A 72,089-nucleotide genomic window follows, 5' to 3' on the forward strand; every position below is an offset into this window, starting at 1 on the left:
ATGTTAAAGTTTTAATCTCAAGTCACCAAAAACTGACCTTCTTTTTAGAAGTAACATTGTTGTATATATTTGTTTTAGAGTTTCTATTGCTGTGAAGAGACACCATGACCATGACAATTCTTATAAAGGAAAATATTTAATTGGGAGTGGTTTACAATTTCAGGTTTAGTCCAATTATCATCAGGGCAGGACATGGCAGCATACAGGCAGACATGGTAATGGAGAAGGAGCTGAGGTTTCTATATCTTGATCCACAGGCAGCAAGAAGTAAACTGTGTTCTACACTGGGCATAACCTTATCATAGCAGACCACAATGCCCATACCTGCAATGACATACTTCCTCCAACAAGGTCACACCTACTCAACAAGGCCGCACCTTCTATCTTTGGGGGATATTTTCTTTCAAACCACCACAATATTGTTACTTAAGAAGTGGTTATGTTGAGGCAAGTTGGGCGCTTAATACAATGGGGTTTGTATTTTATATAAAGGAAACATTTGGACATAGACACATATGAACAGTGACAATGATGTTTGGAAAAGAAGACATAGATGGGACTGATACCTCTGTAAGGCAAAGGATATTAACTATTGTGAACAAACCAGCAGAGGCTAGTATAGAGCTATAAATTTTGTTCTCTCTTACAACCCTCAGAAATTACCAAAACTGTTTTACATCTGGGGTTTGTAACATCAAGTACTATGAGACAATAAATTTCTGTTGTGTACTTCACTCATAATAGTGGTATTTTAGTATGGCAGTGTTATTTCTAGCAAATGAATACATGATGTCTCAATAATATTTATCTACTATGTACCAACTTCATGTAGCAATTTGTGGAACTCACTACTATTAGCTAATAAATTATTAAGAGAAATACATAGAATACAAAAGCGAAAATGCAATGTAGGCAAAAGTCAAGGGGACTCTCTAGGTGTATTAGCCAATTTTCCATTACTGTTGTAACTATCTGAAATAAATCAACTTACTAAGGAAAGGTTTATTTGAGCTTTCAACTTGGGATGTTTCAGAGCATGAGTGGTGGGCCCTGCTACTTTTGAGCATGGAGAGAAGGAGTATAGAAAGCAGAAGTGTATGGCAAAAGAAACAGCTTACTTCGTGGCAGCTGAAAAGCAGAAGAGGAACTAGGTTCCCACAGTTCCGTTTAAAGGTATCCACAAATAACCTCTGGTCTCCTATAAGACCACATATCTTAAAAGTTTCCACTTCCTGTTAATAGTACCAAACTGAGAACTAAGTTTTAAAGCATGGGCTTTTAAGGGAAATACCATACACAGGCTGTATACAGGATAATAGCAAAAGGAGATTTCATAAGTTTAGCAAGCATTGCAGCCAAGTAATCTAGACTAATACTGTGTCATTCCTGAGAAACATAAAAAAGTTATTGTTGTTATCATGTCTTCTAGGCATTCAGAAAAGTCACTCCAGAATTTTTGTAATTTTGTAAGAATGTCAATTTTTTGTCACTGCCTCTATTTGCCATTTTTCTTTCTTTCATTCATTTCCCAAATAGTCAATAGACTTAAAACAAACAATCAGTGAGCTTATTTGCAGAACAGTAAGTAAGACAAGAGATGGGCAATGATGCCTTAATTTTTAGTTAGGTATGGTATGAAGAAGACTTTTTTTCTAAATTCACTTAGTAATCATATCTATGGATATATATGTAGGCAACAACCAATGAGTAGCACAGTCCTCATTCCATAAAAATGCCAGAAGGTAAGCCGAGCAGTGGTGGTGCACACCTTTAATCCCAGCACTCGGGAGGCAGAGGCAGGCGGATCTCTGTAAATTCGAGGCCAGCCTGGTCTACAAGAGCTAGCTCCAGGACAGGCTCCAAAGCTACAGAGAAACCCTGTCTTGAAGGACAAGAAAAATGCCAGAAGGTTTAGTTAGAGATAGCTGGACTGAGAAATAAGCTAAGGATTGAAGCGATGTGGCCCTTATTTGTATGTTGGAGTGCTCTGATGCATTTTGGTTCACTAGTTATCATTGAAGGTCATCTGGGTGACACTCTTCCCATTGTACCATACTATCCCAGACAGAGAAGGAACAAGCACAGATAATAGAAGTTCAAGTTTTCAGTAGTTCAAACCAACTACTGTTCATGTTACAATTGCCTTTATTTTCAGAAATGTATTTTGCACATTCAGTGAAGAGATCGCCTAGTGTACTTAGTTGATTGATAGAAGCATTAGTTAAAATAGTATATATAAGCATAAGTAAGTTTTTCATTTCAAAGGAGATCATAATTAGGATAGGCTACATATACATAGATTATTCTATAAGTATTAAAAAGGATATGTTAAACCATTTAAATTTTAATGTAGTTTTTACAGTTAAAAACATAAGCATACTTATGAGATATAAGTGATGCAAATAATAATACGAAGTGCTACATGTAGCAGATTATTGCAGTTATATCAAAATGTGGACAAAGAAACCACTAAGGCGAGAACTCCTCTGACGCTTGTGGATTAAACACAAGGTTCATCTTCTTTTTCAGTCTTCTCTGCATGCTTGCAGATTTTCTATAATGAGCAGGTGTATATTTTATAGCCAAGAAAAAGTTATTGAAAAAATATATGAAAAAAGAGAAGAAACAGAAGATCATGGGAGCTGCCTGACCTTCCTTTCCTATATAATCAAGAAAGCCTGAAGAGAGAATTATTACCAGTAGGTTCCAGGAAATCTCTCTTAGATGCAAATCCCAGACCCAGATGCAAGGTGGGTTTTTTTTTTCCAAGAGAAAATACACTTGTTCAAAGAGAAGGTGTTTTTCAAAAGCCAAGGGTGGGAGGAAAGAACTGTTTTCCTTTAGTGGGGCAATACTGCCACCAAAAGAAAAGTTACTGAAGAAACACCCATTGACCATAGAAGTAAAACAAAGGAAGTTAGACAAAAAGGGAGAAGAGTAGAAAGGAGAGCAAGATGGAGGAAAATAGAAACAAGGAAGAATAGGGGTTGTAAAGGAATCATCATTATTCACCATGGTAGTCACTTAAAAGAATGACAACTGATGGCCTGGGATTGAGCTCTTTGGGAACCTGAAGTGAGTAGAGTTCCCAGGGTCTGAAAGTTGTGTGAGTGTGTGTGTGTGTGTGTGTGTGTGTGTGTGTGTGTGTGTGTACATGTATGGTGTTTGATGTATGGTATTAATTTTGTTTGATTTTTAAAGCAAAGTTTAGAGTCTTTAGCTTAGTAGGAGAAGTCAATAGCATTGACAGTCAAAATTTCATTTTATTTTTGTTGTTGTTTTTGTTTGTTTTGTTTTTTGAAACAGGATTTCTCTGTGTAGCCCTAGCTATCCTGGAACTCACTCTGTAGACCAGGCTGGCCTCAAGCAGAGAGCTGCTTACTTCTGCCTCCTGCATGCTGGGATTAAAGGTGTGTGCCACCACCACCTGTTATAAATTTCAAATCTCTTATAAGTTTATGCAGTAGTGACACTTATTACAAACAAATTATATGGGTCAACCACAAGCCACCCAGCTCTATGAGGGCCCAGGCACCAGGACAGTTACATCTCTGCTCCAGGACACTTGCCCTGAGCAGGCAGAGATGAGCCTTCTGGCGCCAGGAGGACAAGCTACAACTCTGCCTGAGGACACTTGCCCTGTATGGGCAAAGATCATTGTGATGAGCAAGTATGTGGTGGAGGAATGGGAGGGAGAGAGGCAGGAAGGCTCGTGTGTTGGGGAGAGAGGCAGATCTGAAGAGTTGAGGGCAGTGAGGATCCGGCTGACATGAGTGGCCTGCCTACCACCTAGGGCTATGATGATGTCCAGGCCTAGGCTGCTGCCAAGGGCCATATCTGGGTCCATGGCCCTGACACAGCTGTGATGATCTGCATTGATGCCCATGGCTCCTGTTAACCAAGTGGCCTTATGGATGCCCAGAGATGAGGCCACCACATCTGACCATGTTTTTGTCTGAGGGATGTGCCCCCACAGGAGCCATGCTGATCTAAGAGGCCTGTTCTGCCACCCAAGTCTATGGGGGCATCTGGGCCAGAACTGCTGCAGACAGCCATGTCTATGTCCACGGCACTGCTGGAGCCTGGCTTTGATGTGGGATGTCCTTCTGTATATATGTTGCTTTTATTGGTTAATGAATAAAGCTATTTCGGCCAATGGCTTAACAGAGTAATGCCAAGCAGGAAATCCCAACAAAGACACATAGAGAGTAGGCATCAAAGAGACACCATGTAGCTGCCAAAGGAGAAAGGTGCAGGAACCTTACAGGTAGGCCACAGCCTCGGTATCTTAAAGGCTATTGGCTGAAGGAGTTCTCACAACAGGGCACTGAGTTGGCTAGTGGTTCCTTTTGCCCGAGAGCCCTGCAGAGGCCCAGAGTTTTGGCTGGTACCTGAAGAAACAATTCTTTGCTCCCACCCTTGGCTTTTGAAAAACACTTTCTCTTTTAACAAGTATTTTTCTCTTGGGGAAAAAAAAACCACCTTGCATCTGGGTCTGGGATTTGCATCTAAGGGAGTTGGTGTCTGAGGATCATGCTGCCACCAGGGCCATATAGATCTGAGTGGCCTGTGCTGCCACCTGGAACCATGGTGACATCTGGACCTGAACTGTGGCCAAGGACCATGTCTGGGTTCATGGTGCTACTACAGGCAGGGTCTGTGTTGATGTCCATGGCTCCTATTACCATTGAAGGCTAGCAGATGTCAGGTGTCTGGGCTGCCACCTGGAGACATGTTGGCACTTGAGTGTCATGCCACCAGTGGGGCCATGACCATCTAGGTGACTCATGCTAGCTAGAGCCATGATGGCATCCAAGCCCAGGCTGCTGCCAGGTACCATGTCTGGTTCCTACTGCAACCTGGTTCTGTGTTGACCTCTATGGCCCATGTTGTCACTAAGGGCCATGCAGATGTCCAGGGTGTGGGCCACCACCTAGGGCCAAGTTACGGTCCAAGGGCTGTGCTGCTGCTGGAGCCATACAGACCTGAGCCACCTTGTGCTACCACCTAGGGCCATGGTGTCATCTGGGCCTGGGCTGCTGCCAAAGGCCCTGTCTGGTTCTGTGGCCCTGCCACAGATGTCTGTGATCCCTGTTACCACCAAAGACAGTGATGGTAGGGCTGCAGAGTTAATCCCACCCCTCACTAGCTGCAGCACTAGGGAGAAATGCCTCTGCCCCTTACCAACCACAGCACTCAGGAGGGTGGGCCCTGCACCTCAGCTGGGCAGCATAACAGAGCTGACCCCATTGGTGGAGGTACATGTGAGAAGGTGTGACAATGGGAGAACAAGCCCTGCACTGTCTGTCTGTCATGCAGGGGTGTAGATGAGGGAGAGATGCCCCCTTGTCCCTCACAGGTGAAAAAGCTGCTTCCCGGGTCACGAGAGTGGGAGAGCTGACTCTGCCCCTTACCGGCTGCAGCATTAGGGAGAGTGGACCTTGTGCCTTGTCTGGGCAGCACAATAGAGTTGAACCTGTTGACCAGGGCGTGGGTGATTGCGGGAGAGTTGGCTCAACTACTCATCTGCCATATGATAGAGTGGGGGAGGGAGAAATGTCCTCCCCCATCTCCCACCCCTCACTGCCTGTGGCAGGTGGGAGGCAGAGCTGGCCCTGTCCCTCACTGGCTGCAGCACACAGGAGAGTAGACCCTGCACCTCATGGGAGCAGCACACTAGAGCTGACCCTGTTGGCAGGGGTGCAGGTGAGCCAACCCTGGGGGCATGAAAGCATGAAAGTTGACCCCATTCACCCTTGTCCACATGTGGCAGAATGGATGAGGGAAAGTTGCCCTCCTCCCTCCCCCTCCCCTTGACAAACCTGTGGCAGATGGGAGAGCCGGCTCTGCCTCTCACCAACCGCAGCACTTGGGAGAGTGAGCACTGCACCTCACCTGGGCCAAACAGTAGACCTGGCCCTGGTGGGGTGGATGCAGCTGAGCCATCCCCGAGGACATGAGAGCAGGAGAACTGGCCCTGCTCTTTGCTGCTTGATGCAGTGGATGAGCTAGCCAGGGCAGGGCTGGAGAGCTTGCCCGGGCGGTGATGATGAGGGAAAGCTGGCAGGCTGACCAAGCCAGCTACCACCCAGGCCCAGAACCAGGATTATAAGTTCGCCCACTCCAACATCCACTCCATCTATGACCTTCTGGAGGCTGGACCTGCAGATCCAAAGCTACAGGATCTCCACAACACAGGGCAACAACAGGATGTCTAAGAGGAGTTCCAGTGAGTGCCCAGTATTGAGGGTGTAGCAGAAGCCAGAGGCCTTGAACGAGACCAATGACTCATTGTAATAAACACAAGTAAGGATGTATGGAAAAAAGGGTTTATTAGTGGGGGCTAGAGAGATGGCTCAGAGGTTAAGAGCATTGCCTGCTCTTCCAAAGGTCCTGAGTTCAATTCCCAGCAACCACATGGTGGCTCACAACCATCTGTAATGGGGTCTGGTGCCCTCTTCTGACCTTTGGGCATACACACAGACAGAATATTGTATACATAATAAATAAATAAATATTTTTTTAAAAAGGGGTTTATTAGTGTAATTCACTGTGCCACAGTATAGCATGCCAAGAATTTTTGTTTGTTTGCCTCTTTCTTTTGGTTTTGCTTTTTGTTTTTGCTTTTCCTTTAAATTTTATTTTATTTGAGTGGCAGAGGTTGCAAGGGCATATATGAAAAGATGAGGAAAAGAATGGGATTGGGATGCATGATGTGAAATCCACAAATAATCAATAAAGTTTTTTGATTATATGTAAGTGTATCTCATGTGTACAATAACAATAACATGGCCAGAGTGAATAGATGGATATTCATGTTTTAAATAGAGAAAGTGTCTGAATAAAAATGTAGTGGTACATGCCTTTAATCCCAACACTTGGAAGGCAGAGACAGGGGGATCTTTGTGAGTTCAAAGCCAGTATGGTCTATAGAGTGAGTTCCAGGACAATCAGGGCTACACAGAGAAACCCTGTCTCAAAAACAACAAAAAATTAGGTGGATGTTTAAGTCTGTAAGACACAGATGCCAGTTGCTTTCAGGAATCAGCAGCTGAGTGGCCTAAGGAAAACAAGCAAGGTCCAATGCAGCAAGGAAAGATTCCATTGTTCACACCCATTGTTTTTTATTAGCAGTGATGTTAGGTGCAGCTGTGTGGACAGGAAGAATTTCCTTATTAGTGGGCATAGGAAGCATCGCTGAGAGGTACGTCTTGACTGGTTTGAGAAGCAGTATGACATGATATGAACTCTATTTTTATGCAATGATGTCTAAATTTCAACCGCAACAATAAACATTTAAAAATAATGGTTCAGTTCTAAAACGTAAACAGGAATGGTGAGTGACAAACCTGCTAAATATTAAAGTGTTTTTGTTAACAGCCCTCTCTGCTGATTCTGCTGCTGCCTTACACTTGGCCACGTTCCAGTTTTTCAGAGGGTCTACTGTTGTTTAGAGGGTCTACAGTTGTTCAGAGGGTCTACTGTTGTTCAGAGGGTCTACTGTTGTTCAGAGGGTCTACTGTTGTTCAGAGAGTCTACTGTTGTTCAGAGGGTCTACTGTTGTTCAGAGGGTCTACTGTTGTTCAGAGGGTCTACTGTTGTTCAGAGGGTCTACTGTTGTTCAGAGGGTCTACTGTTGTTCAGAGAGTCTACTGTTGTTCAGAGGGTCTACTGTTGTTCAGAGGGTGTACAGTTGTTGTTCAGAGAGTCTACTGCTGTTCTGAGGGTCTACTGTTGTTGTTCATAACTCCACAAGTGAAAAGTTTGGCATAAATACAGAGCTGGTCTGACAGAATATGGAAACAGAGATATAAAGTGCATGTATGATTATATAATTTATTTTATATAATTTAAGTAAATATTTCAAGTGATTAAGGAAAGTTTGGATGAACAGATTATTGCATTAGAGCCATGATCTGGTCATTTGAAATAAATTCATTTACCTTATTATACATAAATAAATCCACATAGTAAAATATTTAAGCAGGTGTTAAAAGTAAATAAAGGCCACAAACTGTTTTTCAGGATGGCAGATGACCCTCAGGTTTGGTCTGCCAGAGTCCTATAGCAGGAAAAGCTGGAGAACACCTACCAGAGCAACAGTAGACCTATGAACAACAGTAGACCCTCTGAACAACAACAATAGACCCTCGGAACAGCAGTAGACTCTCTGAACAACAACTGTAGACCCTCTGAACAACAGTAGACCCTCTGAACAACTGTAGACCCTCTGAACAACAGTAGACCCTCTGAAAAACTGGAACATGGCCAAGTGTAAGGCAGCAGCAGAATCAGCAGAGAGGCCTATTAACAAAAACCCTTTCCCCTTGGTACTGTGCTCAATGCTGTGCAACTAACAGCAGAAACGAGATGCCATTTCATAAAGACTTCTGTGGAGTCAGGCACTTTGCAACTCAAAACCTTCTGGGAACCAAACTCTCAGAGAAACTCAGACAAGTGTCAACAGACCATCTACTGAAACCTGGCTAGCAAAACACTGCACAAGTGTGGAAAGGACTCTTTGAGTCAAATACACACAGCATTCAGCAAACTAGAAGGCTAGTGGGAACCAAAGTCTACATTGGAATTTTCAGATTCCAATCAGCAATGTTGAAAATTGAGAAGAGCTGCCTGGGACCATGGCTAGCATTCACAGCCAGAAACCAAATGGAATTCACAGAAGTAGCAGCATCTGAGATTAGGCCTGTGAAGCAACACCCACAGCCTGGGTTGACATTGATCATTTGATCATTTGAAAGGGAAAACAGGACAGCCTATCACAGAGGAGCTCTTAAGTGGCAAAGGAAGGTTGCTAGGAGATGGGGAAGAAATGCAGAAACTTTGTACAGAATCCAGCAATCAGGTAGGTCAGTTTTCAGATCCTGTATCCCCACACAGATCTCTCTCCCCTACATCCATTCCTTCTTTATTTAACAACGAATGTCAATTGAGCTGGCCAAGGGCTAGAGAGAAAGTTCATCAATCAAGAGCACTTGCTGCACTTCCAAAGGACCAGAGTTTTGTTCCCAGAATACATTCCATGTCTCTCACAATAGCCAAAATCTTTAGTTCCAGGTTAACTGATGCCCTCTGGTCTCTGTAAAAACTGGCATGCACATGGACATTCACATAAACATATAAAATAAAAAGAATAAGTTTTAACATTTAGTAAATGTTAAATAAATAATAAATTTAAATTTTAGTAGGTCAGGTCAGTTCTGTTCTGCTCTTCCCCTTTACTGCATGTTTTTCTCTGTACTCTTTCCTTTTATGTTTTCCTCTCCCATAGAACACAGGTTTGCAAGGTCTCTGTGATTCAGCCTCCTAAGAGATGAAACTGTTCTGTGTTATGGAATATAGAGCATATCTTTATCTCTCTCCCTTTAATCTACATTAGCCCAAACACCCTAGACCCCCTTATTTTGACCCTACGTTACCCTCTTATTTCTACACTCTCCTCCTCTACCTTCTATGTATCAATCCAGTACTGGGAAATGTTTTCTCTTCCTTTTCTTTCTTTTTCTTTCCACGCATACACACAGTAACCAATATATTAATATGGAACTATCACTGTTTCTATATGCGCTAAAATGATTAGTGCTTGAGGAGTGATTATTTTGTATTTAGGCATTACCCTATTTCCAGAGTGGGACTACCCCTGCATAATGACTGCTGGTATAGGCAACATTCTACTTTTTCAGAAAATTGGGAAGGGAGCCTGCAGCTCTGAACACCAATCCCACAGAGGAAAACTGTACTTCAATCCTACTACAACTAAGGCCATCCTAAACATTGTAAACAACTCTAAAGAACAAATTTGATTTAAATAAAATGAGATTCTACACGTGCTCTAACTCCAGATGTACATGTCTCAATGAATAAAACACAAGTACAGTGAAAAAAAAAACAAGACAAAACATATCTCCTCCCAAAATGTGCCATTCCACAGTAATGGCCCAAATGGTAGCAAATTAAGTGAAATTACAAAGAATTAAAAAGAATGATAACAAATCTGCTAAAAATAAAAGAGGACATAAGTTTCTGGATGAAATTTAAAAGAACAAAAACATCTGAATGAAAAAAGATTTTAATACAACATGTGAAAATGTAATTCAATAAAGAGCTATTATTAAGAAATCCTCAGAATGGATCGTGGGGGGAGAGAATACAAGGGCTTGAAGACAAGATAAATTAATTGGAACAAAGATAGATAAGAAACACATTAATGAAACATGTAAAATCTTTGGGACACCATGAAAATACAAAAATCTATAAGTTGTACGCATAAAAGAATTCCACATTAATAGAAAATATTTTAGCCATATAGTAACAAAAATTTCAAATCTATTAAAAGAGGTGCTCATCCAAATATGAGAGGCATATAGAACACAAAAGTATGAGACAAAAAAGAGCTCCCCACATTTACTGCACTTAAAGGGCTAAATATACAAAAAAAACCAGAAAGCTGCAAGAGAGAAGCACTAAGTCACATATAAAGCCAGGCCCATCACACCAAAAGTTGATTTCTAAAAAAAACTTGAAATGCCACAGCTGCCAACCAGGCTACTATACCACAGCAAAACCCTGTCATAGTTGAAGGGAAACAAATCCATGATAAAAGTAGTCTAAAATACTTTATTACTACAAAGGAAGCTGAGTTCAGTCCCCAGAAACTGTAGTGGAAGAGGAGGATTGACTCCTCTGTGGCTATCAAAATGAAATGGCAAAACCCTGTAGTGGTTTGAATGAGAATGCCCCTCCCCAGACTCCTGTATGTGAACACTTGTTTGTCATTTGGTGGCATTGTTTAGGAGGTTTAGATGCTGCAGCCTTGCTGGTACATAAAAGTAGGTGGGCTTTGGTATGAAAAGCCTCATGTCACTTGCAGGTCACTCTTTCTACTTTGTACTTGCAATAAAAAATATGAGCTCTCAGTATCCTGTTCCTACCACCATGCCTGCCATTTGTTCTCATACTTTCTTACCATGACTGGCTCTTATCCTTCTGGAACTGTAAACGAAAATAAACTGTTCTATAAGTTGTTTGTGGTCGTGGTGCTTATCACAATGACAGAAAAGTAACTAATTCAGACCCTCTTACCTAGCTCAGAATACTAAAGGGGCTTTCTGCTTCTGGGAAGCAAACACCCAAGGGAGTATTTCTCAGAATTAACACACAGAAGTTGACACAACTGTGATCCAATGGGAAGTAGGTCCACCTTCAGGTTGCAGTAGAACTTGGCAGTGTTGACTATTGGGGTACTGGCTCTGATTGAGGGAGTTGTGATTCTTGTACCATGGTCCTAGAGAGCTACTGAGAGCCAAGCAATGTGTGTTGGGATTAGTGTACCTACCTGTAAGGCGGCCCTGATAAGCAATTGGATAAAGCGGTGAAGGTAACCCCTAAATTGCATTAGAGACCCCAGGATACTGGAGGAGCCAGAACCTTGTGAGTTCCACTGAATAAAGTTGCATACACCGTGTGGGTCTTCCCTAAAAGAGCTGCATGAGCTATAGGCAGCAGAGATGGAGAGACAGAACTACCTAAGCTCTTTGGAGCTAAGAAGATTCTACTGAGTCTCAGATGCTGGATATGGAGTTGCAGAATTTGGTGTTTTTCCTGCTATGTTTTGGTTTTGCTTTGATCAGATCTTTCTTTACTATTCAACTCCATTCCTCCCATTTTGAATAGAAATGTTTACTCTGTGTCATTGTACACTGAAAGCATGTACTTTTTTTGCACAGGGTCACAGCTAAGAGATTTCCTTGAGTCTCAGAAGAGACTTTGATCTTTGAACAGTGCTGAAACTATCAAAGACTATGGGGACTTTTGAAGTTTGGGCTGAAGGCATTTCGAATCAGCAGAAGGCCATGAGCCTGTGGAGGCAGGGACTAAATGCTGTGGTGAATGTGAAAAGTTTCTCATAGTCTCACGTTTGGATACTTTGTACCCAGATGAGAAAACTGCTTGAGAAGGTTGTAGAACCTTTAGGAGGTGGAGCCTCACTAGAGGAGGTGAGTACATGGTTTGAGACTAGTGAGCCTAGCCCCACTTCTTGTTCACTTTTTGCTTCCTGAGTGTGGCAACAATATAACCAACCACCTTCCTGCTTCTGCTACCATGTTTTTCCTGCCTGATTTCATTTCTTCACAACTAGGATGGGCTATAACCCAAGAAAGTAACTAAGATGGTAACAAACCACATTCTGAATCAATTTGAGGCCCATTCCAAAGTACGGAATACACATCTGGTATGTCAAAAGGCCAGGCTGGGGAAGTTATAGTTCCTAGTGGGATAGTAACTGCAGTTGTTCTTATTATTGAACATAATGTGACCTTTCATCTTGCTTTCTCAATGATTACATTTATGTCCACAGATTAGTGTGGCTGTCAACCTATGTTAGAGAAACTTCTTTTTGCACCTAGAACAGCAACTGCATAAACATGTAACTGGTCAAAGTTACGAGAATGAATAACTATTGAATGCCCAGCCAGAAATAGGACATCTGTGATACCCCCTCCAAGGCTCAGGGAACATCGCAGAAGGGAGGTGGGAGAAATGGAAGAGCTGGAGGAACGAGTGGAATGTTATTGAACACTGTCCTCTGGGCTTGACACAGTCATTGCATCCTTGAGTTCACAGCAGCTGTGATTAGACAGCTGGGACTTGTACCTGATTGATCTGCTCCATCAATATTCCACCAAAAATGGAGCAAATGAGGCCCCAACCCTCCCCCAAGGCAGTTAATGGTTGGTGGGAAAGGAAGAGTCATTTTCCTCAGTGTAATCACTGGTAAGTTGCCCACACTTTTGTAAAGTACTCCACACCTATGAACCTGTAAGCAAGCCTAATGAAACTAATGGGAATCATTGAAAAAGATTAATAGGGGATTAGTCGGAAAGAAGGGGATCGGTGTGAGTGAGAAGCGGACAGACAGTGTAGTTAGGGTGGCGAACATGATTAAGATACATGTATGAAAATGTCATACTGTAACCTGCTATTACACTTAATTAATATATGCTAGATAACAAAAAAAACAAATATATATATTTGTATAGCTAAGGCTTGTGGAAAGGTTTGTTCTATTAAATAATATGAAGCCACAAAATTTAATAACAATGACTGATATTTGACAACATAAAATCATAAAACAGCATAAAATATAGTAATGATAATATAAGATAGAAGAAATATGATAGATAAAATAAATATAACAAGAAAGAATAAAAAGATTGAGGTATTTATTAATTCCAGAACAACAAAGTGGATGAAAACACTTGCTAATTCATTAAAACTGGTGAAAGTAGTTGTATTAGTCAAGTTCCACTAAGCTTTACTAAATTATAAAAAATCAATAATTTATCTGTAACATTCATTTCTTGTTCAGATCACACATTCCTGTTAGATCAACTGTGGCTCTGCTATCACCCTAACTCTAAACTCTGGGCTGAGAAAGCATATGATAGCTAAGACCTTACTGATCTCATGGCAGAAGAAAGTTGAATCAGACAAACATTAAGCATTTATCCTAAGTAGGTTATGTCACAATGCTTGAGACGCTCTATGATGGTGAATGGCATATTTTGGCCTGCCTATGTAACAGGAAATTGGTTATTAGGGTGGATTATCTCTAATGTGCTCCTGGAATTCATGCTGCAAAGCCAATCAATGGCAGATTTAGGGAAAAAATCTGAGCTTGGGTTGCCCTCTAGTGCCAAAATAGTAAGAACACACCATAACAGACAGGAAACCGAACGGTAGAATCTAGTGCTAAAATGGCAGAAATATCTTAGAGAAATCAAGCAGCCTGTTAGAATTTAAGGGAAGACAGGCACATGCAAAGGCAGATGGTAAAAATATAACCCTTCAGTGTGCAGGAGACATTGAACACCAACGAGTGTCAAGGCTTTTCAGGGAGTCAGGAGGGACGGATACCTTACTCAGCCTAGATACAGGGAGAAGAGTTTGATCCTGCCTCAAGTGATATGACAGACTTTGTTGACACCCCATGTGAGGCCTCACCCTCTCTGAGGACTGGAAGGGGATGGGGTAGGGGGAGCGGGAGGAGGGGAGGGAGAGGGAACTGAGATGTGTATATAAAAGAAAAAAGTATCACTAAAATAACTCCTAATGATATTCTGCTGTACTCATAGACCAGTGCCTTATCATCAGAGAGGCTTCCTCAGGCAGCAGACGGGAACAGATGCAGAGACACACAGCCAGACACTACATGGAGGGAGAGAGTCTAAATGAGAGGTCTCCATCAAATTCCTCCCTTCAGGGAATCCTGTGGAACTTGTAAGACCTAGAGCAAATGGAAGACACCAGGAGGACAAAGCCCTCTGAATCAACCAAGCAAGGCATATACAAGCTTACAAAAACTGATGTAGTGAGCACAGGGCCTACATGGGCCTACATATACTCTGCATATATATTAAAAGTATTAGCTTAGTATTTTTACAATACTACTGATTGTGAGAACAAGGCAGTCTCTGACTCTTGTACCTGCTCTTGGGATTCCTTTCCTCTGGTTGGGTTGCCATGTCCAACTTTAATATGATAGTTTTTGTTTCATCTTATATTTTATTTTGCTATATTTTGTTGTTATCTATTATAAACCTGTTCTTTTCTAATGGGAGACATAAAGGGAGTGGGTTCAGAGGGGAGGAGAGGTGAGGAGGAACTGGGAGAAGTAGAAGGGGAAACTATAATCAGAATATATTATACAAGAAAAGAATCTATTTTCAGTATAAGAAAAAATTAAGAGCAGGAAAATAATAGCAAAAATAGTGAAAGATTACTCAAAGCCACAAGAGAAAAGAAACAACAGATAATGATATCTAATTCTTACAACAACATATTTCTTGGCAGATACTGCACAGGTCAGTAGAGAGTGGCATAAGAGTTGCACAGTACTGAAGAAAGAAATATCCTGCCAATTGAGAAAGCTGTGTCCAGGGAAGCCTTTTTTTAAAGAAATGAAGGGGTGACAAAGATTTTTTTCAGGCAAACAAAAACTGAAAGAGCAAATCTCCACCATACCTGTTCTACAAGAAATGCTAAAAGAAATTCTTCAAACTGAAGCCATGCCTGGAATGGTGGCACACACTTCAAATTCCAGTGCTGGGCCGGTAGAAGTAACAGGGTAAGGAGTTCAAGATCAGCCTCTCTTACATAGCAAGTAGGAAGGTCAGCCTGAGCTATGTGAGACTTTCTCAAAAAACAAACAACAAAGGATCATTAACAACAAAAAAGAGAATGAAATATTAAAAATAAAAAATGGAGGTAAGGAAGTTACTGGTAAGAATAATTATACAAAAAGAATCCAGTGTACTCTAAGGTTATAATTGTGGTATGTAAAGAATAATTATGAAAACCAATTAAAATAAGCATATTAATATATCAAGCAATAAGCAATGCAGAAAGATATTTGTTTTCATTCCTACTATATGCTATTCATATCCTAGTTTTCCTTCTGAAAAACAAATCATTTGACACATTATTGGCTTCAGATTATAAACTTATTTGGTTTGCTATATGTTCATAGAAAGAAAAGCTGTGATCTAAACAATTTGGGGGTTTTGCCTTCTTTGGTAATTAAATTTTCTCTGAAGTATCTGTCAACTATTACTATTTTATTAAATAAACAATAATTTTTTAACATGAGAACATTATCTGCAGAAATAGCAAAAATGTTGCTAAATCGACTCTATCTCCTGGCTCATTTAGAAATAAAACAAATTCTTTCTGTATTGCTTATTGCTTATGCCATTCAGAGCTAAGCACTCCAGTTTCTCATTCTCTGCATCTTGAACAGTTGTGCATCTGTGTTAATTCACATCTACCTCCTAAAGAAGCTTCACTGGTGAGAACTGAGAAATGATGGTGAATTAGAGTAAAATACATTACATGCATATATGAATATTAAAGATTTACCTTTTAAAAAGAGGGCATGATGTTGGGGGGATGGAACTGGAGACACCAAGAAGAATGAGAGGGAGGTGTAGCAAATGAATATTACCAAAATTCATTGTACCAATATATGAAACCTTCAAAACATAAAAATGTTATTTAAAAATAAATTTAAAACATGGTACCATAGTCACTTTTAATACCAGCACTTGGGAGGAAGAGGAAGGCAAATCTCTGTGAGTTTAAGTCCATCCTGATCTCCAGAATGAGTTCCAGGGCAACCAGGGCTATGCAGAAAAACCCTATTTTGAAAAACAATGACAAAAACAAAACAAAACAAAAATGTGGTACCATAATACAACAACAGTTATTGCTCCCACAGCAGGGGACAGCTATATCACAGTGCTGTTTGGAGAAATGAGTTAAGTGGGTCACAAATCATTAGATCTTTGGTATACCTAATTCCATTACATAAGGAATTACAGTATTTTGAATTACAAACAAAGATATAGTAATAATTTTTTAGATAAAAACAGTTTATTTATAAAGAGATATAAATTTCTGTCTGGAATTTTGATGATTCAGAGAATGGGACTGAGTCATGCAATACAGGTTCCTTTGTCAACATACTAATTTGCATAGAAGTTTGAATTTAAGTGAGAATCAGTCCTCTATTGCCAATGCCTGGTCCAAAAAGGAAATAAACAGAAAAATAACCTACCAGGTTTTCATGAATTTTCTATATCCCAGGTCTACCAGGAGTTTCTTGTCAGTGCTGTACTTCTAATTCCAGCACCTAATAAACTTTGTCAAGAAAATTTGCATTCCTTGAAAGTATAACCAACTATATTCAAAATAATTCTTTTATAAAGAAGTATATTGATGTAGGACTCCCCACTGTATGCTGTGAATACCATTGGTGAATAAAGAAACTGGCTTGGCCTGATAGGGTAAAACAAAGGTAGGCAGGGAAAACTAAACTGAATGCTGGGAGAAAGAAAGGCAGAGTAGAGTGAAGCCATGGAGCCACCGCTGGAGACAGACATGCTGAAACTTGGCTGGTAGGCCACGACCTCATGGTGATGCACTGATTAATAGAAATGGGTAAAATTAAGATGTAAGAGTTAGCCAATAAGAAGCTATAGCTAATGAGCCAAACAGTGATTTAATTAATACAGTTTCTGTGTGGTTATTTCGGGGCTGAGCAGCCAGGAACCAACAAGAAATCTCCTTACAACAGTGTATAGCTTAATTTACTTCAGGGTCACATCATGGAGACATGGAATAGGACCTTCCTTTGTCTTTCCTGCCACAGGAACATCAAGTCAAACATCAATTCACACAGGAAAATACCTTCACAAGACATGGGGACATATAGGGAGAAAGTAGAGCATAGAAATGATGAAGGAAGGACAATTTCAAGTCATGTGTATTCCCTATTCAACCCCAGGCAGCACGCCCTGAGAGATACCTTCTAAGTGGGGGGGAGAAAGTGAGAACTGGACATTACGTCAAACTCCAGATCAAAACTGACGCGGCACCTCACATAAAACCAACACTGGCAGATTGATTTTGAAAACAGCAATTGTTTAATTTTGAGAGGTAGAAACAGTCTCAACAGAAATAATCTTTCTTCATACTTGTTAGTTGATCACTTTTTGGCTGATACAAGAGTTAAAGTGTTTCTGGGAAACTTCTTGAAAACTATCACACTGGAAGTCTCACCTTCAGCTTCCCATTTTCATCACGGAAGGTACTACGCAGACTTCTGCAACACCATCATAGCAATATTTGGTCTTTAAAACTGTGTCTATTATCTGTATGCCGGAGATCTTCCTCAGGCCTAGCTGTAAGCACAGTAGTGTCAGGGTAAATGACAGAGATGAGCCTGGCTTCAACTTACCAAGGCTTCTTCCTGAACATCCACACCAACGAACAGAAGTTGTATCATGCATTTTCAGAACCAGTTTCATTTTCTTATCAGTATAATTTGTTATCTTGCAGGAAATTTGAAAAGGTTCTTCATGGGTTACAGTATCTGGAATTTTCTCCAAAGACAGCTTCAGTTCTCCAGAACTGCGAGCTTCTCTTTCAAGTGGGACTGTGTGTAGCATTGCGATTTCGCCAAGTTCCCACTTCCACACGATCTCTAACTTTCCCATTTCTATTAGTCCACTAAGCTTTCTCGCTTTCTCTAAATAGTCCTCCTTGACCCGCAGGTGATATAAGTAATGGCGTCCTTCTGTTTCCTGCAAAAATGTTCTGGTTCCAAATGTACACTCATCTTCTCCATCCGGGTTGAGAGTATTTAATGCTTCTTCTGTGTACATTTCAGGGAGCTCCAAGGAAACTTTTCGTATAAACACTGTTGAAGGCGAAATGTTTTGAATCTGAACTTCAAGAAAGAAGTCATCCTTGTCTGAGTTGTAAAACTTGGTGTTGACTTTCAGTGGTCTCGAAGGAAGAAAGATACACAATTTCCTTAAAAACATATCTGCAGGCCGAGTTGAAAAGACATTGAACTCACAGGAACAACTCTTCCAGTGTCCATTATTTTATCATGAGTGACATCATCAATACAGTGCTCTACCACTATAGCCATGGAAACCAAAACATGGAAAGGCAGAGCTCTTGTATAAAATCCAATTATTTCAGTGTCATTTTATTATGACTTAATTGCCATCACTGGAAATCCTCATGTAACTGTTATTTTCCCTCTTTCTTAGAAATGTGGCTCTGGGAATTTAAAATGATGTCAATCTTCCCTTCAAACATTTACATTTCTGGTACAGGGCTACTTCTCAACAATATGGTTGCCCAAGCAAGACCTGCATAATGACAGCACTGACATGCCAGTGCAGATAGAGGAAGTTTCACAAGGCCCCAACCCCTAGATTTATAAGAAATCAATGGCTGCTGAGAAAGAAAGAAACAGTTTTCTCTATGGAAGAGCCACTTGATAGGTTTTCTAATCCCAAGCAGTCAGTCATAAGCAGGCATACATACAAGTAACACTAAGTGAACTCAGTAGTGTGTGTGTGTGTGTGTGTGTGTGTGTGTGTGTGTGTGTGTGTGAGTGTGAGTGTGTGGTTAATGTAATGTGCATAACAATAATTATGGAAGGAGTGGAAAGCCATAGGAGGAGTTGGAGGTAGGGAAGAAGAGGTGGAAATGATATAAAGGCAGTAGTCATTCATTAAATTCTCAAAAAGTAAGAAACTAAAATTTAAAAAAACAGGTCATGAGTACTAGAAAAGATATTGTCTCAATGCTAGCCTGTAGAACATAAGGTAGACAAAGAGAGAGATAAGGGAGTCAGGAAAACAGTGAGTAGTGGGCAAAGACACTATAAATGAGCTGTGATAATGGACTCAGAATATGTCATAGATAATTTGGAAGGTAGAATGGTGATAAAAACTGTTGGGCTTGATTTCAATATTTTTCAGGTTCTTCGGGATAATGGGAAAATTAAAATGGTACCTTAGAATTGTATAGCTGAGGTAGATAGCAACTATTAGATCAGGTAAGTTGACTAGAGGGAATGTTATATCATTTTTAAAAGATAAATATACATCTGCTTTTAAAATAGCGCATAGCAAACAAAAAAACAGTATGAATTGAGGATGAAACAACTATAGAAAAACAAGAGATATCTGGAAAAATTATCTACCAAAATTGAAATTACATATTATGTTGTCTTATTCAAAAAGTGTATTGGGGCTGCTGCCATGGCTCAGTGGATAAAAGGCACTTACTGGCAAGTCTGAAAAACTGCAGTTAATGCCTAAGACCCACATGGTGCAGGGAGAATATCAGTTCCCACAGGTTGTCCTCTGACCTCCAAACACCTGCTGTGGCATGAACACACACTTATACACAAACCAATAACCAAAACTAATTTTTAAACTATCCTTAAAAGAGTATTGAAACAGGACCTTGCATTTACTAGGCAAGTGATTGACTGCTGGGCCAAATCAAGCCAATGATCCCCGAAAGTGCTTTTTTTTAAATGCAGAAACGTAGTGGTGGTGGCACACACCTGTAGTTGCAGCACCTGAGAAGCAGAGACAGGAAGGGTGTCACAAATTAGAGGCTAGCCTGGTATGTTTAGTGAGTCCAAGACATATAGGGCCACAAAGTAAGACCTTGTCTCAAAAACCTTAAAATAGTGAGCATGTGTCATGTGAAAGCAATACAAATGGATGGAAATAGAAAACACTATCCTGAGTGAGGTAAGCCAGACCCAAAAAGAGGAACATGGGATGCACTCACTCATATTTGGTTTCTAGCCATAAATAAAGGACATTGAGCCTATAATTCGTGATCCTAGAGAAGCTAAATAAGAAGGTGAATACAAAGACAAACATATAGGCATCCTCCTGAATATTAACCTTCATCAGGCGATGAAAGGAGACAGAGACAGAGACCCACATTGGAGCACCGGACTGAAATCTCAAGGTCCAAATCAGGAGCAGAAGGAGAGAGAGTATTGTGCTTTTTTTAGGGTTCTTCTTGCTGTAGATTTCTAGTTTTATTCTACTACAATGTAATAATACATAAAAAGTATTTTGGTTCTTTAGTTGAGAGTTGCTTTTTACCATATAAAGTACACCATTTTAAAGATGTTCTATGCCACTGAGATAAATATGTACTCTATAGCATTGGATGAAGATTCCTGTTACATTAAATTGACCACTGATTTAGGTTAACACTGAAGTTTGTTTATTTTCAGTTCAAGAAATCTATCTAAAGATTGTAGTCTCCCACTACTATTTTAGTTGGTACTGATGTTAGAGTTGAAGTACACAGAGTAAGCAGTCAGGAACACAACATAGATATAAAGTGACCAAGTGACCATAGTGTAAAAATACCAAGAGTAGAGGGCAATCTGCAATCTTGTGTTGACTATCTACAAGAATTAACTGAGAACTGCTAATTATTGTTATTTGGTATCCCTCAAACAAAGTCAAGCTAGCAATTCTCAGTAGACAAGAAAATATGCCATTCACAACTGTTTTTAAAAAGGAAAGATCTAGGCATTATACTATTAAGAAAATTAAAGACCTCTGCAACTAAAATGTCAAAACACTGAAGAAATTGAAGAAGACATCAGATGATTGAAAGATTCCCCCATGCCTTGTGTTGGCAGAATTAATGTGAAAATTGTTATCTTGCTGATAGTTCAATACAATCTCCATCAAAATTTGAATCGCAACCTTTACAGAGCAAAACATAACAATCCTAAAATTCATACTGAATCGTAAATGACTCTGAATAGCTAGAAAATAAACAGAAAGAACAATCCTGGTAGTACCACAATACCTGAATTTAAATTATACTACAGAACTATAGTAACAAAGACATCAGTTATATTAAACACAAAAACAGCCTTGGCTGATGAGAACCACTGCAGTCCTTCAACATTGACCTCAGATGGTAGAACTTTTTGGGCAGTATAATATGTTCTGTCATTGGAAACAAACAACATACTCCACTAATGAGCACTCTTAGGTAAAAGTGTATCTCCACTGAAAACAATCCATTTGAAGACAACTATGTCTTAACAAAGTTAGGATTTATTTAAGTCTCTGTTTTAAGGTCTTTAAAATCATTTCTTAGTTAATTAAGCAACTATTATTTTAGGTCACTGTGGCATATTTAACACCATATGTGTGTTCCAAAATATTTATATATCTGAGAGCTTATTGCATTAATTAAAACCTACTACTTCCTCCTCAAGACTGGTGACTGATTCTATGGACATTTAACAATCAAATCTGGAGGTCAAAGAGGATAAAGGGGCTAAGAAGACAGTTTATATTATGATTCTTACTCTCCAAGGTCAGCCAGGACTCGTAGCCTACAGTTCTACTAAGACACCCATCCTCTTGAACAGAGAAGATGTATAAACACTGAATATGTATTTTATCGCAGTAGATAATGAAACTGATGCATCTGATAGAAAAAAGTTAAAGAAGCTTCAATCAAACTTAACAGTAAAATAATGAAGAAAAAGATAATTTTAGACACATACATTGTCTTAAACATTGAACAGAAAAGTATAGCCAATAAACAAACTAATTGGTAACAATAATAAAAAACTAAAAGAGGCAAACTAGATCTGAAAGAGGGCTCTCAGTATGCACTATAACAGTTGTTACAAGAGTTTCTCAAAAATAATAAAAGATATCCATGGATATAGCATTCAGGGAGAAAAGCCAACAGTTTCTAAACGTTTCTTGACACACCTCTGTTGTTTTAACCAAGAGCCATAAAAAATCCAGTACAGCTAGCCTTCACCATAATGTATCATTCAGCCCTTCTTAACACTACCATTAAGATATTTTAACATACAGTTAAGTGTATTTTCAATTATGTAAACAAACTTTCTGTTATCTATCTTGGTTTGGGATGTATGTTTGGGTTATCTGAAGCCAATAATCACCAAGAACTATCTTTAGTGCTACAAAGTGGAGATCAGAGCCTGAGAAGTGAGCCCTATAATAGAGGTTACTCCAAGGTGTCTGTGCTATTTAAAGAGCTAATAGTCAAACAAGAAGATAAATATCTTCATTTGGCTTCATCACAGGCTACATTTCTTTCTTTGCTATGCATTATGATTTACCATATTTCTTGCTCTAGGACAAAATGTCTAGATTATTTTAAAGTAATATAAACACCATTTGGACAGCAATAAAAATTGTCTTGCCTCTAAGGTCTAACCTAGTTTCTATCATTCGTAAGCCCCTGGTAACTATTATTCTGTTCCTCATATTTGGTCTCTACATTTTTTCTATTGTAAAATACAAATCTTTCAGACCAACAATCCCATGCTAAAAAAGATGGTCCTGTAAGATTTCAAAGGCACCTGTACCACCTCTGGCTGTCATGGATCAGAGTCAGATTGCATTGCTCTTAATAGGTAGAGTCAACAGCACAGTGTCAGCTGGGAGTCATTCACCCCTCAAGACTGAGGAATGGGAGTCTCCAAGAGAAGAAATAAGCTAGATAGGCACAGAGCGGAAAGATGTAGGTGGCTAATGGCTAAAGGTTAATATAACTGTAGCGTTGTACTACAGCAGCACATCATTCGAATAAGCAAACAGTAAAGACATAAAACCACCCCAAACCAGATGATACCAAAATAGCCAACTGAGAAGACAAATTGCCCTTCACTTCATTATATTGGCAGCTCCATATCATTAGCAATGCAAAATTGTCTACCCTGTCATGTCTGATTTTATCCACATCTGAAAATTCCCAAAAAGGGACAGATAAGGAGGGTAACATCTATTACAGGAAAGTCTCAATCCATTCTTGGAATTCCTCACCTCTTCTCCATCAAAGCTGAACCCACAAAAAGAACTATCCAACATCTCTGGGATGTGTCTCTTATTGGTCTTTTCTTGTATATTATGGTCTTTGATTTAGTCCTTTTCATGATATGTGTGTGTATGAGTGTGCCTTATGGGGTTTAGGTTCTTTTTTTTTTGCTTACTTGCTTATTTTTTGTTTGCCTGTTAATTTTCTAAAGAGAGACAGAGAAAGAAAGAAAGAAAGAAAGAAAGAAAGAAAGAAAGAAAGAAAGAAAGAAAGGAAGGAAGGAAGGAAGGAAGGAAGGAAGGAAGGAAGGGTAGTTGGGTTGGTATGAAGGTGGGGAGGACCTAGAAGGTACTGGGAGAGGGAAAAGCATAATCAGAGTATATTGTAATAAAAACTTGCTGTTTGAAAAAAAACCCTACTGTGGTGGTTTGAAAGAAAATGGCCCCCAAAGGGAATGGCACTAGCAGGAGGGATGGCTTTGTTGGTGTGGGTGTGACCATGTTGAAGGAAGTCTGTTACGGTAGAGGCAGGTTTTGAGGTCTCATATAGGCTCAAGCCACACCCAGCATGTTGGACCACTTCCTGTTGCCTGCATGTCAAGATGTATGATGTACCAGATGCTTCTTCAACACTGTGTCTGCCTGCATGCAGTCACACTCCCCACCATGACGATATTAAACTAAATCTCTGAAACTATAAGCCACCACCTCAATCAAACATTTTTTGTTTATAAGAGGTCATGATGTCTCTTCACAGCAATAGAAACCCTAACTAAGACACCTACACTTACCCTTTGAGTGTGTTATCATTGTCTTGTAATAAATTCACGATCAATTGCTTAAAGAGAGAGGATATATAAATTGCAAATATATATAGCCAACATGGAAGCAATTAAATGTATAAAGCAGATATTAACAAATATAAAAAAAGAGAAGCAGAAATACAAGTAAGGATTGATCATCCAGAGAAGCTATAAGGAAACAGGATTTTTTAGTAAATGTAAGTAAAATAGACCTAACACAAATATATAAGCATTCTGTCCAATAGCAGTACAATACATATTATTTTCATGCATATGTGGAATACACTACAGGAAGGGCACAAAAGTTCTATATACTTCAAAAGATAAGACTCATATCAAACATATTTTCTGGACACAGTGGCACAGGAATTGGCAACACTAAGAATTTAGAGAAATTCACAAATTTGGAACTAAATGACCAAGGGGACAAGAAAGAAAATAAAAAGGGATATTGAGAAAATTAAATGGCAACACCGCATTTTAAGTCTAATGAATTGAGAAAAATAAAAATGGCAACACAATATTTGAAATCTAATGGGATTTGAATCCCACGGTAGTTCTAAGAAGAACATTTACAGCAGTAAGAGACTACATTTAAAAGGAAAGCTCTCGAGGTTTTGCTGCGCTCCCGCGTCGCTCGGGAGGTCGGTGAGAGCTCGGAGGTGGCCGGTGCCTGCAGGCCTCCCTCCGCACCCCACCATGAAGCTCCAGAAAGCCTGGCTGCTAGTCCGTGCCTGCAGGCCTCCCTCCGCACCCCACCATGAAGCTCCAGAAAGCCTGGCTGCTGGTCCTGCTCTTGGCGTTGACACAGCTGCTGGCTGCGGCGAGCGCTGAAGATGCGCAGGAAGATGCTTCAGATACAGAAAATGCCATTGAGGATGAAGAGGAGGAGGAAGATGAAGAGGAGGAAGATGACTTGGAAGTTAAGGAAGAAAATGGTGTTTTGGTCTTAAATGATGCAAATTTTGATAACTTTGTGGCTGACAAAGATACAGTGCTACTGGAGTTCTATGCACCGTGGTGTGGACATTGCAAACAGTTTGCTCCAGAGTATGAGAAAATCGCCAGCACCCTGAAGGATAACGATCCTCCCATTGTTGTTGCTAAGATTGATGCAACCTCAGCATCCATGTTGGCAAGCAGATTTGATGTGAGTGGTTATCCCACCATCAAGATCCTGAAGAAGGGACAGGCTGTTGACTATGAGGGCTCTAGGACCCAGGAAGAAATTGTTGCCAAAGTCAGAGAAGTTTCCCAGCTCGACTGGACACCTCCACCCAAAGTCACGCTTTCCTTGACTAAAGATAACTTTGACGATGTTGTGAATAATGCAGACATCATTCTGGTGGAGTTCTATGCCCCATGGTGTGGCCACTGCAAGAAACTTGCCCCTGAATATGAGAAGGCAGCCAAGGAGCTCAGCAAGCGCTCTCCCCCAATTCCCTTAGCCAAAGTTGATGCTACTGAACAGACCGACTTGGCCAAGAGGTTTGATGTCTCTGGCTACCCCACTTTGAAAATTTTCCGGAAAGGAAGGCCTTTTGACTACAATGGGCCACGAGAGAAATATGGAATTGTTGACTACATGATTGAGCAATCTGGGCCTCTCTCAAAGGAGATTCTGACCCTGAAGCAGGTCCAGGAGTTCCTGAAGGATGGAGATGATGTCGTCATCATTGGGGTCTTTCAGGGAAACAGTGACCCAGCCTACCTGCAGTATCAGAATGCTGCTAACACCTTGAGAGAAGATTACAAATTTCACCACACTTTCAGCACTGAAATAGCTAAGTTCTTGAAAGTCTCCATGGGAAAGTTGGTGTTGATGCAGCCTGAGAAATTCCAGTCGAAGTATGAGCCCAGGAGCAATGTGATGGATGTTCAGGGCTCCACAGAGGCGTCAGACATTAAAGAATACGTGGTGAAGCACTCCTTGCCCCTGGTGGGCCATCGGAAAACCTCTAATGACTCCAAGCGGTACACCAAGCGCCCCCTGGTGGTTGTATACTACAGTGTGGATTTCAGCTTTGATTACAGAACTGCTACTCAGTTTTGGCGTAACAAAGTCCTGGAGGTGGCCAAGGACTTCCCTGAGTACACCTTTGCCATTGCTGACGAGGAAGACTATGCCACAGAGGTGAAGGACCTGGGGCTCAGCGAGAGTGGAGAGGACGTCAATGCAGCCATCCTAGCTGAGAGTGGGAAGAAGTTTGCCATGGAGCCGGAGGAGTTTGATTCAGACACTCTCCGGGAGTTTGTCACAGCCTTTAAAAAAGGAAAACTGAAGCCAGTCATCAAATCACAGCCAGTACCCAAGAACAACAAGGGACCAGTCAAGGTGGTGGTGGGAAAGACCTTTGATGCCATCGTGATAGACCCCAAAAAGGATGTCCTCATTGAATTCTATGCACCCTGGTGCGGGCACTGCAAGCAGCTAGAGCCCATCTACACTAACCTAGGCAAGAAATACAAGGGCCAGAAGAACTTGGTCATCGCCAAGATGGATGCTACTGCCAATGACATCACCAACGACCGATATAAGGTGGAGGGCTTCCCCACCATCTATTTTGCCCCCAGTGGGGACAAAAAGAACCCAATTAAGTTAGAGGGTGGAGACAGAGATCTGGAGCATTTGAGCAAGTTTATAGATGAACATGCCACAAAGAAGAGCAGGACCAAGGAAGAACTTTAAAGGCCTGGTGGTCTGCAGAAGGTGGAGGGACCAGACACTGTAGTGGACAGCACTGGCCACCAAGGAAGTGGGCCAGCAATGGAATGGCAGTATCCTGACTTCTTTTTTTTAATGCTTTGTTGTGCCAACTCATGCTCTTAATACTGAATAGCCATGAATGACTTGATAGTCTAGAGCAGATTTTTTTGGAGGATACATCTATTTTTGTCATTTGGGGTCTGATTGGTTTGGTTTCGTTGGTTTGCTTGGTTTTTAACATTTTACTTTAGTATTTCCTCAAATAAGTTTTGGATCTTCTGTGTGAGAATTTTTTAATTTAAAGTTTGAAAAGTCTTTGCCAAAAAAAAAAAAATCAAAAAAAAAAAAGGAAAGCTCTCAACCATCTTGATACTACTACAACTCAAGTAACTAGGGCAGGGTAAAATAAACACAAAGTTAATATAAAAAATAAAATAGGAAGGTGAGCATCCAAACTGCCTAGGCTCTCACAAAGCCAGTATGTGCAGTAGGATCAAAAACCCATTGCCATTGTTCTTGAGTTCTCAGTAGTCCTCATTGTCCGCTATGTTCAGCGAGTCTGGTTTCCCACAGGGCAGGGAACCCTGATTGCTCTTTGGGCTGGTGAGGGAGGGGGATTTAATTGGGGGAGGGGGAGGGAAATGGGAGGCGGTGGAGGGGAAGAGACAGAAATCTTTAATAAATAAATAAATTAGGATCAGACCAACGTTAATGAACTAGAAACTGGAAAGGCAGTATAAGACAAGCCAAAGTAAACCTGGTTTTTCAAAGGATAACGGTAACTGACAAATGTTTAGGTAGGCTTCAACTCCAGCAGACTCCATCATATAGTCCAAACCAGACTGAAGAACAGCAGCCCTGCTGGACTCTGCATCCCCCCAATTCTCTCAGAAGTTCGCTGCTTGGCTGTTAGCCACATCAGTTCAAGGAGCAGGTGAATAATAGGCCTGACAGCTGGACTGCCCCCATGGCCTGGAACCTATTCCCTCAAGACCCATTGCACTGCCCAAGTCTTCCCACTTGATCATCCTCCTCACAGCCAGCCCTTTCCCCCAACTCCTGCAGACTTCATCAGCTCAGGTACAGTGCACACCAGTCTAAAAAACAGGTGAGTGACCTGCTTGACAGCTGAGCTGCACCACTTTCCAGATTTGTTCCCCAGGACCCATCCTGTGTTCATCCACCTCCTATGTCATCCAGCACCACTGCAGGGCCCTGGCCACAACTCAGGTGAAATCCCAGCACTCAGATGCAGACCATACAGTCTGAGGAGCAGACTTCAGTGGCTCAGGTATAGACCACGCCAGCGGGAAAAACAGGTGCAGATAACAGCAGTCAAAAAGAACAGGCCACACCAGTCAGAACAGAGACCCCCCCCCACTGCACCAAAGGCCAAGCTAACCACCAGTAGACAAGTTCCCAACTGGGACAGAGATGCCTTATTAGTTCAGAGGGCACACTGGACTGTCAGAAATCCAGACTACAACGATGAGAAGACCAAAAAGAAAACAAAAACCAAGGATCAAAACACCCATCTGACGAAAACAAACTCAGAAATCAGGATCTAGATCTATAATCACCCCCCAACCAGATACCTAAGCACCAGTGTAAGAACACAAACAACAACAGCCATGGCAATATGGCACCACCAGAGCCCAGCTATCATACTACAACAGGCCCTGAATATTCTAATGCAGATGAAACACAAATGCAAGTACACTGACATTTGTAAAAAAAAAATTACCAAAGTTTAAATCACACATCAAACCCAACATATTAACTGTCTGAAACTTCAATACCCATTCTCACCACTGGACAGGTCTACCAGATAGAAACCTAACAGGGAAATAATGGAACTAACAAATATGACTCAAATGGACATAACAGATATCACAGAACATCTCACCCAAAGACAAAGAATGCATCTTCTCAGCACCTCATGGAACCTTCTTCAAAACTGACCATATAATCGACCACAGATACAAAAAAATCGAAATAACCCCTGTATCTTGAAGGCGTAAGTCACAAACAATGCCACACCAATGTGGGATTATGATTAATAGGGTGATATTTATTTAAGGGGGAAAAACTTACAGATCACTGTCCCAGGCAACAGCCCTCTACGCGACCAGGAGTCTAGACGCCGGCGGAGCAGGAAGTGAAGAGAGAGAGGAGAGGGAAGTGGCCGCTTTTTTAAAGGGAGAGAGACCACGCCCCAAGGGGCTGGTATCTCAGCGGCGATAGGCTGGAGTAGTGGGAGGACCTCCCGCAACACCTCCCCCTTCTGTTTAAATAAGAGAGTTCTAAACCTACTATGAAATTATATACAATAAGTACAAATATCCTATTCTAACTAGCTTAGGTCTTGTATAATAAATAACTTGGCCAAGTCATGAGAGAAAGTAACTACATTTATATAGTCTTCAACCCCATCAAAGATCTGAGAAGGGAAATAATGTTACCTGGGTAATTAGGAAGTTCAGTAAAACAACTTCCAAAACATGCAACAAATCACAGAGACAACTAGCTACCTAGGCAATCACCCAAAGTCACATTAGCAGCGTTGAAGCAACCAACTTTGGCTAAGGCCTAACATAACTGACACACCATTTTCAAAGGCAAGCAACTTTTCAAAACTATCTTACCCTGTCTTGGCAGGATAAGACAGTCCTGTTTTATCCATTGATGCATGCTCTGTATCTTTGTCGGTGGTTGAGGTACGGGCATTTCTTTGCCCCAAGGCCAGTTCTGCCAAAAAGAAATGCTCCAGGTGGAGTGTCTTTGATGCTCAACATTCTCTCGGGAATAGAGTGGTGTTGCCAGGAGCAATTGTGTCTCACTACCACAAAACTCTGAGTTAGATTAAAGGCCATTTTCTACAGCTCTTTGAAGAAGTTGAAGATTATTTATCTATACTGAGTATAATCTCTATATATCTAAAGAACCTGATTAGTCTAATTATAAATGACAAACTTAGATGACTATTAGTCTATATAATTCTCAATATCTATCTAACTTAAAGACTAAGACAATAAACGACTGTGAAACAAATGAGGACAATGACCTCCAAATATAAACAATGTACAAATAAATATACATTGCAGTAGGTAAATATATATCAATACACAAACATTATATAAGTATCTTAATCAGAGGTAGAAATGTACACTGCAATATGGTAAATATATACAATATATATATATCAATACAATATATGTCATTACATAAAAAATGTTTTAAACAGAGGTAGAAACATGAATGCATACAATAGTCAATACAATTTAACTTTGTATCAATATACAAGAATCTATACCAATATATTTGTCTAACAACAGTAACTCACAATTACAAATCTATTATCCCATCATCCCTCTTTTTTTTTTTTTTTTTTTTTTTCAAAATGATCCCTGAGCTTATAAAATTCCTCCCCCAACCCTCAATCGTATACTAATTATAATCAACCCCTAAATGATGTCCCTAAACCCAAGGGCAAACTTTACTGGGAGAGGGGACGTCGTCCTCTAAAATTACTTCCAGCTGTCATAGGGGCGACGTTCTTTCTGGGGGATCCTGTGAAAGTAAAATGATGGTTAAATTTCAAGATCAATGTCTTTTAAAATTGCCAATAGTCTCTGAGTATTTTGTGCAGGTCTGGCCAAAATGTTGTATAAGATGTGCACCATTTCAGCTAACCAAGTTGGAACTGTCTTGTGCAGCTGGTACCCAAAGCAGGTCTTGTAGTAGCGCTGTCAGTATCATGACGTCATATCAACCAGGTGGAGTTGTTGTTATGGGGCCCCATCTTCTTCCTGGAAACTTCAAATGTCACTTCAGGAAAAACTCATTGTTCATTATGAAAAACTTAAGCATTAATCATATAGACATATATATACATATTCACTGAAAGGCATGATATGTTCAATGAAAAGTATGATAGATATGAAGAAAAGCAAAGATGTTTTCTAAACTCATATTTCTTTCTGTCCCATATCATGGCTCTTGACATGAGACAGAAACTCCAGAAACTCTGGGTTTTTCTCTTACTAACAGGCTTGGAATTGGAGAAGGACTGAGCCAGAGTCCAACTTCAAAACCAGCTTTATAAATTTAGAAATATGGTTTAATATTACTTACACAACCCTTTCAGTTTTCTTGATATTTCCTATTGGGCAGGTATTTTTCCATCTGTCAGTATCCAAATATCCAGGGTCCCTTGAATTTTTCAAAGATGAGTGTTTTCCTGTGGAGATAAGAACAGAACCCTGCCCCCATTCTATATGTTTTTCTTACCACCTGTATGAATATCATCATTGTGGATGAGTTGTCATTTCTCCTTTCCAAGAGGTTTCTCCTCTTCAAATCGAAACTTTATTAATTTTGATGGTATCCACAATTTTTCTTCTCCTGTGGAAACAAGAGCAAAACCCCTTCCCCAACGTAGCACATCTCCTGGCTTCCACTGAGAGGTCAGCACATCTTTGAAATAAATTGGTTGATTTAGTTCAGCAGACTTTTCCATTATCCAATGTCTTTCTGCTGCTGTCGTTCCTTTCTCATTAGCGTTGAGAAAATTCAAGGTTAATAAAGCATTATGTAATCTATTTCTGGGGGTATTTTCAGTCCCTTTCTGTTTGTTCAGCATATCCTTTATAGTACGATTTGATCTTTCTATAACTGCCTGACCTGTAGGATTGTTTGGTATACCTGTAATGTGTTTTATATTATAATAATCAAAAAAGCATTTCATTTTCTTAGATACATATGCTGGACCATTATCTGTCTTTATTTGTGCAGGTATACCCATGATGGCCATAACTTCCAATAAATGTGTGATTACTGAATCAGCCTTTTCTGAGCTCAGGGCAGTAGCCCATTGAAAACCTGAATACGTGTCTATGGTGTGGTGTACATATTTTAATTTACCAAATTCCATAAAGTGGAACACATCCATCTGCCAGATTTCATTTCTCTTAGTGCCCTTTGGGTTACTCCCTGCAGGCAACGGTGTTTGATTATAGAAAGAACAAGTAGGACATCTCTTTATAATGTCCTTAGCTTGTTGCCAAGTAATGGAAAATTCTTTCTTTAGGCCTTTACTATTGACATGATGCTTCTTATGAAATTCTGAGGCCTGCAACACACTTCCAATCAATAATTGATCAATCTCAGCATTGCCTTGGGCTAGAGGACCAGGCAGACCTGTATGGGACCGGATGTGTGTTATGTACATCGGACAAAGCCTGTTCCTGATTATGTCTTGTACCTGGATAAACAATGAAGTCAACTCTGTGTCATCTGGTATAAATTCAGCTGTCTCAATATGCAAGATAACTCTTTCTGCATATTGTGAATCTGTAACTATATTAAGAGGTTCTTTAAAATCCCTTAGCACCATAAGGATGGCATATAATTCTGCCTTCTGGACAGAATTATAAGGGCTTTGTTCCACCTTACTCAATTCATCTGACTTGTAACCTGCTTTCCCTGATTTATTTGCATCAGTATAGAAAGTACGGGCTCCAGTTATTGGAGCATCACGTACAATTCTAGGAAGAATCCAAGAAGTTCTTTTTATGAGGTTAAGTCTACCACTTTTGGGATAGTTGCTATTAATTTCTCCCAAAAAATTAGCACAAGCTCTTTGCCACGGTTCATTGTCTTCCCATAACTTTTTTATTTCTTCAGTAGTAAAAGGCACTATAATTTCTGCTGGGTCTATACCTGCTAGTTGACGAAGTCTCAGCTTACCTTTTATAATTAATTCAGAGACTTTTTCCACATAAGTTTTTAATTTTTTACTTGGTTTATTAGGTATAAATATCCACTCTAAAATAATATCTTCCCTCTGCATTAGAATCCCTGTAGGAGAAATTCTGGAAGGCAATATGACTAGGATGCAGCTAAGATTTGGGTTCACCCTATCCACATGTGCCTCCTGTAATTTTTCCTCAATCATTGTCAGTTCCTTTTCTGCTTCAGCTGTCAGTTCTCTTGGACTATTCAAATCTTTATCACCATCTAAGGTTTTGTTTAAATGAACTACTAGATCAGGTGTTATCCCAACAGCTGGTCGTAGACTGGAAATGTCTCCTAACAATCTTTGGAAGTCATTAAGAGTCTTTAAGCGGTCTCTCCTAATTTGTGCCTTTTGCGTTTTAATTTTCTCTAACCCTATTCTGTAACCTAGGTAATTAATAGAATTTCCTCTTTGAATCTTTTCAGGGGCAATTTGTAATCCCCACCTAGGCAAGACTTTCTTTACTTCTTCAAACATCCTTTCTAAAGTATCTTTATTTGAATCAGATAACAAGATGTCATCCATGTAATGATAAATGATGGACTTGGGGAATTGTTTACGAATTATTTCCAATGGCTTACTTACAAAATATTGGCACAGTGTAGGACTATTGAGCATACCCTGTGGGAGGACAGTCCACTGATATCTCTTATTAGGCTGAGAATTATTATAAGTAGGCACTGTGAAGGCAAATTTTTCTCTATCCTTTTCTTGTAACGGTATAGTGAAAAAACAATCTTTCAAATCAATAACTATAAGAGGCCATCCTTTTGGTAACAGAGAAGGCAAAGGAATTCCAGACTGTAGTGGGCCCATAGGTTGAATTACTTTGTTGACAGCTCTTAGATCTGTCACCATTCTCCATTTACCAGATTTCTTTTTTACAACAAACACAGGAGAATTCCAAGGGCTGGTTGATTCTTCAATATGGTGAGCATCTAGTTGCTCTTGCACCAGCTGTTCCAATGCCTGTAGTTTATCTTCAGCTAGAGGCCACTGTTTGATCCATATTGGCTTCTCAGTTAGCCATTTTAAAGGTAGGGCTGTTGGTACCTCTAAAGGTTTGGTATTTGCTGTATGTTCTTGTACAGCCTGAATGGCTGGTGACCTTTTTCCATAATACCTCATCATATCCTTCCCCGAATTATGAATTCCTGGAAATACAGGAATGTTAATCTGGGTATTCCATTGCTGTAGCAGGTCACGGCCCCATAAATTTATGGCAATATTGGCTATATATGGCCTTAGTCTTCCTATTTGCCCTTCGGGCCCTATGCATTCAACCCATCTTGTGCTTTGTTTTACACGAGATAGGGTTCCAATTCCTAGGAACTGAACATCTACCTCTTGAAGAGGCCAATTCGGATGCCAAGATTCTGGGGTAATGATACTTACATCCGCACCTGTGTCTAATAAGCCTTCAATAAAAGTGCCATTTATACAGACTCTTAGCTTTGGTCTTTGATCATTAATAGAAGTCTGCCAAAATATACGTTTACTCTGTCCTACTGGGTTTTTTGACTCATCCTCCACACGTAATTCATCATTTAGACCAGTATTACTTTTTACAGCAGAAATTGGAGCTTTTAATTTTCTTGGTGAGGCACGTTCTCCACTGTGACTGGGAATGACTGGGCCACTGTTGGCTTGGGGGCCTGCGAGAGGCCCCCCATGGAGTTTCCCGATGATATCGGATTGCCCCGTCTATCTGTTGTTGATCTACATTCGTTGGACCAATGCCTGCCTTTACCACATCTCCTACATATACCTGAAGGCCGAGGTCTCCTATTTTTGTCATTCCCAGAAGAGATATTATTCCTAGAAATTCTTTGCCTGCAATCCCTTTGTAAATGTCCTAATTTACCACAATTAAAACACCTGGCAGTTTGATGTCTCCTCATTGCTTTGGAAATCACTTCTCCTACCCAAGATTCATCATTATAGGTAAACGTCTCAACATTCATCGTATGCTGAATCCATTCATCCATAGGTGCTGATCTAGACTTTAAAGGCCCAATTATCTTTTTGCATTCTATGTTTGCATTCTCAAAAGCTAGAGATTCAAGAAGTATTCGTCTAGATTCTGGGTCTGTTACCCCTATGTCCAGAGCCTTAATCAATCTTTGCAAAAAGTCAATAAAGGGTTCTCTCTGTCCCTGCCTAATTCTGGTATATGATTCAACCCTTTTTGCTGGATCTTGTATCCTATTCAAAGCATTTAAAGCTGCTTGGTGACATAGACACAGTACTTCATCATCATAAAGAGCTTGGACCTGTGGATCAGCATATTCTCCTGCACCAAGAATTTGATCTTGGGAAACCTCAATACCTTTTGCTCTTCCTTGCTGTTCCATATGTTTGGATTCTTCTCTGAAATAAATTCCAAACATCAAGGAAGGTCCCTTATCTAAAACTGCAGACACTAACTGATGGAAATCATGGGGGATAGCTCTAGCATTAGAAGCCCAAGTCTTTATCATTTCCTTTACATATGCATTGTGCAAGCCAAAATTAACAACAGCTTGCTTAATTTCTTTCAGATCATTCATTGCTATTGGTGTCCATCTAGCTTCTCTGACTCCCTTTGAGCCTTTAGAAGTTGACGCTTTGTCAGAATTAAGTACAGGGTATGTCGCTAGAACCCTGGGTAAGCCAGTTCTAATAGCTGGTGGAGGCATTGTATCCTGTCCTTGTGCCTCTTTACTCTGTTCACCAGCTGCAATAATTTCTCCAATCTTTTCAAACCTTTTTATCATTGTCTCTCTTAAATCCTGAATCTCCTGACCTGTATATATTTCCAGCGATTTCACTGAGGTATCAATTTTTTGGTCCCCATTCTGCACCTGTGATTCCAAAGCTTTAATTTTTTCCTTCAAAGATAACATGTCCTCCTTAAACTTTTCTTGTATATCATGTAGATTCCCATCTTGGAGGTACATTCTGTCTGTTACCTTATCAAAACTTTGTGATAAACTCTGAAGGTCAAATTCAATAGCCTGAACCCTTTCAGGTAACTTTCTAATACCCTTGGATATGGAATCAATTTTGTCTGTCATAGTATCCACTTGTTCAGATAACCTCTGATTTTCAATAATTTTAATCCTGTCAATTAGTTGTTCATTATTAGTTCGTAAAGATTCTATCATTCTTAGGAGTGCCATATTCTTCCTTAATGATAGAATATGGAAAAGAAAACTGAAGCCTAGTAACAAGCAAATTAAGGTAATCCCATAATCATATAGACCTTGTATGATGTAATTCATTGTATTAGTAAATACAAAATTACTAATCCATTGTATTAGAGAAAACAAAGCAGTAAAATTTGCGTTAGAAACGAAAATTGCCATATTACCTATTGTCCAGCAGGTGGCGCTGTTGCAGAATCGCGATGAAAACATGGTCCTGTTTCAGTGCCTTAGTAGATGTTAAAAACTGGAAAACGCAAGTTTCTCAACAAAGTAAATGTAATTAAATCAATTCCAGAGACGGAACCAGAAACCCAGAATCCAGGGGTAGAGAAGAGCAATCTGGAAGCTGCTTATGCCTCCACGTGACAGAGTCACCCTGAGGGGTTGCAGCTTTCAGCAACCGCTTGCTCTGGTTCGCGCCACTTAAGAGTTGTGCTTGCGAGGGAGATTTAAAAACGACTCAGAAAAGAGCAAACCATGCGGGCAGAGACTACGCGGGCCTGTGGAGTTTAAATCCACGTGAAGAGGCCAAGGCCGCTGCTGCAAGTCACAGGCAGTGGCTGAGGAAGGGACGGCTCCCGCCAAGCCGAACTAGCGCCCGCCAAGCTTAACTCGCGGCCGCCAAGCTGAACTTCCGGCCGCCAAGCCGAACTCGCGGCTGCGAGCCGGGAGAGGTTCTAAAACCAAACGTTGGGTGCCAAATTGAAGGCGTAAGTCACAAACAATGCCACACCAATGTGGGATTATGATTAATAGGGTGATATTTATTTAAGGGGGAAAAACTTACAGATCACTGTCCCAGGCAACAGCCCTCTACGCGACCAGGAGTCTAGACGCCGGCGGAGCAGGAAGTGAAGAGAGAGAGGAGAGGGAAGGGGCCGCTTTTTTAAAGGGAGAGAGACCACGCCCCAAGGGGCTGGTATCTCAGCGGCGATAGGCTGGAGTAGTGGGAGGACCTCCCGCAACAGTATCTTATCAGGCCACCATGTATTAAAGCTGAATTTCAACAATAAAAGCAACAGGAAGTCTATAAATTTATGGAAACTGAACAACTATTTACTAAGTTACCACTGGGTCAAGGAACAAATAAAGAAATTAAAGACTTCGTAAAATTCCATGAAAATGAACACACAACATAACCAAATTTATGGGACACAATGAAAGAAGTGCTAAGAGGAAAGTTCATAGCACTGAGTGCCTTCATAAAGAATTTGGAGGGATCTTATACTAGTGACTAAACAGTACACCTGAAAGCTCTAGAACAAAAAGAAGCAAACACACCCAAGAGGAGTAGACTGCAGTAAATTATCAAACTGAGGTCTGAAATCAATAAAATAGAAACAAAGAGAACAATACAAGGAATCAATGAACCAAAGAGTTGGTTCTTTGAGAAAATCAACAAGATATACAAACTCTTATCTAAACTAACTAAAAGGCAGAGAGAGAGAGAGAGAGAGAGAGAGAGAGAGAGAGAGAGAGAGAGAAGGAGTAATTCAGGGATGGTGGGGAGAGAGAGAAAAGGGAGAAGAGGAAGGGAGGCTGGGGTTGGAATGGAAAACAAATACATTAATTAATGAATAAAAGATATATTAAATGTTTAGGTAGACTAAGAAAAAAGGAAAATATTCAAATAATTTAAAGAAATATGTACTGCACTTCAAATGACAACAGAGATATACTAAAAAAAACATTGTAAACAATAACACACCACAAATTGATGGTAAATGCACTATCAGTAGCAGCTATGTGATGGGGACCACCACAGTCTTCTATGCTCACAGTGGACATGGGTATCTTGTACTGAGGTAGGACAATAGCAAAGGCACAAGCAAGCACATGCAAACTCACAATGAATAAGCAACTTTGGCCAAAACAACCTGTCAGTGGACCAAAAGCACAATAACTAATGACACGCACTCCTAGCCAATCACAACACACCAGCAGCAACCGCCAGTTTCCAAAGGACCAACCAAAAATGTTGCTGCGGCAGCTTAATTTCCCTAACGCCATAAAAAAAAATCCGACCTTTTTATAATAAAGAGCTTCTATATTGGAATCTCTGGGAGTCTGCGTCATTGCCTCTGCACTTTCTCACCCTCTGCCCTTCCCCCCCCCCCCCGGAAATTGAGATGCACAACAGGCAGCAGTAACAAACCCACAACAACTACAACTGGCACCCAACGTGGATGGATCTTTTCCTTTTGCTTGCTTTTTGGGTCCTCCTTATCCTCTTTTTGGGCATTTTTCTTGCTTGCTTGCTGTCCCACTGCTGTATCCATCCCGACTCCTTGCCAGCTTCTTGAGTTCACCCCCTTCAGCCGTTTTTCAGTGAGTTGACCCTTATTTTTGTTTTCTAATCCCTTGGTGGGTTGCAACTTTTTTTCCTATCCCCACATCTTCTTTTCTTCCCCATTTGTCTTCTTGGTTAGAAACTCTCCATCATGACTCAGTTCGTCCCAGTACATAAGGGCTGACCACCCAGGAGGTAGAACCAATAAAGGACCCTCTGACCAGTCCCTTTGGCTTGGAGACGCTGTGTGAGCATATGGCCACGGGCTAACAAACTGTGAAAGGCCCTCACTCTAAGCAGCACACTCAGTCTACAGAACACTGCTTTCCTTTTCCCCTCGGTCCTTGTCCTAGCTCAGACTCCCTCCTGACCTGAGAGCAACTGACAACGTTTGTCCAGGGCCATTCTCCTGGATTGTCTGAAGACTCTCTTGCTTTAGTGGAGTCCCAACCGCTTGTCTGAATGTGGACTGTTGGGCTTCCTCTCCTAGTCTTTCTTCTCAACTAATCTGGTTATTTGACCACCTGTTAAGAGCCATTAGGGCAGTGGCTGTTCTCTTAATCCACTGAAAGGCTTTGGTTGTTCGATTATGGTTGAATCCCCTTTCTTTCCCTTCCGGGATTGGAACATTCTCCTCAGATGGCAGCTACTTCCACTAGCTTGACCCTGGAGCTGAGCAAGAGGACCGAGATACAGTTGCTGCTGCTCACCCCGAGTCTTTTGATTGTTTTCTTCTTTGTTGCCCCCTCCACACAGGCTCCTCCTGGGGCCCATCATGAATAGTACCCCTTACCTGGAGGATGGTGCCTTCCCTTCTCCACCAGCGCTGCTACCAGCCCCTCCCCGAAGTTGGCAAGGGTTCTGTGAGTACCACATGAGGGCTGCTGCCCTGGATCTTGCCTACAATTTTCATCTCTACCTGGCCTCCCACCCACAATATGCAGAGCATGGATCAGAAACCGCCTTTTTGGTCATTTTGCTGAGCTATTCCTACACCACTTCGAAGCTGAAGTGCCCCAGGGTCTCGGGCTCATTCTCCCCACCTGTCTTGGCCCCACTGAGCCCTGGTATGGAGATTACACCACCACATGACTTGTCCTTTGACAGTTGCAGGGTGGGAGGGTCCCTGGCTGTGTTGGGCCCATTTCTATCTTCTGAGGACCTAACTGGCCCCCTTCCTTCCTCAGCCTCTTCCACTTCTACATTGTCCTCAAAGCTGAAGTTCAAGAAATGATTTTTCATCCATTCAGTGGGTCATTCAGTCAGAGATTCTGTATGAGGCATCATGCAGTGGCGAGAGGCCATTGTGATACTTCCCAGCTGAGCCTCTGGAGACCACATCAGACCTTCCAGTCGTAGGTGGAAACAGAAACTCCAATTCCTCTGGTGGTGCTGGGACAGGAGGTAGGGGATTGGCTAGTGATGGCACATCCCCGGGGGAGAGATGAACTCACTACTTTGAGAGGCTGAGACTGGGTCATGTAGGGGGAACCTTGAAAGACAGAACAGGAATGGTACAGAGAAAAGAGCTGCTCAGTTTTGGGGGGGCTGAAGAAGCTGCCCCTGACCCAGCAGGAGTGGGTCGTGGAGGAGGGGCAGCTGGGCTAACATCAGGGGGGAGGAGGGCAACCTCAGTGGCAGAAGTATCCCCTACTGCTCCCAAGTGAAGAAAAAGGAGGAGGAGGAAGTCGCTTGGAGTTTTTTGTACCACCCAAGGCAACCCAACCCCAATTCAGCGTTCCCTGGTCTACTATCACTAATATCAGCAAGCCACGGCCCTAGAGATGCCTGACAGGAGAACACATCTGTGGTTAAGGTAAAAGGCCCTTCAGAGTACATTCTGGAGACAACTGATGCACTTCATGAGAAGGCCTGGGTGTCTGACATCCAGGAGTGCCTAAGCCCAGGATCCTTCCCTGCTATCAGCCCCTGTATTATGACCCTTCCTCTGACAGCTGGGACTTCCTTCCTCACAAAGGATACAGACAGCCTGGAGTTGCCCTGCTTGAATCCTTCAGAGGGTCTGTCCAGCCAGGATCTGCTGCTGGGGCCCAGCAATAGCAATGACCGCTTGTGAGAGGAGGCTTATGGGGGCCTTTCTGACCAGCTATCAGCATCCTTCTCCCCAAGTTCTGCCTCCATTACTGCCTCCCACTCAATGGAACTGCTTTCTCTGGAACTGCCCCCTCACATTCCCATTGAGGAGGAGCCTCCAACAGAAACAGTTCATCCCCTCTCAACCCCCCCTCCCCTGAATACTCCAGAAGCAGATGCAGGGTCATTTCTGTTTCAGGGGGAGTCAGAAATGAGGGGGTATCAGTTTCTCTCAGGAGATCCCTGGTTCCATGGCATGCTCTCTCAACTTAAGGCTGCCCAGTAAGTGCTAGAAGGAGGCACTGGCTCCCATGGTGTCTTGCTGGTACATCAGAGTGAGACAAGACATGGTAAATATGCCCTCACTTTCAACTTCCAGGGCAAGGCCAAGCACTTGTGTTTATCCCTGAATGAGGAGGGTCAGTGTCGGGTCCAGTCCATTTTCGATATGCTTGAACACTTCCAGGTGCATCCCATCCCTGTGGAGTCTGGAGACTACAGTGATGCTGTCCTTGTCAGCTATGTTCCCTCCCAGTGGCAGCAGGGCTGGGAGCAGGCTGGGAGCCATGCAGGGGTGTGTAAGGGTGACCATGCTACCCTGGTTCTCTTTATTTTGGGCAAGTACTCAGACAATGGGCCATGCAGCTTCAAACCCATTACAATGTTCCTTCATGTTGAAGGCAGTCCTTGACCCCTCAGTTTTCCTCCAATGGTGCTCTGCAGAGAGCCAAGCCCATACAAATTTGTAATTTGGACTTAATATTACCCTCAACATGCTTACTGGCCATGGCCAATATATTGTTCCTGTCTCACAATCCATAACTGGCCTACATGCCTATTTCCACCAAGTGTCCAACCTAGCCTTCAAGGCGCTCAAATGTTGTATACACCAGGATAATGTAGGCTATTTCCACAATCTTGTCCAGCAGACTGCTGAACCATTTCCTGAATTTTTGACCTGAGTCAAAACAATGCTGTTAGGTCCTAGGGCGCGAGGGAAGAGGCTGGCGGGGGGCGAGGGGGCATGCACGTGAATAGGCTGGCAGGATCTCTGGCATGGCCGAGGCCAGGAAGCAGGAGCTGCTTCCCCTCATCTACAATCATCTGCTGCAGGCTGGTTACGTCCGCGCAGTGCGGGAAGTGAAGGAGCGGAGCGGCCAGAAGAGTTTCCTGACTCAGCCCGTCACCCTTTGGGACATCTATACACACTGGCAACAGACCTCAGAGCTTGGCCAGAAGCAGAAGGCAAAGGACGATGCTGCGCTGCAAGCCAAGAAGTCCCGGGTGTCAGACCCCATTAGTAGCTCGGAGAGCTCGGAGAAGGAAGGAGAGGAGGCAGAAACCGAAACTGCCAATGCCACCCCAAGACCAACATCTGTCACTTCCTCAGCCACGGCTTCAGAGTTAGCATCAAGCATGAAGGAAAAGGCCCAGGCAAAGACCAAGATGGTGAACTCCGTGCTGCACCCCGCATCAGGAAAGGCAGTGGTCCAACTACTCTCTGGGAAGTTACCCAAGAAGTCAGCAGAGCCCTTGGTAAACACTGTCTTGGCCTCGGAAACTGAGGAGGAGGGCAGCGTCAAAGCCCACGGAGCCACTACCAAGCCTGGGATGTTGTCAGCCAGCCAAGCCAGCAGCTCCAGTGAAGACACCTCGAGCTCCAGTGATGAGACAGATGTAGAGGTGAAGCCTTCAGTAAAACCAGCCCAGACCAAAGCTTCCTCAGCCCCTGCCAAGGAGTCTCCAGCAAAAAACGGCCCCAGGCCCTACCAAGTTAGGGAGTGTGACGTCTGAGAGCAGTGAGGAGGACTCTGAGAGTGGGGACGAGCCCCCTGCTGGGATTCCCAGCCAGGTAAAGACCTCTGGAAAAGTTCTTCATGCCGGAGCTGGCTCAGTCGCTGCCAAGGGGATCTCTGGGAAAGGGCTCATCTCAGCAGAGAAAGAGAAGCTTGGGCCCATAGCCACCCAAGCCAAGACAGGAAGGCCAGAGAACGATACAGAGAGCATCAGCGAGGACGATTCTGACAGTGAGGTTGAGGAGCCAGTTGCTGTGACCACTCCTCAGCAGGCAAGGCCTTCCGGGAAGAACCTTCAGGTCAGGGGTACCTCAGTTCCTGCCAAGGGGTCCTCCCAGAAGGCAGGGCCTGCAGCAGCCCAGGCCCGGGCAGCAAAGCCTGAGGACTCGGACAGCAGCAGCGAGGAGTCAGAGAGCGACAGTGTAAAGACACCAGTGGCTGTGGCCCTAAGCACAAGTCCTGCCCAGGTGAAACCTTTGGGGAAAAGCCCCCAGGTCAGACCTGCTTCCGCTGTCAGCCTGGGGTGCTCAGGAAAAGGCGCCCCATCCACCCTGCCCTGGGAAGGCAGGCTCGGCAGCAGTCAGGGTCCAGGTGGGAAAGGTTGAAGAGGACTCAGACAGCAGCAGTGAGGAGGAGTCTCACGACGATGGGGCTGTGGCCGCAGCAAAGGCAAAGGCTTTGGGGACAAGAGCACTCCTGCACTCCCTCAGAAGGTGGGGTCTGTGACCACCCAGGTCAAGACTGAAAGGCGCACAGAAGACTCGGAGAGCAACGAAAAGTCGAGTGACAGTGAGCGGCTCCAACCCCGGCTCAGGCCAAACCAGCTCTGGAAAAACAGACAAAGGCTTCCCCTAGGAAGGGCACCCCCACCACCCCTGCATCTACCATGGTTGCCCCTGTGCAAGTGAGCACCTCATCCTCTAGTGAGGAAGAGTCAGGAGCTGCTCCTGGTACCATGAAGGGGAAGTCTGTCGCAAAGGGCCTCCAGGGGAAAGCTGCCTTGGGACAGGGGGTGGCTCCAGTGCATCCTGGGAGGACAGGGTCTGCAGTTGCCCAGGTCAGGGCTACAACTCAGGAAGACTCAGAGGACAGCGAAGAAGAATCCAGCAGTGAAGAAGATGAGACCCCAGCACAGGCCAAGCCCTTGGAGAAATCTCCTCAGGCCAAAGCCAACCCACCTAAGACATCTCCAGCCAAAGGACCAGTGTCTGCCTCTGGGAAAGTGAGCACTGCAGGTGCTGCAGCAAAGCAGGAGGTCCCTTCCAAGGGGAAACCACCTGCTAGGACTGTTCAGAACAGTGCTGTCTCTGCAAAGGGCCAGCGATCGGCTCCAGCTGCAGGAAAAGCAGGGGCTCCAGCAACCCAAGCACAGAAAGGGCCAGTGGCTGGAGCAGGAGTGGGGAAGAGCTCAGAGAGCAGCCGTGAAGAGGAGTCAGACAGTGAGGAAGAGGCACCGACCCAGATAAAACCTGTGGGGAAGACCTCTCAGGTCAGAGCTGCCTCAGCCCCTGCCAAGGAGTCTCCTAGGAAAGGGGGCCAACTAGGAACTGCCAAGAAGACAGGACCTACAGCTACCCAGGCTCAGAAGAGGAAGATGGAGGACTCAGAGAGCATAGTGAGGAATCCGACAGTGACGGGCAGATGTCGTCAGCCATCACCCCAGCCAAGGTCCTGTCCCCTCCAAAGGATGGTACCTTCCAACCTGCCCCGAGCAGGGCCCCAGCACCAGCACCCCCAGAAAAGAGCACAGAAGAGTCCTCAGAGAGCAGTGATGAGGAGCTGCCGACCGCCCAGGCAATTAAATCCCCTCTGATTTCTGTCAACCCCAATCGTAGTCCAGCTGGTCCAGCTGCTACCCCCACACAAATCCAGGCTGTGAACACCTCGAGGAAAGCCCAGGCCTCAGGCTCCACAGCCCAGAGCTCCTCCTCTGAAAGTGAGGATGAGGACATGATTCCTGCCACACAACCCTCCATTCCTGCCACTAAAGCCAATGTGGTGACTGTGCCCACATCCCTCCCACGGACAGCCCCCCAGCCCAGCAAAAGTGAGCAGTCTAGTCGGGCGCCAAAAGGCAAGAAACCAAAAGCAGCATCCACTCAGATCAGCAGTGCCTTGGAAACACTCCCCGTGACTCCCCAGAGCAAACCTGTCCAGTCCAAAGCAGCCAATAAGCTCAGAAAACCCAAACTTCCTGAGAAGCAAAAGCCTCCCTCGGGCTATCCCAGACCCTCCACAAGTTCAAGTGACAGCAGTGACATCTCTTCAGGGAGCGAGGAAGATGCCAAGAGACCCCAGATGGCCAAGTCAGCTCCCAGACTGGATCCGGGCCTTTCCCAGAAGGAGACTGTGGTGGAGGAGACCCCAGATGAATCCAGCGAAGATGAGTTGGTGGCCCCCTCACAGTCTCTCCTCTCAGGTTATGTGACTCCTGGGGTGACTGTGGCTGATTCCCAGACTTCAAAAGCCACTCCTAGGTCAGACTCCAACCCCTTGGTTTCCTCTGCTCCGGTCACCAAAGATAATCCAGATGGCAAGCAGAAAGCAAAATCCCAGAATGCAGCAGACTCCACGTTCCCCAAAACCGGTAGGAAAGAGCCCTCCTCAGGCTCCACACCTCAGAAGTCCAAAAAGGCCAAGAAAAGCTCCTGGACCCCAGCAACACCCACACAGGCTCTACAGGACAGCATCACCTAGCACCTCCGGGAGCAGCCCTGGCCCCTGAGCGAGGCGCAGGTGCAGGCCTCTGTGGTGAAGGTCCTGACAGAACTGCTGGAGCAGGAAAGGCAGAAGGCCACAGAGATCATCAAGGAGAATAAGAAGAAGGACCGGAAGTGGAAGCTTTGGAGGACCAGTTAGCAGCTGGGGCCCCAAAGAGCAAGAAGAAGCATCTGGAGGATGGAGCCGGTGCCATCACCCCAGAAAATACTTCCAAGGCAAAATCCAAGCTAGACGAAGTGAATGCTGATGGCAAGGGGAAGGGGTCACCTGGCTCCCGAGGGGCTAAGGAGAAGCCCAAAAGTGAGCTGGGGTTAAAGGTTGAGAGCCGAGAGCAGAGTGACTCAAAGAGCAAGAAGGACAAGAAGAAATCCAGTAAGAAAAAAAAGACAAGGAAAAAAGGAAAAGAAGAAAGGCAAAAAGACCTCAGCCAAAGACCCTGAGTCAATACAGAAGAAAGAGAAAAAAAGAAGACAGCCGAGCCTGCCGTGTGAGGGCCAGCACATAGAACAGAGTTTTGTCAGTGTGACTGTTCCCTGACCTCTGAGCTCTGGCCAGTGTAATCTGGGACTGGACTTGTTAACTTGCCTCCCCCAACAGAAGATGATGGCCAGCTCCAGCATGTACTGCCGGCCAAGCCGGTGGACCTGCAAGGGGGAACCTGCAAGGGGGAACCTGCAAGGGGGCGGCAGTCCCAGGAGGAAGTGGGATGAAACACGCCCACCCCCTCCGAGTGCTGCATAAGATGTGTACAGTATATATATATTTTTAAGTGACTGCCTCCCTCCCTTCCAATCCAACATGCCCGAAGGCCTCAGGACCTTCATCTCTGCGCTGCAGACCCACGAGGTCCTGCTTGTAGTTCATCCTGTTCCCTGGATTCCAGGCCTATCCCAAGGACTTGTCCTATCAATTTCCAGCTGTTTGGGGTTTGTTTGGTTTTGAGCCTATAATTAGTGATCCTAGAGAAGCTAAATAAGGAGAAACCAAAGAAAAACATATAGGCATCCTCCTGAATATTAACCTTCAGCAGGCGATGAAAGGAGACAGAGACAGAGACCCACATTGGAGCACCGGACATAAATCTCAAGGTCCAAATCAGGAGCAAAAGGAGAGAGAGCACGAGCAAGGAACTCAGGACCACAAGGGGTGCACCCACACACTGAGACAATGGGGATGTTCTATCGGGAACCCACCAAGGCCAGCTGGCCTGGGTCTGAAAAAGCATGGGATAAACCGGACTCTCTGAACATAGTGGACTATGAGGACTACTGAGAACTCAAGAACAATGGCAATGGGTTTCTGATCCTACTGAACGCACTGGCTTTGTGGGAGCCTAGGCAGTTTGGATGCTCAACTTACTAGACCTGGAAGGAGGTGGGGGTTCCTTGGACTACCCACAGGACAGGGAACCCTGATTGCTTTTCGGGCTGAGGAGGGGGGGGACTTAATTGGGGGAGGGGGAGGGAAATCGGAGGCGGTGGCAGAGAAGAGACAGAAATCTTTAATAAATAAATAAATTTAAAAAAAAGAACTCAAAATAAAAGATTTTAAATGTAAAAAAAAATGCTGTTAAAAAGAGTGTCCCATCCGGCCCCTACTAAAGATATCCTTATTAAACAGCTAACCTGGGAGGGGCTCAACACTGTCACCCATAATGTCTTTGCACCTGTTAGAAAAGAAAATATTCATAAGTGGGTCTTGGCCACCAGTGATATTGAACAGGCCCATTTCCAGCCTTATGGCTTTCATCAATGCCTTTGTCAACACCAAACTTGACAAATATGATAATTCTATCTTGCCAGATCATACTTGCTGGGGATGTGGACAGTCTGGCCATTTATGTATAGATTGTCCCAGGGCTTATCCAAAGACCTAATGCTCTAAATACCAAAATGGCTATCACTGGGCATGAGACTTTAGAAGCTCCCAGTGAGCCCTGATATAAATGATAGACTGGACAATGGCTTCACACTCCTGGTGCCTGAAGGTAAGTGGTGTGCCTTGGTTTGCATTGGTTAAGATGAACTGCTTCTCATCCACGAGGCAGAGCTCTTTGATTTCAGAAGCATAGTAGATGTCATTTAAAAAGACGGATTGCCCCAATACTTTTGTTCTTTCTGCTGAGGTTACTTGAACAGCAGTAGAACCAACATTAATAGAGATTTTGGTGTCTTTGTGACCTAGCTTGAGAGCATCGTGGAAGACCTTTAGGTCCTCTTCCAGAGCCAAGGTAGCAGCAGGGAGTTTCTGTTGCTCATGCTATATGTGCTCAGCCAGCTTCCTGGGACAGCCCATGAAAATAAACCATTTACTGCCCTTCAGGCCAGTCAGCAGCCACTCGTGGTACTTAGTGCACTCCCTGACCCAGAAGTTACAGTTATAGATATAGACTGCAGAGACGTTGTTGTAAGCAAAGCCAGGAAAAACAGCAAACCACTTAGTGAAGAAGTCTGTTTTAAAGCGATTGCTAGATCCAGTATGGGCATGCTGGATAATCATTTCCCTCAGGACAGACAACTTTCTGCCCTCCCCCCTTTAAAATTAAAGATAAAAAATTGTGCCACACCATCAAAAAAATGCCATCCCCCCAGGCTGCTATACACTTTACAGATGCTAATAAAACTAATTTTGGGTTAATAATAATGATAGTTAATCATAAGGAAAGGACTTATACCCAACCAAATCTTGAATCAGTACAACTAGGAAGTTATTGGCAGTCCTTAAGATATTGGAAAAGACCCAATCAGATCCCGTAAATATTTTCTTAGCTATCCACTATGACACACACACACACAAACATGCAAAATATTATCTTTTGCAAAATTAAAGTCCCAAAAGGATTCTACCTCCAAAACCATGTAAACTATTCAAGACATTACAGTCCAGAGGACACCCTTAGCATATATCCCTTATCAGATCACATACAGGACTGCCAGGAATGCTAGCAACAGGCAACCACAGAGCAGATCGTCTAATTATGACTATGACAGTGTCCTTGCCTTTGCTGGAACAGGCTAGGCTCCTCCATCAGCAATTTGATTTGTCCCCTCAAAATTTTCATAATCTTTTACCTGGTTTACCCCTGCCCAGCTGTAAACATTTAGTCAGTACCTATACAACTTAACTTACCATGAGTCAAGTCATTGGATTTGTCTACCATATTCTTTGGCCAAGTATGGAATCACATAAAATCCCTTCTAGACTCCTCTAAACTTGTTGCATAGTGTCTTCTGAGAGGGGGGGTGGTGGCTCTACTATTTCTTCTTAAGGGTCTCCTACAGCCAATATCCTGAAGAAAGCAACACTCCAGGTGTTAATGGCTATGGAATGTACTGGACTAAAGCCTCCATAAAGGGAGGTGGTCCTTGCTTGACTAACACAAATACAGGAGGCAATTTAAAGTCCTAGTTCTCCTTAAAGTCTCCCCTTGCTTCTAAGTTCTTAGAACCTCCCAGGGACCCAACCCTTCGAGAACTGGCAGTCAAAGATGAGTAAAAACTTGTCCAGCAGGTCAACTTAAGACAGCCCAAAATGCTGGGGGGGTCCCCAAGTTGGGGTTATAAAAACCCATAACTCCTACTAGGTCACCCACAAAAAAAAAAAAGAAATAAAAAAGATGAGATGAAGCAGGACAATAGCGCAAGCACAAGCAGGCACATACAAACTCACAATGAATAAGCAACTTTGGCCAAAACAACCTGTCAGTGGACCAAAAGCACAGTAACTAATGACATGTACACCTAGCCAATCACAACACACCAGCAGCAACTGCCAGTTTCAAAAGGACCAAGTAAAAACATTGCTGCAGCAGCTTAATTTCCCTAACCCCATAAAAAACCCTTAACTTTTTTTTATAATAAAGAGGTTCTGGCTGGGCAGTGGTGGCGCACGCCTTTAATCCCAGCACTCGGGAGGCAGAGGCAGGCGGATCTCTGGGAGTTCGAGGCCAGCCTGGTCTACAAGAGCTAGTTCCAGGACAGGAACCAAAAACTACAGAAAAACCCTGTCTTGAAAAATCAAAAAAAAAAAAGAGGTTCTGTTGGACTCTCTCAGAGTCTGTGTCATTGCCTCTGTGTCTTCTCACCTCCTGCCCCACCCCAGGAAATGCACAACAAGCAGAGCAACAAACCCGCAACAACTCGCAACAACTACCTTGTACCAATAACATAGCCAATGTCCTTAGTCAAGATTTTACTGATATAATAAAATGCTATGACCAAAAGCAATCTGGGGAGGAAAGTGTTTGTTTGGCTTACATGTCCTAATCATAGCCCATATGGCTATGATTAAGTGGCAGGAAATAAAGCAGAGACTATAGAGGAGGGCTGCTTATTGGGTTGCCCTCCATGACTTGCTCAGCCTGCTTTCTTGCACCATCCAGGACCATAAGCCCCAGGACGTCCCCTCCTCCTATGGACTGGGTCCTCCCACATCAATAATCCATCAAGAAAATGTCTTACAGTTGTGCCTACAAGCATCTGATGGAAGCACTACTCAGTTGTGGCTCCTCCCCTATGTTGTGTCAAGTTAACACAAAACTAACAAGCACAACCAATATTTGTTTCTGAAGAGGAATCATAGATACAGAATACATTTCACGAGAAAGCAGTTGCTGTCGTGCCATTCTAGGAAAAGAGTAACAATATCTCTATACTCCACATATGCCCCAAGCCTGGAGCTGCTCCACAAGGGCCCTCTAGACTTGAATGAGACCTGGGCTCTGTGCCTGATTGACATGCTGTTATCTCAAACACTGGCACTACCACCATAGCAAGCTAGTTTCAAGTCCAGCCTCTAGAGACAAACTCACACTGAGCATTCTCATAATACACACATCACCACAGAAGGTTGGGGCCTGCCATAATTGCAAAGCTGCTCAAACTCTGCGCATGCTTGTCCTACCATTTTTTTATAATGACTGGCTACTTCACAAGCATTCATGTCTTGTCTACTCTGAAATAATGCAGGAATATCTGTACTATGAACATTAGTGCCATTAGTTCCCTGGATTCTAGAGAAGTGGTACCTCCACAAATGCCCGTGTGTGAGACCTCAGCTCAGTGGCTACAGCATAAGTGCCACACATGATATACTAAAGTCACAATAATGAGACTTCTGGAAAGTGATGCCACAAGCCAGTCGGAGTACCAAGAGGGATTCTTTCAGTCAAAATGTTCCTGGGAGGGGAAAAGAGGTCAGGAGTATTTTAGTAGTTATCATCAAAATGCCCAACAACTATAACCATAAGAGTATAACCAAAGTTCACCTGCTGAGGATCCCAAGAAACTTCATCAACAGCAACTTCAACTGACATAGCACATGGACTACATAGGCATCATTATACTTGGCAATGAAAACTACTTTATACCACCCAAAAGGTGCCTTGCACCAACGTGTAGAAAGAGACATTTTCAAAACAAATCAGTCTAAAAATCTGCATCATGTAGAAATTCCATCAAACTTGCAAACATCAAGGCAAGGTATCTAGAAACATTTAAAAAAAACAAAAAGTCTTAACACCAACAAAATACCATAATAATCTCAGTAGCAGATGCCAAAAGTGAAGATATAAACCAATTAATAAAGACTCAAAATTATTGTTTAAGAAGAGATCAGCAAACAGAAAGAAAACACAAACTGTTCAAAGAAATCAGAAAAAATGTCAAAATTTTCAACTTAGAAGAAAGGTTAAAACTAAAATTTTAAATTTCTAGAGCTGAAAATACAACCAATGAAATAAAAGCATAATAGAGAGAATCAAAGAATTGACCACTGCAGAAGAATCTGCGAAGTTAAAGGTAGGGCATTTGCAAATCTAGTCAGAAAAAAGTAAAGAGAAGGAAAAGGAATGAAAAGTATTCATGAGCTTATGAAGCAGCATCAACACAGGGACCATTTGAGCTGTATAAGCTTAAGAAGGAAACAGGAATAGAAAGCTTCCTTAAAGACTTAATAGAGCATCCAGGTACAGAAAGCTCAAACTTCTTCAGATTTAATCTAAGAAACACAATCCCAAGACACATCATTATCAAATTCCCCAAAACAAAAAAAAAGGCAAATATGAAGAGAAGATCCTAAAATCGGCAAGATAAAGGCACATGTGAGAAAATTTCAATAAGCGTCAAAGAAGATTTTCATCAGAAAACTTATAGTCTAGAAGAGGTTGGTATAATATACTCAGAGAACTGAAGGAGGGCAAATATTGATCAAGTACATTTGCTGTATTTCAGAAATGAAAGAGAAATAAAGAATATTGCACTGGTCAGTTTTACGTCAACTTGACATAAGCTAGAGTCATGTGGAAAGAGGGAACCTCAGCTGAGAAAATTTCCCATAAGATTTGCCTATAGCCAAACCAACAGTGCGTTTCTTGATTGATTATTGATGTGAAAGGGCTCAGCTTACTGTAGGTGATATCACCCCTACGCACTTGGTCCTGGTTGTTATAAGAAAGCAAAATAAACAAGTCAGGAGAAGCAAGCCAGCAAACAACACTCTTCCATGACCACTGCCCAGAATCTAAAGGCTCAGTGGATGAATTTTACCAAATGTTTAAGGAACGGTCATACCAGTCCTGTCCAAACTTTTCCAAAAATTCAAGAGGAAAGAACACCTCCATAAACATTAGACCAGTGTTACCTTGTACTAAAGCCAGATAAGGACTCAGGAAGAAAAATTATAAACCAGTATTCCTTATGAGCATAAATGCGAAGATCTTCAACAAAACATTATTCAATAGTCAATGAACATTACCAATTACCCAAACAAAGTGGGATATATCTCTGGAGTAGAGGAATGGCTCAATGTACACAAGTACATAATTGCTGTATATTACATTGATAGAATGAAGGACAAAAACAGTGTGGTTATCTTAATAGATGTAGAGAAGGCTTTTGACAGCACTCAACAACCTTTCAGGATAAATGCTTGATAAATTCAGTATGGAAAAATGTTCCTCAAAACAAAATGGCTTGTGCCTAGTAAAGGCACTGACTGCTCTTCTAGAAGACTAAGTTCAACTCCCAGCACCCACATGGCAACTGTCTGCAACTTCAGTTCCAGGAAATCCAACACCATCAAAGACATACATGCAGGCAAAACACTGATGCACATAAAATAAAGTAAATTTAAAAAACAAAATGGCTTTAAAATATTACAAACCCACAGACAGCATTAGATTCAAAGCTGGAATGTGGAAAGTTTTTCTCCTGAGGCCAATAATATGACAAGGATGCCTTCACTCACCACTTCTGTCCAATACAGCACTGGCAGTCCTATCCATAGAAACCAGTGGAACAAATAGGGAAATTCAAAAAGGTGAGGAAGAAGTCTCTCTGGTAGATGATATGATCTTATATACAGAAAGTTGTAGATAATCTAGCAAAAGAAAAAAAAACCCACTTCTTAGAACTATAAAAAAAATCAGGATAGCTGCTGGTTACAAAATCAACACATAAAAGTCAATTATATTTCTAACATTAATGGCAAATTATTTAAAAATATAATTTAAAAAACACGTTCATTTATAATACAAACTATATGTACTTATGAATAATTTACCTAAAAAGGTGGAAACTATGAAAGTAATTAAAGAAGGCCCAAATAAATGGTTCTGTATGTCCTACTTATGGATTTAAAGAATTAATATTCTGAAATTGCCATACGATTCTATGCCATTTTCCATACAAATAGGAATAAGATGCTCAAAATCTGTATAAAACTGTAGAAAACTTCAATCAGCTAAGGCAGCTTCTGCTAAAAGGACAAAGCAAGAAGTTTCACAATCCCGTAGTGAAATATACCATAAAGAAATTGTAATCCAAAAGGAACTGTAGAGTCCAAGCCACAGTGTTCCCTATAGATAGACTCAAATTAACTAAACAGGAGCCCACAAGAATGTCTGCCAGATTGTCATCGAAATGTGTTATACCAGAAATTGAATTTAAGTCAAGAAAGACATCTTCTAAGAAGAAATTTGGAAAATGGAAGGAGGAAAATAAAAAAGCTGGAAAGAAGCCAGGCAATGGTGAAACAGACACACCTTTAATCCCAGCACTGGGGAGGCAGAGGCAAGTAGATCTCTGAGTTGGAGACCAGCCTGGCCTACAGAGAGAAGTTCCATAACAACCAGGGCTACACAAAAAAAAACCCTATCTCAAAACAAAAGAAAACAAAACAAAACAAACAAACAAAAAGAAACTGGAAAGGAAGGCACTGGACTATGTAAGCATTCAGAAACTAAAGTGAAAGAGGAATATAAATTGAATCCATAGATAGTAAGGATTAGTGAATTGTGATTAAAATGAGGTTATTTTATTAATCTTCTCAGACAAATTTTTAAGTCAAATTTACTGTTTTGTAAATGCAAATTGTTAGGATTTTACTAGCTGGAATTACAACATATGCAATAAATGTTTTATTCTTCCACAGTCATACTTTTTTGAAAGTTTCCATTGTCTTCAAGTAAAATAAATGCCAAATTAATATAGGAAGCTGTGTGTAAAATTAATTTATCTCTCTACACTTGGTTTTAAAATTTTTGTCCTGTGCATACTGTAGCATGTTTGTATATATTCAAATCTTCAAATAATTTTTCTAAACAAAATGAATGTAGGTTTGTGCCTAGGTTTTATGTGATTTTAATAAAACATGATACCTGTGGCTACATGCTATTTGTTGTTTAAAATTAAAGATTTTCTTTTTTTTTTTTTTAGGAAAACTTTTTTTTTATTGAGAAAAGGAAAAAAAACAAGTTTCCGCCTCCTCCCAGCCTCCCATTTCCCTCCCCCTCCTCCCACCCTTCTCCCCCCTCCTCCCACCCTTCTCCCCCTCCCCCCCACTCCTCTCCCCCTCCCTTTCCAGTCCAAAGAGCAGTCAGCGTTCCCATATCTAGGAAGGTGAACATCCAAACTGGCTAGGCTCCCACAAAGCCAGCACATTAAGTAGGATCAAAACCCCGTGCCATCCTAGATAGGGACGGAGGGGGGAGGACCTAGGACTTACCACGGGGCACGGAACCCTGACTGCTCTTTGGACTGGAGAGGGAGGGGGAGAGGAGTGGGGGGAGGGGGAGAAGGGTGGGAGGGGAGAAAGGTGGGAGGAGGGGGAGGGAAATGGGAGGCTGGGAGGAGGCGGAAACTTGTTTTTTTTTCCTTTTCTCAATAAAAAAAAAACCGTGCCATTGTCCTTGGCTTCTCATCAGACCTCATTGTTCGCCATGTTCAGAGAGTCCGGTTTTATCCCATGTAAGAAGGTGAACCCAAGGAAAAACATATAGTTATCCTCTTGGCTATGGGAAGGAGACAAAATTGCCGGGGAGAAAATTGGGATCTTGTGGGTGGGGTGGGATGGGGGTAAGGGGAGATGGGGAGAGAAAAGTGAGAAGGGGAGGATGGGGGGAACTTGGGGAAAAAAGATGATTGGGATAAAGGAAGGTTGGATAGGGGAGCACGGAAGCACAATTCTTAGTTAAGGGAGCCACCTTAGGGTTGGCAAGAGACTTGAACCTAGAGTGGCTCCCAGGAGCCCAAGGCGATGTCCCCAGTTAAAGATTTTCTTATATGGAAAAAAGAGGATGCTATCAAAATAGAGATATCAATTGATCAGTGAAACAGGATAGAAAGATCCTAAACAAACTTACATACTTACACTCAACAGATTTTTTTCATCAAAGCACCTAGGAACATAAAGAGAGAGAACGGCACCTTCAAAAACTGCTTCTGGGAGCTAAAGAGATGGCATAACAGTTAAGAGAACTTACTGTTCTTGCAGAGGACCCAGGTTCAGCTCCAAGCACCCACATGCCAGTTCACAACATCTATTAACTTGAGTTTGGGGACATCCAAATGCCCTCTTCTGGCTCCTGCTACAGACCTACGGTGAGGTAGAACATCATGGTAGCAAAAATGCAAGGAAAACTCAAATTACTTATCTCAAGGTGGCAAGGAGAAAGACAGAGACCATAATGACTTCATTTAATACTAATTACCTCCCAAAGTCCTTATGTATAAATATCATTAATATTAATTTACTGGTAAATTTCCCTTGAGTCAACTTTTGAAGGATGTATAGTATTCCACCAGCCATATCTAAAATTATTATCTTTCTCATGTGCAAATACATTCATTCTATCCCAGTACCCCCAAATTCTCAACTTCTTCCAAGTCCAAATTCCAGAGTCTTATGTAAATAATATAGGAATAAAACTCAAGTCATGATTGATCCTGAGCCTAATGAAATCAAGCAAGTCATCTTTATTCAAACTACAATGCTGAGATAGGCATACAACACATGTTTCCATTCCAAAAAAAAATAAGTAGGCAAGGAAAAATATGAATTCCAAGTAAGCCCAAAATCCAATTGGGAAAAAAAACAATGTTTTGTCACTGTTCTTGTTTGATGTAGGATTTCATACAGCCCAGGGTGGTCATGAACTGAAGATGGTCCACTCACACGCTGCACGAAAGGGCGACCACAGAAAGAAAGCCCTGCAATGACTTGGAGCCCCGTGCAGCCCAGATGAGTTCCAACCCTGTGATCAAATCATATTTATTTATTATTGGAAATGAAACAGAAACAACTCAAACAACTTAAACTTGGAGGTGCATTTGTAATTCAGCCGCATTTATTCTGTAAGAAAGATGACCATTTTATAAATTCTTTTAATTTATGTTCAATATAAAAAAAAGAACTCTCCAAGTAGTGAAAATCAAATATTGTTTAAGATAGACTGTTGATAATTTGTGCTTGGAAGAATAAACAAAACAAAGAAGGAAGTTATAATTTAAGATAGACTATCTTTCCTAAAAACTGTATTTTAGTAACATCATAAAAGAAGTCCATAAGTCATTTATATATTTGAGGTGTTCTATGTAATGAGAACAGGTAGAAAAGCTCAGCAGTAAAATCTGTCTGATTTGTCCAAGAAGCAGAGAAAATAAAAGTGTGAGGGAAAAAAACTATACTATGAGATAAAGTCTGAAAAGACTTGTGGGCTGAACCATATTACTGAAATGTGTATTGTGAGCAAATCAATACATTGAAAGGAGATGTAAGTCTGTTGGTGAAGGCCACTCATGTGTTCCCAGCCACCCAGACTTGAAATAACCACATAGAAACTGTATTAATTAAATCACTGCTTGGCCTATTAGCTCTAGCCTCTTATTGGCTAGCTCTTACATCCTAAACTAACCCATCTCCATTAATCTGTGCATCACCACGAGGTCATGGCTTATCGGCAAAGTTTTGGCATGCTCCGGCAGAGGTGTCTGTCTTCTGTGGCGGCTACATAGCTTTTCCCTGACTCCACCTACTCTCTCTCTCTCCATCTCTGTTTGGATTTGCCACCTGGCTTTCTTTACTCTGTTAAGCCATTAGCTGAAAGCAACTTTATTCATTAACCAATAAAAGCAACACGTATACAGAAGGATTTCCCACACCGTAAGCCATTTATAGAAATTCAACATACCCTTCCAGAATCCTTCTGGCTATTGTGTTGACAATAAATTGTTTAGAACAATGTCAAAACTAGAAAGAAAAATTCTAAGCCCATACCAACAATTTGGTTGACTATGAACACAGTAATATTATGGAGTTAATTTTCAGATTCTAGATTTATTTTCATTATATAACTGTTAGAATTTGCTAGCATTTCCTAAATTGGTAGATTTCCTAACATCCTTGAAATGAAAAGGCAGTCTGGTATGAAACCAAGCATTTACACTGTTTAGCTTTAAGAATTAATCAACCATCATTTATTGTCAACCAATTTTCTTTAAGATGAGAAAATCAACTGAAAGAACAGATTTGAAAGTGAATCCCAAGAGATCAAATTTGAGTATTTTAGAATGTAGTGCATATTATGCATAAATGCAAAAATTTTGATAAATTAGTTGGTTTTGAGAGGAACCTCATGGTGGAAATTCAAACTCCAATATTAGAAATAAAAATTGGAATCACTAGCATCACAAATAATTTGTAAATCTAGGAAATAAGAGAAGAGTGAGAATAACTGGGCAGGGGGTGTATACATGCTGAAAAAGAAAACAGAGTCAAGGATTAATCCTGGTATATTCCTAGAATTCTAAGAGAGGAAAACAGCTGGTAGTAGAACACGAAGAAACTGGGAGACTAGTGTGTAATATATTTTGATAAGTGATCAGTGGATTTATAAATTTAGATGTTATTGCATACATTATGAAGTGTAGTTGAAGCTGAGCAATAGAAGAGAACCCTAATTTACTGAGTTTAGAAATAAATTGTAAGAGATAAAAATGAAATAACAATTATATATACTCTTTTAGAAAACTTGGTTTTTGCTGGAAATGGTATGCTATCTCTGCATGGAAAAGTGATAATTTAATCTGCACTCATTAAGAGATAATTTCAGTTAAACACTGAATGCCAGTAATACCACTTTCAAGAAGGAAAGAAGTAAAAACACTATTTGACTGTCAATTTAAGTAACTTTCCTGAAGAATACTTGCTATTTCCCAGTTTTCTACCTTTTCTCACTTAGTGACTTGAATTTTGTCTTGGGGTTACTTTTTTGTTTTTGCATTTTGTATAATTATCTGAGAGCTAGATATTTCATCACACATTTTCATACAAATCTAATGACTGCTATTTACTTACCAAATTCTTGTCATTGTTCATTGAAATATTCTAATCTAGAGAGAGATAGAACAAAATATTTTACTCAGCAAAAAATCATATTCATCTCTAAAATGATTGCTCTGGTACCATCTACTTAATCAACGAAACTGACAGTAGTCAATCCTGTAATTATATTTTCTCTTCCATGTACCAGTTTTTTAAAAACGACTTACTTTATTTGTGTGCGGAAGTGGGTGTGTCTGCACATAGAGCTGGAAGAGTCCAGATGAAAGCTATTGACAGACAAATGTATACAAAAAATTACCTACCATTCAAAGCTATCAGAGAAATGTACATCAAAAGTACATGCTGATCCATTTTACCCTGGTCAGGCTGGTTATAAACAAAAGAAACAACAAATGCTGGTGAGGATACAGGGGGAAAGCACCCCCTATTCACCACTCAGGGAAATATAAATCAGTGCATTCACTACAGAAATCATTGTGGATATTACCCAAGAAAATAAAATTAACGTTACCTTATTATCCAGCCATATTATTTTTAGGTACTTGCCTTCAGGATTCCAAGTTAGCTTGGCACAGAGATGCCTGCTCATCCATGTTTATTGGGGCTCCATTCACAATCACCAACTTATGCAAATAGGTCTAAGTGTCCATCATGGATGACTAGATAAAGAAATGTGACATATATTCATAATGTAACCATAAAAGAACAAAATTATATTATGACAGGAAAATGGATGGAGTTGAATCAGATCATCATGTTAATCAAAATAAGCCAAATCCAAAAAAACAAATATGTTTTCTCCCATATATAATCGAAGTATAAATAAAATAAAGTAAAACTTGAAAGGTAGAAGGAAGATTATTTAGGAAGAGAAACAGGATCAGTGAGATGGGGAGAAGGAACAAGAGAGTGTGATGAGGTAAAAAAAGATTAAAGTACATGATATATATGTATGAGAATGTCACAGTGAAATCCCACATTTTGTATGATGAATATATGCTACTCCAAAAGACACACCTCTACTAAGAAACATGGAAAAGTGATACAGAACTTAACTAGTAAAAGATATCATCAGAATCTTTCTTTCAAGAAGGTCATGCCAAAAGTAAAATAGTTCATTGAGGTGGATGAACAATACCCATGAAGAACAATGAAAGGCTGTTTAATCCCTTTTGATGACAATAGTGATAATAACAATAAGAGAAAGAAGAATTACAGAAAGGTGGGCTTAAAAGGAATGAAACAATAACCCAGATTCCCAATTCTCCCGGGCTGAAGTGTTTATTCCTTCAGTACTTAAGGCTATTGAGAGTTGCTGGGTTTATACTTCCATAGATCACTTTTTTTCTGGAAAAAACTGACTTCTGTACAGACCAATCTCTTCACCAGGGTCAGGATACATCCAATGGCTGAGCAGCACTATGGAAGGATAAAAACTCAGTCACTTTTCCTAACTTGGGACAATTCTGCAGATTTCAGCTTCCTTTGCTTTCTCACAGGTATTGAATCCCAACACACTCCCCGGTAAGATCTTCAGGGAAATTTCCACTTCTCAGCTTAATTCCTGGAAAAGAAAATCAGCTTGCAACATCATCTATGCATTGCTAATTATATCTGGTCATGTTGTATTTTACATGTTATATTTAATTATTACATAATTATGGACCAGGTAAAATCATTATACTCATCTTTAAAACAGGGTTACTGAAGTGCAAAAGTGTTAAGAACTTATTCAGTGTCTCATATCTGATAATGAGGGAGACCATGGGTTTATAGCAGGCAGTATAGCTCTAATCACTATGTGTTAATTCCTTTAATATCTTACAATACAATGGAGACTGCTTTCTTGGGTATTTTATTAAAAAACAGATTGCCTGACTCTAATTATTTAGTTCAATTTTCCTTGAAAAAGTATATTTTCTTAAAAGAATTAAGAAAAAAATTCTGTCTTAAAATTAGAAGTTCTGTTTTCCTTGGCCTTTTAGTTTTTCAGTACAAGAGCCAACATAATTCTGTCAAAACTAACTCTAGTCCTTCCAGTCCTCAGATGAAAATTTTTCAATAGCTTTCCATCTCACAACAAATACTAAAATCTCATACAGTCAGCTGACTTTTTTTATTCAAAATATGTGTAGCTTCTCTTAGGCCAGTTACTACATATCCTTCCTTGGAAGAAATACACTATCCTTCCATTGACACAAGGTTGACTCTTTGACATAGATTTTGCCAATGGACTATAATACAACTAAGCATCAATTTTTAAAAGCACCATGTTGTTCTAGTAGGGCTATTTTACCTTTGCTAGAAAAAAAATAGATTTTCTGTATGTGGGCTACTCCTTTAGCTTGTTTACCTGAATGAAGACAATATAAACAGAATGACAGGAAACCCATGGAGATCATAGAAAATGGGCTCAAAAAGTGTGATGGTATATATCACTGAAAGTTAAGAGAGTTATTTATACATGTATTTATTTATGTATGTATTTACATGTTTAATTTTAATTATATGTAAATGCATGTGCATGCATGCACATGTGTTTGTGTGGATGCCATGTGTCTGCAGGTACCTGTGGAATCCAGAAGAGGACATAGGATCTCTGAAGCTGGAGTTTCAGGTGTCAATGAGTTGCTTGGTATGGGTGCTGGAAAACTGGACTGAGGTCCTCTAGAAGAGTAGCAAGTGCTCTTAACTTCTGAGCCATTTCTCCAATCCTTTTTAAAAATATTACTTTTTCTTTATTCTTGAGAATATCATACACATATACAATGAACCATGATCATATCCACCCCTCCCCATTTTTCCTTCCAAGTCTTCCCCAACATGCCCTCCCACAATGTTGTGTCCCTTTTTTCATAATCTACTAGGTCCAATGTGTACTGCTCCTGTGTGCAGGGGTGTGGGGCCATCTAATGGAGCATGGAAAATCTACCAGTGGCCACAAATTTAAAAAAGAAGTATTCTCTCTCCCACAGCAGCTCAACTGCCAATAGCTAGCTCGTCAGCAAAGGTGGAGCCTGGAGAGCACTTTCCCCATCGATAGGACAACTTTGACTAAATTGATCTTGTGCAGGTCTTGCAAGGGTAGCCACAGTTGGTGTGAGCTCAAGGGCACAACAGCCATGCCCAGTGAAGAGCTTTGTATTCCACAAATTCCACAACACTCTTCCCCATCATCCAGCTCTTAAAATTCTCTCCTCAGTGATGGTAGGGGTAAGAAAGATGTACCATTTGGGGCTAAGGACTCAGTTTGGGGATACATATCAAAACTACAGTATAACTCAGAGGAAACTAATTCAAACATCCTTTTTTTTTAAAGTATTTAAGACAAGTCCTTATGGATCCCAGGCTGGCCTTGAGCTCTCAGTGTAGCTCATAATAACCTTGAATTTCTGTCCCCCCTGCCTCTACTTCCTGAGTGCCAGGACTACAGGTGTGAGCTACTACAACTGGTTTATGTGGTACTTGACATAGAATCCAGGGTCTTGTGCAGACAGTCTGAGTTAAATCCCCAGCTCATGGACTCATATATCTTTTTATTAATTTTTTATTATTATGCATGTGTATATTTTTGTGTGAGTGTCTGCCACATGTGTGGGTTGTTGCTAGGGCCAAAAGGCATTGAATCCCCTGGAGATGGGGTTACAAGCAGTTGTGAGGTGCCCAAAGTGGGTGTTGGGAACCAAACTTGGGTCCTCCGGGAGAGCAATAAGTACTCTTAACCAGTGAACTATCACTCCAGCCCCATGGCTCAAATACCTTAATGAGACAGCTTATGACATGTGAAATCTCTTACCAATCCACACCAATACTCACTGACGACTAAATCCAGATTTTTTTTATTGAGAAAAGGAAAAAAAAGTATCCGCCTCCTCCCAGCCTCCCATTTCCCTCTCCCTCCTCCCACCCTTCTCCCCCTCCCCCAAACTCCTCTTCCCCTCCCTCTCCAGTCCATAGAGCAGTCAGGGTTCCCTGCCCTGTGGAAAGTCCAAGGTCCGCCCCCCTCCGTCCATGTCTAGAAAGGTGAACAAGCAAACTGGCTAGGCTCCCACAAAGCCAGAACATGAAGTAGGGTCAAAACCCTGTGCCATTGTCCTTGGCTTCTCATCAGCCCTCATTGTTTGCCATGTTCAGAGAGTCTGGTTTTATCCCATGCTTTTTCAGTCACAGTCCAGCTGGTCCATTTACCTCGTGCTGTATGAAGAATTCAATCTTGTCCTCCCACCCCCATTATATTCACTATGGACTATTTGGATTCAGGAATTAGATCGATGTGTTTCCTCTTAACTCCCATAGAACTCTCTACTTAGTGTACTACATAGCTTATATCATAATAAAACTTCTGGTTCTTGAGTTCTGGAGAAGGTACTGTATCTTGTAAATGTCTATCATGCTATTACAGAATATACTACTCTCCCCATTGTATGACAGGAATTGAATAAATATTTATTGAATAAATTAGTGCATCAACATTGTTTGCTTTATTACACCTTTATTTTTCAACACATTTTAGCACAGCAAAGCAAATACAGGTAGACATTAGTATTCTTCACACAATAGCAGACGGAAAGGGAAGCCAGCCACAACTTAGTGCTTTGTCAGTTGTTGTATATTTGTTTGTTTAATATCTGAAGCTAGATCACTTTACTGATGATTTTTTTAAAGCTTTCAAGGAAAAGCCTGCATCTATAGCTATATGCTATATATTATCATTTTGACAATGCAATAAGATGGAAAGAGTCCCAAAACGTTGTATAACACTATCAAAACTCTTATACCAAAGTACAACAGAGACAGCAAGTAGTCAATCACATTTACATCACTAGACAATATTATTAAAACAATTGAAACTTCAAGATACCAAACAAGAACCAAATATGAAAACACATAAATGGAACTGGAACACAAATATCAAATACAATACGTGACCCCCTCCCCTAACCCCAACACATGAGAACCAGGGCTCTAGGCCCTGCCGTACAAGGCCTCACTGACTGCCATACAGTCATCTATCGCAAGTTGCGAACAACCAAGGGCCGGTGCCCGGCGTCAGCTCTATTGGCCTCATCTTCCAGGGCCTCCCTGTACTGCTCCGGCCAGTCCTGTGGCTCCTTCCTGTGGATTCGGGCCACATATCGCAGGACTTTCATCTTGGAGGTTTCCAAGCGGGCTCTAGGGCCCCACACAAAATCATATTGCACTGGATCACTGTCAGGAACCCGCAAACTGTCAATGTAGCGCTGGCTCAAATACCTACAGGTGATCACATGCTTTCTTCCATTTTGAACTCCCAAGCCCCTCAGAAAGGCCCAGACTGCAGACTCCCTCGCATGGTTGCCCATTATAAAGATGAAGCTCAGAACCTGCATTAGGAAGTTGTTGCCGGGCCTGTTTGGACTGTCCATAATCTCTTCAGCATCTTCCATTTCTCTTCGGTTGTACAGGGTGTAAGAGTGGTTCCTGGGATCAAGGACCACCAGCTCTGTGCCATACACATGGTTTAGGGTGCGAGCAGCCCGATTCAGGAGGTCAGGGAACACTTTGCTACACTCTCGACCAATGTAATACAGAATTCCTTTCTTTGGTATAGGCAGCTTAGTTGAATCCATCAGCAGAAATAACTGGACCAACTTCCTTGCCTTGCTCTCTAATCTTGACTCAGGCCATGAATGGGGAGAATATTTTGTGGGACAGCCAGGAGCATCTGAATCAGGAGCCAGGAGCTCTGGAGAAACTTCCTCAAAAAAGCGCCTCCTAAAGTGAGGAACAGGCCGCCGCCATCCATTAGCAACATCTCGGACAGCGTCTTCTTCCAGGGCTTCATTGTACTGCGCTGGCCAGTCCATAGGATCTTTGTTATAGATCTTAGCCATGAACTTCAGGATTTTCATCTTGGTGGTCTCGACGTGGGATCGTGGGCCCCAGTAAAATTCATACTCTACTGGTACACAGTCAGTTATCGGCCTGTAGTCCAAGTAACGCTGCCACACGAACTCAACAGACAGAAGCCTCCTCGGGTTGCCAAAAACAGAAAGCCTTCTTTCACGCTGCACCCCGAACCTCCAGAGCATCTCCCAAATATCAGCTTCCCTGGCTTGGTTGCCATTTAGGAATATCTGTCCCAGGATCATCATCAGGAGGCCCATCTTTGGCCCATTGGGGATGTCTCCCAACCCTTCAAACGGCACAGGTCCCAGTTTGTTGAGCAGGATGTAGGTGTGCTCCTCGGGATCTAGCTCCTTCAGTTCAAACCTAAAAATGCACTCCAGGTGGGCTGCTGCCCGCCTCAGGATCTCAGGGAACTGGCTGCGGTATTCTTGAACAATGAACTCCCTCATTTCCGATTCCTTAATAGGGTACTTGGTCTGATCCTTCAACAGCAGAAACTGCAGCAATTCTGCTACGTTTTGCTCCATAGGCTCCTGAGGCTTCAGGGTAAGGGCAACGTGGGCGGTGCCAAGGCCCATAATGGTAATACAGTTGGAATTCTCACTGTCTCTCAGGACCTGGAATTCCAAGGAGCCTTCGGAACGCTTCGGGCGTACAGAGGGACCTGAGGCCTTTTGCAGAGCAAGGGAGGTGCACTTGAATAAGTTCAGGCCGCCAGAAGCACCGCAGCTCAGCTCAGCCTCAGGGTTGTCAGCGGCAGCGCACACTCCGGAAGCGCTAGGGCCCTCGGCAGCGAGAGGCATCTGCAAGGTGCTCGGCCCTTTCCCCAGGGTGTGCAGCCCGGAGGTGCTCGGGCCCTCGACGCAGGGAAGCAGCCCGGAGGTGCTCGGGCCCTCACGGCAGGGAAGCAGCCCGCAGGTGGCGGATTCCGCGGCGCAGGACGCCACCGAGATGCTGAAGCGCTCAGCAGAAATGGATCGCAGGGATGCGCCCCGGCCCTCGGCATAGGCTCTCGGGCTCTCGCGGGCAGCGGGCCGCACCAAGGTGCGCAGTCCCTTTTTGGAGGTGGGCGGCACTTTGACTCTAGCTCCCCCCAAGATGGTGGGCGGCACCCAGGTGCTCTGGACCTCACCGGAGGGGGGCGGCATAGAGATGCTCAGGCCCTCCGCGGAGGGGGGCGACACGGAGATGTCGGAATCCTCCGAAGCCGAGAGCAGCTCGGAGATGCTCGGGCCCTCAGCAGAGGTGGGCGGCAGGTTGATGGCCAGTCCATCAGAGGCAGTGGGCGGCACCGAAGTGTTTGGGGCCTCACAAGCGGGGGAGGGCATGTTGATGCCCGGTCCCTCCGAGATGGTGGGCGACAAGGAGGTGCTCGGGCCCTCGCCAGAGGGAAGCGGTGCGGAAATGCCCGATTCCTCGGAGAAGGTGGGCGGCACCGAGGTTCCCAGGCCCACAGCCAGGGTGGGCTGCACACTAGGGCCCTCATCGGAGTGGGGCTGCTTGGAGATGTTCAGCCCTTCAGAGACATCGAGATGCTCGGAGGCCTTTGAGCCCTTAGGAGCAGTGGGCGACACAGAGGTGCTCGGGCCCTCCGCAGCGGTGATTGGCATAGCGGTGTTCAGCCCCGCAGAGACTGCAAGAGGCCGGAAGGTGCCAGGGCCCTCCTTCCCGGAGGTGGGCAGCTCCGAGGTGCTCGGGCCCTCAGAGATGATGAGCTGCCCGGAGGCGCTTGAGCCCTCTGAGGCGGTGGGTCGCACAGAGGTGCTTGGGCCCTCCCGGGGGATGGGTAGCCCGGAGGTGCCTGGGCCCTTAGAGGCGCAGTGGCCCTGAAGGATCTGAGGATCGCTGGGATCCTGAGGGACGTCTGGGCCTGGCACGGCAGCAGGGAGACCTTTCCCGCTGCTGTTGCGCGCATTTGCCCTGCCACCGCGGCGGCGGCGCGAATTCTGGCTTACCAGCGACATGGTCCTGTCGACCTGCGTGTGGAAGCTGACACCGACAGGCCCGCGGTCTCGCAGAAGAGGACGCGAGGTGTGTAGGCGCCCCTGCACAGAACTGCCACTAGCAAGTAATGCTGCTGCTGTTGCCAGAACCAAAGTTCCAAGCAAGTCACAGGAGCCGAAATTAGAGGTGGTGGGAAAGAAGGAAGGTTCTAGCCAACGGAGAACGCTTGTCTCAGAATACTCGATTCTCACACCCCGCCTTCTGCCGCAGTCCGCGCAGGCGCAGTTGGGCTCTGCGGCAAGGCGACCCCGCCCCGCCTAGCCCCTCCCGTGGGTCTGCGAAAGTGGATCTGGTGATTCTGCACCAAAACTGCGCAATGGCTGGAGGGAGGCTTTGGTAGGGTAAAACAAGGAGCTTGGAGCAGATGCGCAGAGAATAAAGATGGAGGTAACACTGGCCATTTCTCAGAGTCAGGGTACCTATTAGACGGTTTCTACTCAATTGTCAGGTACTTCATAGATTTTCAAAATTGGTGGTTAGCATCCTTAGGATTTGCATCTTCCTCAAAACCGTTTATGGGGAAAAATATGCGTGCTGCGTGGGAAGGTGAAGCTCTAATTCCTTCCCTTGTCTCCTCTGTCATTTTCTCTCTTGAAGCCTCTAAGAGCTCTTACATTGCCGCCAGCTATAAGAGCCTGTCCCTTCTCCAAAGAGCCAAAGGGCTGGGATTTAGCTCTAATTAAGAAACCTGTAGCTATCTAGACAATTTCACTGTGCAAAGTCCCAACCCTTACAGTACAGAAAAATATAATATTTTTGTGGGGTCCTGCCATTGTCCTATTGCAGTTACATCCAAAATTAAGTGGTCCTAGGGTAGTTAGCACCACGGGGGCTATTAGGATACCTCATTGTCAGCTTTGGAAAACTGCAATTAGCATGATTTATGCAGTCTTTGGGGAGCTTTCTATTAGTTACCAAAAGGCGACTGGTATTTTGAGTCACAGTCAATTGCAGGAAACATTGCCCAGATTGCAAAGAGAAGGAATTAATGGATGGAGGAAATAGTGAGGTTTCCTCATAGACTTACATGGTAACCTATGCAGGCAGTATTCTATATGTTCCTGTGAAGATAATTTTGTGCCATTTAGTGCAATACCAACTGGTTTTAATAGAATCATATGATGTCATACTCCGGCAAGATTTTATGCTAACCACCTTGTATCCAGTACATAGATCCATAACATTGGTTATGAGCCTGTAGCACACCATTAACCAAATATTTGTGTCTGATTAGCTTCTGAATCAAGTGGTAAATGTCCTTGGCTTGGAGGACAGGCTCATCTTCGATAAGTGAGGCTTGTCGGCGGTGGGGGGAGGGGGAGGGCATTCCAGAAGAGATGCTGTAATCTGTAGTAAAATGAGGCTGGCCAGAAGCAAGCCCAGAATGCAGTTAAATATACTATCTTATATACTGCCACAGCTGAAGACACATGTAGATTTGAAAAGTTGAGTGTTTCTTCTTGTTTATATTAATGTGCACTAGAACTCATTTCCTGGTGATTGTCAAGCACATAGAAAAGGGTGCTTCTATGGACACCCAAAATACATCACCCGAATCCTTGGCAATTTTAATAAAGTTGCTAGTTTGATAGCCACACACAAAATTATATCATGTACTATCGAATCCTCAGAGGTGACCACATTACTTCAAAAATAAATACTAACTGTATCATACATTTGCTCTATTTCTGTCCCTTCTTATCATGATGTGGCTATATTTCAGTAAAGAACCACCTGCTCTATCATATCCATTCACAAGGAAACTTTTCCAGAGAGTTTGTTTATGTAGTTTTCATAGCCATAAGGATTGCTCCTTGAGGGTGCAGTAGTACCAGAACACCAACAAATTTCCTTCCAGGTCAGCTTGAATGCTATTGTTCTCGTTGCTGTATGTGAGATATCTAACTGAGAACCAGAAAACACAAATTGGCAAAGTTCGACCATATACGAAAATAAAATTATAACCCAAAGATTTTAGCAACCTTCTCAGAAAAATTGACACTTTTTTCTACAATATATAGCCCTGGAAACCCAACTCCTTCAAATCAGACCTTGGATGGTGTCATTTTACTAACATTAGTAACAATCTAGGAAGCTAAAGTATAACTTCTGTAATAACCAGCCACAAATGGCCAGGACTTGATTAATAATTAACAACTTCCATAATTTTTGGCTATGCTTCTAACTTAGGTCCAACAAGAGACAGTCAAATACACAACTCTGAGAAATCACATAGGATGCCCCATTTCTTGTTAGCTGGTCTGCAGCTTCCCCCAATTTAATGGCTGCCAACCTGTACATACCAGAAGCTTGCCCTTTCCCACTATAAAATTTTCTCACTCCTCTACCTGCCATTCTCTGCTAAAACAAAAGTGACAGTGGTTGTCTCTTTGCTTCAGTAAACCCTGAATAAAAACTCTCTGCACATTGGGTGATCTTTACTATTTCCACTGTATGTTATTTTAGGATCTCTCAACAACAATGGAACTGGGATGTGGCTCAGTACTAGAACACTTGCCTAGGATATGTGAGTTTGATCCCCAGCACTACAAAAAAATAACATTGATCAGAAATGTCCTTCAAGTATCTGTCAATGTTTTATTGCTACTGGGTTTAGTGGGACCAGCAAATTTTCTAATAGCTATAAGGAATTAGTTGACCATTTGGATAGGAAACCTAATAGCAGAGAGACATTAGAGTTTTCCATAGGGTCTAATATACTTTTTGTAAGAGCCATCTTTGAGGTAACACTTAAGAACTTTGGTTATTTAATGACAGCCAGTTTTTCAATTGTTGCATATGAAGACACAAGAAGCTTACAGAACACCAAACAGACTGGATCAAAAGAAAAGTACCCTCACACTACATAATAATGAAACACTAAACATACAGAATAAAGAAAGAATATTAAGAGCTGCTAAGGAAAAAGACCAAGTATCATATAAAGTGAGACCTATCAGACTTCTCAATGGAAACAATGAAAACCAGAAGGTCCTGGTCAAGCGTTCTGCAGACATTAAGAGACCACAGATGCCAGCCCAGACTACTTTACCCAGAAAAACTTTCAATCACCCGGGATGGACAAAACAAGATATTCAGAACCATATTTAACAAATATTTAGACATAAACCCAACCCTACACAAAGGAAAACTCCAACCCAAGGAAGTTATCTGCATCCATAGAAACACAGCCTTACAGACCAGATTATGGTAACACACACCTTTAATCTCAGTAGCCATAATGACACACACCTTTAGTTCAGGTAGTCTTACTAGCTGCCATAGAAACTGGGAGGTGCATGCCTTTCATGACGATAGTGCATGCTTTTAATCCCAGTCCTAGAGAGGATTATAAATCCAAATGGATCAAAGCACTCAACATAAAATCAACCACACTAAAGCTCATAAAAGAGAAAGTGGGAAGTACAGTTGAATGCATTGGCATAGGAGACCACTTCCTAACACCAGTATCACAGGGGCTGAGAGCAACAATAAATAAATGGGACCTCCTGAAACTGAGAAACTTTTGTAAAGCAAAGGACACAGTCAATGAGACAAAAGGCAGCCTACTGAATGGGAAAAGATTTTTACCAACCGCACATCAAACATATGGTTAATCTCCAAAATATACAAAAAACTCAAGAAATTGGTAATCAAAAGAACAAATAATCCAATAAAAAGGGGGTAGAGACCTAAACAGAGAACTCTCATCAGAGGTATCTAAAATGGCTGAAACACACGTAAGAAAATGCTCAACATCCTTAGCCATCAGAGAAATGCAAGTCAAAAAACTTTGAGATTCCTTCTTACACCTGTAAGAATGGCCAAGATCAAAAACACTGATGAGTACTTACGCTGGAGAGGATGTGGGGTAAAGGGAACACTCCTCCATTGCTGGTGGGAATGTAAACTGGCACAGCCCCTTTGAATATCAGTATGGCAATTTCTTAGAAACTAAGGAAACAACCTACCTCAAGACTCAGCAGTACAACTTTTGGGCATGTACCCAAAGGATGCTCAATCATACCACAAGGACACGTGCTCAACTTTGTTCATAGCAGCATTGTTTGTCATAGCCAGAACCTGCAAACAACCTAAATGCCCCTTGACCAAAGAATGGATAAGGAAAATGTGGTACATTTACACGATGGAGTACTACATAGCAGAGAAAAATAATGACATCTTGAAATTTGCAGGCAAATGGATGGATCTAGAAAACATTATTTTGAGTGAGGTAACCCAGACACAGAAAGACAATTATCACATGTACTCACTCATAAGTGGCTTTTAAACATAAAGCAAAGGAAACCAGCCCACAATTCACAATCCCAGAGAACCAAGAGAACAATGAGGACCATAAGAGAGACATACATGAATCCAATCTACATGGGAAGTAGAAAAAGACAAGCTGTCCTGAGTAAATTGGGAGCATGGGGACCATGGTAGAGGGTAGAAGGGGAGGGGAGTGGAGAAAAATATATAGCTCAAAAAAACCCCCAATTTAACAAAAAAGCACAGCTGTCTGCAAAAGTTATACAAGTAACAATGACAAAGATAATATGTAAAGATGCTGGTCTACATACATTTGCATATTGTAATAACTTTGAGAAGCAATATAAAATGGGTGGAAGTCTTTTGGGCTAATACAAAAGTAACGTTCTTTTTTTAAAAAACTAACTTTGTTTATGTATTTTACATCCCAGCTACAGTTTCCCCTCCCTCTTCTTCTCCCAGGCCCTCCCCCACTCCCCTCTGTGCTCACCCCCACAATCCCCTTCTCCGTTGCTGCTCAGGAAAGGGCAGGTCTCCCACAAGAATCAACAATCTTACTGCAACTTATTAAGCAAAATATAGTGCAAACAGTACTTAACATGAACATTTTTCTATTATTTACTGTAAAACATTATAGTTAGTGTTATAAAAACAGTGAAAAATTTCCTGAAGACTAGGTTCTGCCAATCATCCACATTGATATTTACAGTATTTTTGTTGTTGTTGTTGATGAAAGAAAAAAATCAGTAAGATGAGATTTGGTGACTTGAACTGAAATATCAGAATTCGAGTAGAAAAATGCTGTTCTAGGGCATGAGGAAAAGTGATAATAGAGAATTATGCTGACAGTCAATTCAGAATTATATCATTTAGAGTATTGAAAAATCGAGATATACAGGTTGCTGATTCTTCATAAAGAACTTCTTTATTTCCTTTCTTTTTCTCTCTCTCCCTCCCTCTCTTTCTCTTCCCTCCCTCCATTTTCTGGAGGATTTCTTCAATGTATCCAGATTTGGAAGAGGGACAGAGAAATCCAGTGAACCTTGCCAATCCAACTTCTAGGTCCTGAAATGAGATTGAAGTTTCAATTGAGAGCTAAAGACATGCATATCTAGGCAATCCAAGGTAAGGTGTGGTTCTGTTTACCACTCTCCCATCATTGTCTCATTCTGTGAGGTGATCTGACAAAATTATTAGAACTGTGAAACTTCTTTCCAGGAGAAGTTTGTCCCTCTGGCTAAGACCTATTCTTTCTCCCAGCATGATATGCCCAGGGAAATGCATATTTCCTTGCGGGGAGGGATTTTTGAATAGTCTCATAGTCAGAATGAGAGACACAATTGTCTCTTTAGTACATCTTCATCTCTGCCAGACCCATTACAACTCACCTTTTGTTTTAACACTTCAATCTTGAGATACAATACCTACATGTATGAAACAAGTGTAAAAGCAAAGCATTAAGTTTAGAACACATTCAGTTAGCGCATGGGAACCATTTTTCATAACTTCCTAGCTTTTTGTTAAGTTAGGAAGGGTTGACACATAGCTCCTTAAGTCTCAGTATTTCAACTTCATAATTCTACATTGCTAAGATATTTGGTGAACTCTAATTTTAGAATATCTCAAAGAATTTTTTTTCTTTTCAATACAGGGTCCCTTTGTGTAACAGCCCTAGCTGTCCTGGAAATCATTCTGTAGACCAGGCTGGCCTTGAACTCAAAGAACCAACTGCCCCTACCTCTGCTGGAATCAAGGTGTATGTCATCTTTGATTTCTATTTGACAAGAAATTTCTAATTTCTAATTGACAAAAATGTAATTAGTTTTAACTTATTGCCTTCATACACTTGAAATATATACACACAAGTGTGTTGGTATATGTACATGTGTCTTGTCAGTATCATAACTTTTTTCTTTTTCTTGAAAAATAGATTATTTTCTCACACAATATATCCTGGTTATAGTTTCCCCTTTCTCTACTCCTCCCAGTTCTTCCCCACCTGCCTTCCTATCTGGATCCACCCCCTTTCTGTCTCTCATTAGAAGAGAACAGGCTTCTAAGACATAAAATATAACAAAATAAAATATAAAAAATGAAACAAGTGCTAGTTTGCCTTGTCGAAGTTGAACAAGGCAAATGAACAGAAGACAAAGAGTCAAAGACAAACAGGATTCAGAGACACACTAGTTTGCACTCTCAGGAATCAAATAGCTGAATTAAATCCTTACCTACTAATAATTAGCTTAAATGTAATTTAAATTATCAAACCAAAAGACATAGAGTAGTTGAATAGGGGAAAGCATAAGATTCAATTATATGTTACCTACAAATAATTCACTTTACTAGTAAGGACACACATACAGTGAAAGTGAAGACATAAAAAAGGTTATTCTATGCAAATAGAAGGAAAAACAAAGTAGGAATAGCTAATATATCAAACAAAATTGATTTTAAGAAAAAAACATTTCAAGAGACAAGCTAATGATATTGTGGCCAAGTGTGTAATAATTGTAAATGTATTTGTACCCAACTTTGAAGCAACTATTACGGAGAGCAATTACCGAATGTTCTGATGGAAAAAATAAAAGGAACATAATAGACACGTTTCAACAATGCACATCGTTTTATTAAGTACAGCGCTCTTGGGTGGCCGAGCGCATGGCGGGGAGACAA

General features: G+C 42.1%; 2 protein-coding genes and 3 pseudogenes across 2 annotated transcripts; 3 read left to right on the forward strand and 2 right to left on the reverse strand.

Moving 5' to 3' along the window:
- Positions 1 to 17,639: 17,639 nt before the first annotated feature.
- LOC142840378 (trafficking protein particle complex subunit 13-like) lies at positions 17,640 to 18,404 on the reverse strand. Its single transcript, XM_075956930.1, has one exon. The coding sequence runs from the start codon at positions 18,402 to 18,404 to the stop codon at positions 17,640 to 17,642; it is 765 nt and encodes a 254-aa protein (XP_075813045.1).
- A 6,361-nt stretch (positions 18,405 to 24,765) lies between these two features.
- Positions 24,766 to 27,077, forward strand: LOC142840720 (protein disulfide-isomerase A4 pseudogene; annotated as a pseudogene).
- An 11,717-nt stretch (positions 27,078 to 38,794) lies between these two features.
- On the forward strand, positions 38,795 to 40,804 carry LOC142840379 (SH2B adapter protein 1 pseudogene; annotated as a pseudogene).
- A 365-nt stretch (positions 40,805 to 41,169) lies between these two features.
- LOC142840719 (treacle protein pseudogene) lies at positions 41,170 to 45,537 on the forward strand (annotated as a pseudogene).
- Positions 45,538 to 61,671: 16,134 nt separating this feature from the next.
- Magee1 (MAGE family member E1) lies at positions 61,672 to 65,343 on the reverse strand. Its single transcript, XM_075957583.1, has one exon. It carries the CDS (start codon positions 65,102 to 65,104, stop codon positions 62,261 to 62,263), a length of 2,844 nt encoding a protein of 947 aa, XP_075813698.1. The 5' UTR covers positions 65,105 to 65,343; the 3' UTR covers positions 61,672 to 62,260.
- Between the last annotated feature and the right edge of the window lie 6,746 nt (positions 65,344 to 72,089).

This window comes from Microtus pennsylvanicus, chromosome X (assembly GCF_037038515.1).
Source record: "Microtus pennsylvanicus isolate mMicPen1 chromosome X, mMicPen1.hap1, whole genome shotgun sequence".
Classification (NCBI taxonomy): Eukaryota; Metazoa; Chordata; class Mammalia; order Rodentia; family Cricetidae; genus Microtus; species Microtus pennsylvanicus.

Bases quoted from the DNA above. Each gene is read 5' to 3' on its own strand.
- LOC142840378 (XM_075956930.1), bottom strand. From the start codon at position 18,404: ATGTTTTTAAGGAAATTGTGTATCTTTCTTCCTTCGAGACCACTGAAA.
- Magee1 (XM_075957583.1), bottom strand. From the start codon at position 65,104: ATGTCGCTGGTAAGCCAGAATTCGCGCCGCCGCCGCGGTGGCAGGGCA.